Raw genomic sequence first — 72,089 nt, 5'->3', positions numbered from 1 at the left:
AATGGTTCTCCAGAGACAGACAGACACGGAGAGGGAGGCAGAGAGAAAGACAGAATGTAAAGTCTGATGAGGATGACCTAAATTATACTTTGAGTGATGCAAATGGGTGTTAAATATGTGTTTGTGTGCTTGTCTAAAGACATTTGATTATATGTTTGTCTCTGCATGTGTGTGTGTGTGTGTGTCAGAGTGTAATGGCGCCAGGCCCTCTAGCTACAGGCTACAATCCAAATGAGATCTGAGGAACTGTATGTCAAGCCAGCTATTCATCAAACATAACAGCAGAGAGAAGCAAGATTGAATGGTGGAGATAGCGTCTTCAATCATCGAGTGTAGGAGGCCACTTTGTGGGTTTCATCTCACAATATATGACATACAGGACTGTCAAGTGAATATGATAATGTGTGAATAGATCTCCTACAGGGGGGACCTGGCGCAATGGTTGCAATGTAATTGACGGCTTTAAATGACATCAAGAGAGGTGAAGCGGATATTGTGAAGTCTTTAGTATCAAGAAAATAGGCTTCACTTAGTAGAACCCTTACAACATTGCTGCTGAATGAGGAGGGTTCAAACAACTTCACATCCAGTCATATTACTGCCAACCCAATTTCAGTCTCAATTATGCTCATATGTCATGATTTTGCATTAGCAATTGTGTTTTAGGGGGAATTGTAATGGCAGCCAGAAACATTCATATTAAACAGATATACAAAACCATGATCAAGCTCAGTCACAATGTTCAGAGCCAATGCAGGAAATATCGTGAGGGTTATACAAGTAAGTGAAAAATAAACGCTGGAGGTCTGTGGTGGGTGTTCAAACAGTAACTGAAGATATCATTAACTTAAGTTTTTCACTGTAGTGTCAAATGATTCTGATCCCGGTCTATAGTGTTTAATGTGACGGCAGTCTTTTTCCAGAGAAAACGCCGTAATCCTCCTGTCCTACTGCATCCGGGCGTCTGTTTCGTCAGTATAATTAGCAAAGCTTTACCCCTGTAATTTTTATAATAGAAAATATATAAAATAATAATTGTCTAAAATAGTCTTTTAGATAATGTTACAGTAAACGTTAAAAGTTTTCACACATATGAACAAAATGTGTGTTTTATCACAAAACAATGACAGAGTAGTAATTGGAATAAATAGTTGTTTAATAAACTGAAATGACATTTGATTATGAGCTGAGCCCACTGAACTCAGTGCGCTGTCAATCTCAGCTACTCAGATGTGTGGTGGGGCTGATTTATTGGAATATCACCAAACTTTTCATGGGTGGAAACTGCCCAAATGGTACAAAAAGTAGTCCGAATTATCACAAGCTGCCCAACACAATTTTAACCTGTGCAATTACAGTTTTTCACTATCGCTAAAACCCAGTTTCTGAAACTAGGGCCTTCTTTGTCAAAACTCACTTACTACATAAACTCTTCTAAAAATGGTATTTTGCATCACAAATTGAAACACAAACACCAAATAAATAGCTCTTTATGTGTCTCAACTGCATGCTGATGTGCTAAGTATAAAATATCATTATCTAGAGTCTTTGGCATTTTCATCTGCAGCGTACTGTAAATATAGACTATGTAAATATTCTCAATACTCATGTACTCATAACAGTATCAGTGGCAATGAATTTAACTGAAGATGACATGAACATAGTTACTGTACTGTAAACTAAATACAGTATATTGTAATTACAGTCCATCTCGTCTTGGATGTGCAGCTGTTTCCTCTGAAGTTGATGCCGCTTCAGTGAACAGCCCAGTGTGGATAAACTAACCCTGTTTATGTTGTTGAATATTGTGTTGTCAGTAATGATGTGGTGTTGCAGTTGTTTGCAATGACCATGTTTATGATGTGTTGTTTCTGTTCTTGTGTGAACAGGTGATTTCTTCCTGTAGGGGGTCACCTTGCAATTCTGCAAAAACAGAATGCAAATGTTTAGAGTCTAAGATCTCCTTCTTATGAAATACTGTAAAATCATAGAGAGGGTAGGATTTCTACCTATTATTTCAAAATGTCCAGATGACACCTGCTACAGTGTAGGCTGGACCCTGACAGCCTCCTGTAGACTCAACCCATGGTTGATTACATGGTCGACCAAAGTGGCCCGGATCTCATCTGTGACAGTTCTCCTATTTCGTCCTCTGTGTCCTCCTCCTCCTCCTCTTCCTTGTCTTCCTAGTCCTCGTCCTCCTCTTACTCGAACACCTCTTCCTCTAACTCACTCCAAAATTGGTCTCCATTGTTGTGCACACCAAAGATCAAACTTCAATCCTATTTACAGTGTTCAAGCTCTGATTTCTAAGTGATCTAAATGCTTACAGGTGTTTTCACCTGTGCATTCTGGGTGCAGGTGATTTATCATTGAGTGTGGTATTTCATAGACAAACAATACACACAGGCTTTTAATTTTGAATGATGTGTCTAATGTAGATAACTGTGTGTTGTAATTTGCAAAAAGTGTGTGTGGCAATTACAAAAAAACTGTAAATAAAAATAGCTCAATTATCACTGAATATGTAATCTGACAAAAAAAAAACTTGAAACTAAGAGATCACATCACACATTAAGGACACACTGTGGTCAATAACCCTGTGATGTCATGCATGGCCTCTGACTGCTACTCTAATGCAGTCCCAGAATAAAAATATAGAGAAACAAGCATGATAAGTCCCCTTTAAAAGCTCAGCAGCCATCCATCTGCAACAGTCTTATCACATTTTGACTGTTTGCCTTTCACTGTCTTTCAACAAGCTCATTCACTTACCACAGTCACTTCAGCTTGAAGATTTGATTTTAATGAGTAGTTCCTCGCTCTCATTATAATTTTGGTTTTCCGCTCAAAAACATGTTTTTCTTCTTGTTCCATCAGTTGGATGTTGTTCTCTTCGCTGTGCAGAATGATGTATGTGCAGTTTGTTTTCACATTCATCTGCTGAAGGAGGAAAGTTTCTCTGTGCTCACCTTAAATCTGAGTTAAGGCGTGCGATGTGGAAAGTTGAAGCCTTTATATGTATTAAAACATGACTGGAGGGGATCTTTAATGCATCTGTGGAAAAGATATTGTTTCCCCCAAAATGTAGTCACTAAAGAAAGACACCTACTTAAAGTGAGACTATTTAACTTTTAATGAACAGTGGGTGTTCTGGCCACAAGTGGCAATTGCAGAATAATGGCACCTTTCATTTCCTAAGATTCTCTTGAGTCAGTTGCTTAAACTCTTGTACCAGAACGATGCAATTTGCATTAAAATTTATACCCCGTAATCTCAAAGTCATAACCAGAACACAGAGACATCACACACACACACTGTAAAGAGTAGGTTCAGCTGATTTTTTACAAAGATGGCATCAGTAAATCCACTATAAAAAAGATGTTATTAATAATTTCAAATCTTGTTTCATCAGATTTATTTTTTATTATTTTATTTTTTACAGCGACATTCATGCCTGTGTGTGAACTGTACGTGTTGAGAAGTAAAAAGCATGTAACGTTGTGGAGCAGATTCACCACAATGTCAAAAAAAATTGTTTACATCACAGCTTGATATCAGTCAGAGTGATGTCTTGCTGGCTGAAACAGAACAATTGCAATCAGCGGCAACAATCAGAGTGATCAAAAGTGTCCGTTTGGCACTATCAATACATTTTTTTGACATTACTGAGGCTCAGAATCTTCCATCAACACGGTTCTTATATCCCTGGAACCCTGAAGATCTACCCTGTCCATTCATAGATGGATGTTTGTGCTGGATCGAAAACTTCTGGACGTAAAGACAAAAAAATTGAACATTTCAACATTTTTTTTCAATAAAAAGTCTCCTAGAGCATGCATAGTAGTACTTGCATATGAAATGATGCATTTCTGAAAAGCCTAACTTGACATGACAGTGACTATACCATGCCTATACATGAATGTTCATAGGGTTAAAGACATTCCAGTCAGTAGTATTATTTAAAGACTGGAGTGTGAAAACATGTCTCCTGGCAATTTATTGTGTTTCCTCCTTGTTTTACTTTTGTGATAAAACCATTAAAATGTTTTGAACTGCAACATGCTGAAACATAGCTCAACAGTTTGCAGCTTTAAACATTAGCTACCACTGGCATCCATTACTTATGGATTCAATTTATCATGTATAGAGGAGGATTATTTCTTCTTCCAAAAGTTACTCTCACTTTAAGGAGTCAGTCTAATGGTTTAGTGTGAAACTGTGAGAGACTGACTGCTTACCAAAACACAATACCTGCTTAAGATGAGACATACTGAACCTCACATCTTAAAGTTCAGATGTGTAGATTTGTGGAGACATGGCCCTGCTGTGAGTAAGCTATTGAAATTGTAAAATAATGCACTGCTGTAATAGTAGCCATACACAACAAGTGACCAATGTAATCATGGGCTAACACAGCAAACACATGTAGAGTTCCTCTCATCATTTACTTCACTATCCTCCCAGCAGCTCTGACACGTCTCTGCCGGTCTGGTCTGGAATCTGTTTATATTGTGCACAAGACAAGAGTAAATGTAAGGCGTTATTAAAAAACGCCGTCGCCCAGGAGAGCTGCTGCGACTGTGGATACTGTATTTCATAATAACAACCAGAGGGGTAAAGTCTCTTTAATATTAAAGCTGAGTCACTCTACTGCTCCTTGCTCCCTCCGCACCAGCCAGAGGTTAATGAGAACTGTTTTCCCCCGGCCCCACGCATTTTCCTATGGATGATACTCTGCGGTCACATTATTGCGTTATTGTGCTGTTGAAGATGCAGGACAATTTCGAGTGTGTTCTTGCGCCGCACTGCCCGTAATGTCAAACCTATCAGTTGAGCAGTGTGTGTTGTATTTGTTTCCTTTGAGGTTCTGTGGGTGGCCCTCCTCCTGACATTCACCTCACTGTTACCGTTCTTTTATTTATTTATGTTTTTTGCAAACATGCCGTGTAACCAGCAGCATCAAACTCTTCCTGTATTACTAGAGAAGAGACCTACCTATGACTATGTGTTTAGGACAGCTAGAACAGCAAAAGTATGTGTCCCTGGTCCAAGCTAAATGAGAATTCTTCTGTGTTTTTCAGGTAGAACACCTCAATACTTCCCCAGCCTCCTCCTTGTCAACAGGACCGTTAATCTGTAGAAACATTCTGTCACATCAGCATGTGTCGGACCTTGTTAGGGTCGTCCAGCTCGTTAACCCTCGTTAGGCGACTGGCTCATTAGGTCTCATTAACGAGCACCGTACAACCGAGGACACGCCTGAACATGCTGGAAATGTTTCTGGCATTGACACAGCAGACGTTACTTTGGACTCGTCTTCACACTGGACACATTGAAGATGACAGGTACTAGATTGGAATGATAATATGTAGTAGTTCCTCTAATGGCCACTACATGCTGATTTTTAAAAAAAAATGTTCTTAACAGCATCAACTAACATCATGAAGCCTTTGGTCTCAAAATGTAGTTTGGATCTCAGATACAAATACGGCACATACATAAGTATCCATCAAGCAGACTTGTCCAGATCATATTTATCCTTTAATATCTAAGTATCTTTGTCTTATTTCAACAGATTTCATGAAAAGAGCCAAACCAACAATGATTCTACAAACATGTATTGTCTGTATATCAAAAGCCAAATTATTTTATTCTGCAGTGCCATAGAGCTCCATTATTGTCCAAAAACTAGTGGAGAAGCCAACAGGCAAGTGTGACTGCACATTAACCAATCATGTGCCATTTCCCATACATAAACTGGTATTAATAAAAACAGAATGTGCACACCTCAAGGAGACTTCAGTACAGGTGTACACATTTTTCTAGAGCCAGCTGCGAGTTATATCATGAGGTGGAGATGAAAAAAATAAGGAAAGACATGGAATCTAAATGTATTGAAACATTGTTAGTTTAGTTTGTTAACTAACATCACTGATGATTACGGCTGTTGGAGAACCTCACCAGTGCAACACAATCAGTGTAACAGAACTTCTTCTTTCATGTTTGTTTCATTGCCAAATGTAAAGACTGCATATCAATGTGCTGCCTGCTCCACCAAACTGCTGGTTAAGGGCGTGTCTTCATCCATTTATGGGTACTTGTTGGAGTAAATAACGCTCATGCATGTGTGTGTTCCACAATGACTGAAATTTATAAAACAGAACCGTGCATATGCACGGCTCTATAAATCTGACAATAAGAAGGTGTATGTTTCTAGCTTTGTGTACACACAGTTATAGTCTGAATGAGTGTAATGCATCTGGAGTGCTACTGCATATCTGAAAAAAAGTAGTGCAAAACCTTTTGTGTTCACAGAGGGAGCTGTGCAAAATCTGATAAATTGTCTCAAGTGATGTCACTTGAGTCAGTTGTGGTTGAAGTCTACAAGTTTGAAAATGAAACAAATCTATGTGGAGTTAGAAAGAAGTGAGGTTACCAGACCTCTGTAGCTCCTCATCTCTGCTGTAGGCTAGCTGCAACAGGCTACATTAGCCACTACTGGCATCATACACCCAAACCTCTGACTGAACTGTGAGTGGTTGACTTGCACTGTGGGTAATGTAGGTCCCCAATCCCTTCTCTAAACAGGGAAGGGCCCTGAGTTCTTTAAATCAACTAACTTAATGTACAATAAATAATACTTTGATGTTATCCTGTATTTGTCTTGGGTCCCTTTATTCACTGCTAATGAACTGTACTATACTTATTATGCTCACTTTTATTGAACCCTTGTATTAAATCTATGCACTGTAATCTACTTGATGAATTAGACTACTGCAATGAAATAGGTGTATCACTCCTTTAAACAACGCTGTCACTGATATCCACTGTTAAATACCTCTAGTGAAAGAAATAACCAGACATCACACTGGAATTAGAAATAATGAACTTCTCTTTTTTACTTTTTCAAATTTCCCATATAAACAATGAAATAATATTTAGTCTTTTTCAATAACTGAGTAACTCTCTTCAAATATAAACAATAAACAAAGTGAAATTTAGATAACCTCTGGGCTAAATATATATCAAAATTTGTGGGCCCACATTCACCAAGCGCACACACCACACACAAGCCGGCAGGTATTAAAATAAAATAAAATAAAACCCCCGTCGCAGGCGTGATTCGATGCTTGTGAACGGAGAGGCCCAAAACTATTTGGCCGCTTCACTCAAAGAGCAACAAAATAAAATGTGGTACCTTGGTCATGAAGCTTGACTCCAATCAGAAGTTTATACCAGCCTCACAGTCTCCGGGAAGGAACAGGATGCAGTTTATACCAGCCTCGGTCTCCGGGAAGGAACAGGATACACACTGAAGTCCAAAGATGGCGGGTCCGGCCCATGTAGTGAAAAGTCTCTCTGAGCGTTGACTTAGTAGCTCATAGCACTGTCCAATAAATCCTCAGGGTTTCCACGTTGAAAATGACGAACTAAAGCCTTTAGCATAAACTGGGTTGGGTACACAGTGGCTATAAGTCCATTCACTGTGCTAATGAATGCTAATAAATCACTTGTGTGTTAGTTATAGTGGCTATGAGTTCATTCACTGTGCTAATGAATGCTAACGACACACGTTCGGCTAATGAGCTAATAAACAAACAAACGTGAACAACTGTACAACAAACTTTGAGTAGAAGTATCTTCAGCTGCTCGCAGAACATATGTAGCATGAGTATCTTGGCATAGACTGTCGGGTAGATAATGTCAGACACCAGCTACACATTTGTTTGTAAACACTGCGCATACATCGCTACTGAGTCCGTCAAGTTACATGACTTTTACTCACAGTCTACTTCCTCTCTCTCTCTTTATATACACCTGAGTGAGCTCCACCCACTTCAACCAATGAATGACCAGTATTAAACTTACTCTGGAATACTACTTCCTTTTACTACCATGAACTCTTCAAAATAAAACGAATATTTATAACTACACATCTGCATATTTTTAAACTTATTTATTCCACTGAACCTTTTAATATTTTAGGAAATAGCTGTTTTAACCATATTTATGATGTATCGTTTAATCTTAATTATTTAATATTATCTTAACATAAACTTTATAACAATATATGGTATTTTTAACCTGGCTACAAACATGTGGAATAAAAAACGCTGAGCTTGACTTTTTTAAAAACTGTCTATCGTCACACTGCTGCACTGGGTGACATGTTCCTTCTTTACCATGAACACACACACTAGTTAATTTTGGCTCAATCCCACACACACTGTCCTGCTGCCAGATATACTCATTACAACAACAATTGGGGACTATTTTCAGTTAATCCACAACAAATGCTCTATTTTCTTCTGTTTGGGTAACATTAAAAACTACAGTAACCAGCTGAGATTTTCTGACTTGAGTGTTATATTGACAGATTTCTCAGTCTATTACCAGCAGCCATGGTGATGCCACTGGCTCAGTCCACTTCAGGTCTACCCAGATGTCTTTGATCAAATTGGGATGTTTTGGCTTCAGTAACTGGCGAAAGTAAAAGTAAACCCACAAGTGACTGTAATACTAGAACCACCATAGGGCAGTTTTTAAATTGCATGTTACTATGTTTTAATAAAATATTCATGTCCTCCAGCAATATACTTTTCCTAAAATAATGTTGTGAAGCACCCCCTATTTTTAAAAATAGTGAAGATGATTCCAAATTAAAAACACAGGCATTTATACATATAACCTCCACTGAGTAAAATTAACCTGTTCATGAAATGCATTTATTTCCATGTTTAAATGTTTAAAGCTGTCTGTGGAAAACGCACAGTCAAGGTTCTGAATATCTGCTCAAAGTGTGTCTGGGTCATAGTGTTCAAATGAAGATGATTGAGCCTACTCACAAACGTTCATCGTGTGTAAAACCTATTTTTAGTTCACTGATTATTCATTCATTTTTGTTTTGCCATGTTACTGTTTATTGTTTATAGGTTATTTAGCCTAATCTCCCTGTTGTCTTACTCTGTTTTCATGAATGGAACCAAAAGAGAAATATATATTTGCGTTATGATGTTATAAATGAAAAAAAAGTTTAATGGTTACCTCAGGTTTATTGGTGATGTTCTCTTATTCACACATTGTTGAAATGCCTGAATTAATAATTGATTAGCTGAAATTGTGAGCTTGACTTTGTCATGTCCATTTTGTTGCAGTATTAAATCACCCATAAATTTGGTGGTTGTTTATTGTTATTATTATGGCTCATTATTGTCCATTTGGAGTATTTAGGCTACTGTGGTAATTTGAATAACTGGGTTGTCTCATTATGTGACGAAATGTTGTTTTATTATAATATCACACTACCCATATATGCAAATATTTCCCTTTAATACCCATTTTTAGTGTCATTTTATTTCATTCTTAAAGATATTTAGATTATAAAACAAAACACAGCTTATGATGAAACTAAATTTGTGACTTTATACATTCCTTTGTGAAGACAATGCCTTAATACAATGACAAAGTACATTTTTTAGTATTAGAAATGCCAGGTACATGGCTAAATTTTTACCAATTGGTGGTTTTAGGTATATAGTAAGCCCTAGTGGTAGTAGTGTTATACCGAAGCTACTGAAGCTTTTGCTTTTAAATCACTATACCATTGGTTGTGTTCAAAAAAACTGTCATCCCTCCTCACATATGTACATTATAGTAATTTGGTGCTGTGGGGCAGTAAAAGTATGACATATTTCATCTTTAGATAAAATTACTGTTGGTTCGCATCACAAAAATATGGCCCCAATTTCTTGTTGCATACTTTCATTTGGGCCAATTTGAGAGTCCTCTGGCATAGTTTCCCAGTGAATTATGCACTACTGAATGAAGCATCTGAAACAGTAATTTAAAGATAATATGAGCACAGCAGCACTCCCAAGGGCAAAAGGGCAACATGCTGATTATAATGTTACTTTGACTTTGAAATATTTTGGTCATTTGAACATGTGGCAGAACTGAAGAACTCATCAATTATGAAAAGAAGAACACTATAGCTGTGAGTATTCACTAGTGTTAGCTCAGTGTATTGGCTGACAGGATCCTTTTATTACAAATTGGATCTAGTTAGTGCGGTCCATCTCCTGTGTATACATACAACATAATGGACATGATGTAGTTTTATTGATTCTATATTAAGCCTGTGTATGTCATAATCCTGATGCAAGATTTTGTCTTAATTAAAGTCACTGAAGACTGATGCAGAGGGACGTTCTAAGGTCTAATATAGTGTTAGCAGCAGTTGAGAGTGCTTTGTCCTCCAGAGCCTGTTGGAGGGCTCCACCAATGCTCATAGAGCTCAGGTTACTATGTGTGCATGTGTGAAATGTGAGGTGAAACAATGAAAATATTAATCATTTAAATAATGACAAAACATATATTGTATGTCCTGTATAAATATAGATACATAGCAAATATACAGATATAACATAAAAACAAAAGACATCTATGACATCTCCAGTAAACGAGGGTGTTAAATTTCACTTAAGATTTAAAGAAGAAATATTATCTAAGTGATTTAATCAAATGATTTGATTCCATTCCAATGTGATTATTAATAAACTTTAAAAGTGTTGGTAGGCCTATTGGTTTTTGCTTTGGTCAAAGACAGGCTAGCTCTTTTCCCAACTTCCAGTCTTTATGCTAAGCTAGGCTAATAGACACACAGACATGAGAGCAATATCATCCATCATATTATATATGATTCCACTTGAAATCAACAAACATTATTCATGGTGATGTTGATTTTTCCATATCGCTCAGCCTTATTTTATGTTTTTGTAAAATTTTGTCAGTAGGTGTTTGTGGGAAGATTAATCTGTGTATGAGATTTTATTCAACATAATATGACATTTTGACTTGATTCCATGCATATGCATCCTTTTATGGCAGTGGTGATGATGATGACTGTTTTCAATATCAACTTCTTAAGAAACTTGAGAACATATAATTCAGGGAGGGAGATACACTTAGTTATTTTTATAGTCATGAAAAAGGTCAGCTTTAAAATGCTAAATAATCAGCACAGGATGCCTCCTTGTGTCAGCTTCAACTGACTAATGTTATTTTTCATGTGTGCGTATATGTGTGTGTGTTGTAGAGATATGGATGATCTCTGGGGAGTCATTAGAGAAGAAGGGATGAACACCAGACTAAAAGCTTCATACTTTAACTGCAGTTGTTGCAGACATTGTTGTGATACAGGCCATAGTTTCAGCACTCAAAAAGAGACTCAAAATTAGTGACAAAGGCTCGGTCAAGTGTCTTCTCCATTCAAAACTCAGACTTTCCAAAGGCAGAAGTGTGATGTCACTATTTAGGCATCTAGGCGGTCATTACAGTGTGTGTGTGTGTGAGGGTGCACAAGCAAGTGGAAGTGTATTAGTGTGTTCCCTGGCCTCTGTGTGCTGAGGTCACCTGTGATTCTCATGTCTGATTTGACCTACAGAAGTGTGAACATGGGCCAGAGGGAGAGGCCTGAAAGATTTATGAGGTTTCCCCGACAGAAAGAATGGGTTTGTGCACCTGCACAGACGTCCATTCACACAAGCAGACATGGTGCTTGTGTGTTTGCACGCCATCAGATATCACTGTGTAAATACAGCACTAGACCTCATTGCACTAGACCTCCAAAGGCCCTAGTTTGTGAGAATAATGTTCAAATGATTATCTAAACCCCAACCCCAGCTTGTCCTGAGTTAAAATCTAATTTTATTGTTTCTTACTTTTTATGTAATCCTGATAAATGTGTATTAAATCAAGTTGCCACAAACTAACACACAGCTAACCTGTGGACAGGTTGGTTTCTGGGACTAGAGGAAAACTTTATTAAACTGGCACATGTAGTTTACTGTGTACTCTGTTCTTGGTTGGTTTTTAAAGGCAACATAGATACATACACAATGCACAGAAAGTAGGAAGAATGGCAGGGTCAACAAGGGGCCACTGCTCATTTTTACCCCCACATGTTATATTCACATCTTTGCAGAAACAGCCTTTACAATAATGGTGGAAGCGTTCATAGAGTGTGAGCGCAAGTTTGATTTGGCATGTGGCCTCCACCATACAAAACATCACAAAGAACCTTATATAAGGTCATAAGGTCATTACATTTTTGTAAATAATAAAACACATAAGACAATCAATCATATAGATACATAAACAGCCAATGGGGTATTCATACAATACAAAACGGAGGGGGTAAGAAAGGAGGGAGCTCTGTGGCTTTCTTACATATCAACTAATGATGAGGAAAACCAGCCTTCCCGAAGCAATGAATAGATATGAAGCGATTGCAATGAAAATTGTTCACTGTGGCAAAGCAGTTGATACAGTCAGTCAATGTCACTGAAGATGAGGGCATGCCCTCAATGATACCTTGAGATGTAAATAAAGGTTGAATGAATGGAAAGAAGCAGGCGAGTTGAGGGAGCTACAGTAGTTGTGGCAGGAGGAAGCGAAAAGGGGTGCTGTAAGCAAATAATATCGACGGAGGTGAACCAGGATGATTCATAAAGGACGGATCGAGGGAGGGAGGAAGGGATGAGGGTTGAGGGTCGAAGGGTGAGGGATGAGGGTCGAGGGATGAAGGGATGAGGGTTGAGGGGTGAAGGGATAAGGGGTGAGGGTTGAGGGGATGCGTGTGAAGTGGTAAGATGTGGGGCTCATAGATGCAGGGATGAAACAAAACACGAGGCAATTAAGACGTAGGGAGCAGACACATGGGGAAACACGACCTGGCCCTAGCTAGGGCTGAAGCAGTCTGTTGCCGCATCGTAGTGGCCGCAGGATGGAATCAACGGTGTGCCAGTGTGGGGGGCGCTGGGTAGGGAACCCACAAGCGAGTCAGCTGGAGCGATGGTGGAACTGGAGGCTGTGCAGAACTGGAGAGCCTGGCTTTGTAGGCCGTGGAGGGGCGGAGGCCAGAGTGAAAGTGCTTGCAGGCATAGAGTTAACCACGGCTGGAGCGAGGGGATTGGCAATGGGGGCTGCTGAAGACACAGAAAAAACATTTGGGTGTTGGGGAAGGGAGGGGAACAGGGATAGAACAGTAGGAAATTGAGTGGGTCCATCAGAGGGAGCACTGTGGCTCGGTGCAACTGTTGCTGTGGTAATGGCAGGACCGGAGTTGGCTGAGAGAAGAAACATAAAAGAAGGAGCTGCTGGAGCAGGTGAGCCGAAAGCGTAGAGGTAGCTGCAGCTGAAGGAAGGGAAGAGGAAAGGATGAGGGGATGTATGTCCGGGGGTTGATTATGCAGCCTGCAGATACGGGGATGAAAGAAAAGACAAAAAACACGAGACAGATCAGACAGGGAGGGAGCAGGTACAGGGAAAGATACGACCTGGCCCTGCGAGAGGGCTGAAACAGTTGGCTGCGTCGTGCCATCGTCGACGTGCGGCGTACAGGTGGCGCTGGGCGAGGAACCCGGAAGTGAGCGGCCGTGGTGGAGGTGGGGGCAGAGAGGAGTAGGAAGAACCTGGCTTTGTTGTCAGTTCGGCGAAACGGGATTTGTATCAGCCAGTTCAGCCTGGCCTTAAGTCGGGGCAGAAGAAGTCTGGGCTCTGTTGTAGTAAGCGGCGTTGTGACATCATTGGTGTGCGGCGGCCCGGCGGCGGACAATGAACCCAGAAGAGCGGGAGGATTTGAGCTGCTGCCGAGAGGGTTGATGGAAGTAGAGTCTGCATAGAGTTGGAAAGTTTGTCTTTATCATCATTTCGTAGGAGTGGGACGACCGTCTCCTTGAGAGCTCGCCGGAGGTGAGATGTTAATCGCTTGGAAAAGAGCCGCATCCGAGAGGGCCATTGCGTGGATGCGTGTGAAGTGTCTGGATCTCAGCTGATCAGAAGCGTGGCGTCTGGAGGAGAAGGGTTCCATATGGTGGTGAAGGAGATATCTCGTTGGTACTGCTGGATCTAGTCGTGGGCGGTATGTTGCCGAGGAACGTGGACCACTCAGCACGAGCGGGAGGTAAGCTTTTGCGATGCAAGCGTGTCTTCATGCACCCTTGAAATAGGTAAAGTTGTGCCAGAAATCCCTGTTTTGTTTCTATGTAGTGCGTGCTAATGTATGCAGTGCATAGAGCAGGACTATACCAAAACTTCAAATCTGCTGAACATTGATCTGACCTGCACTGACTTTTGTCAATTTTGTCACAGAACAACCAATTGCCTTCAGCCAGGCAAATGATGGAGGACTAAATGATAGCAAGTGTTTCCAAATATAACTACACAATAACAAATCATCATCATATTGAGACCAAACTAAAAACATTTGCTGGGTGTAATATCAGCCATCAGATGCAGCTAACAGGTTTGTTACAAAAATGCTGTTTGAATCTCTTAGTAATGTAGCTACAGTTAATAATGTTCATGTTTTAGCCTGCAGGTCTTTGAAAAGTTATTTCTCCTGGTAATCAGGTAACAGCTAAGGAGAGATTATAAAACGTGCCATTAGTTAGTAATTGGTAAATACTTCATATCAGTTTCTATTTGCCGGTAAATTAGCTGCACAGGCTCAACCGTTCCTTGAAACCAGAGGTCTCCTTACTATGGTTCAGAGTCGCAGTTCTGCCAACAGGACAAAAGCTAAAGGACTCAATGATGATATGGAAAAGAACAGTTACTAAAGCTTCTACAAAATCTGATCCTGTTCGGTGTGAAATTTAAAAATGAGAACATACTGTAAATGATGATCTTGCAAAGTGATTGGCCACACCTTCACCGATCTTCTTTTATACTAATAATGTATTTTAGCACAGTCATCCTTGTATATGCAAGCATCCCACAAGGAACGCCCTCTGCTTGTTTTATTCACTGGTAGACACATTAATCAAGACTTTGAGATAAAAACATCCATCAGCAAATTATATGCTGATGTTAGTACTGTTACAATGACTTGCAGTGGTGCATATACACAGGTATATGGTGTGTACTCACCTCTGGACAAGGGGGTTTACTGTACACCTACCTGAATATAGCCAGAGACATACATCACTGTCCATCTGGCAAATAATAATGTAACTGTAAGCTTTTAATACTTCTGTACTGTTATCTGAGTTCAATTTTGTAAGCATGACTTTTACATAGAGTTTAGTGAGGTAATATACTTTTTAACAAGCTCAGATGACTGGTACATTTTTAGTCTATGTCTTGCACAGAGAACTGCAATTATCAGAAGATATACAATACAATGACTATATTGTACTGTATGTCAATGGATAACATTTCAGTAGACTAATGAGTTTAACAGGCCCTCCTACTAAGGCTAAATGAACCCAGATTATCTTCTACCTACTCTTCTGAAATGTACACTGTGTGTGTGTGTGTGTGTGGTCCAGGTATTCCTCACATTGTGGGGACATAAATCTGTTTACACAGTCATGTTGTGGGGACTCGCCTCCCTTATGGGGACAAAAAGCAAGTCCCCTTAATGTGAATCATTCATTTTGGGGTGAAGACTTGAATTAAAGTTAAGGTAAATTTAGGGTTATGTTAAGGTTAGGGTAAGGCTTAGGGTTAGGCATGTGGTGGTTGTGGTTAAGGTTAGGATAAATCTCCAGGAAATTAATGAAAGTCAATGTAATGTCCTCTGAAGTCATGGAAACACGATTGTGTGTGTGTGTGTGTGTGTGTGTGTATCAGATCTGGCCTTGGTGTTTGTTAATTGAATTTTTCTGTACACAATTAAAGAGGAAAGTAATTAAACAGATGCATGCGCTGGCTGAACAGGAAGGAGCACACATCTTGATGACCAAAGCTTTATGAGCTGACAGTGGTCCTCATGTGAAGTTAACACTGATGCCACTGAAATCAATAGTTTAACAGTGAACAACACATGTAACTTCAATATAGTGCTCTGCTGGTGAACAGTCACACAGCTCTGCCATGTTTTAATACGATAAAAGCTTTTTATACTGTAATATGATTTATGTACTGTATAATATACTTCTGTTTGGTAGGGCAACACCGCCCCACCCTTAACATCTCCTGCCAGCTGCCCCATATAAGACGACAGGGGCCATTAGTTCTCCCATCATGCAGTGTGTTCTGGGGTGGCATATGTCAGCAGCAGTAGCAGAAGAGCCAGCAAAACGCCTGTCAAAGGAAGGGATGGCCTTCAGCAAAGTGTCCCCAATTAATTTAAGCCAATAGAAAGTGCTGATTCTTGTCAGTGCCATCTGGAGTGAGTCCCCTGCTACCTGAATGGTGCGAGATGATTACAGGGAATGGGATGGGGGATGAAAGGACTGAAAAAGAAAGGTAAAAGTTACAGAGATGAAAAGGGGTCGGCGAACAAAACTGTGAAGATATGAGGTTATTTAGAAGCTTTATGAATGTAATTCTATTGATTGACGATCATGATGATTATTATGGAGTCTGGAGTGTGCCACTGACAAGAATGTACCCTTTTCACCGCTTAATTATAATTAATAATTAACCAATGTACTCAAACACCTATGATAACATGACTAATTTAAATTTAAATGGTGTTATTCATAAGAACTATTTATGTCGAAAGACACTATTACAGTAACATTGTAGTGGTTTCTAGGAGTTAATACACCCAAAAAAACATGTTTTGGAGTTATAATCTATTTATTGCTTGTCTCAGATCAACTAAGAAAACATTAGTTTATTGTCAATGGTTATGTGCAGATATAAGTTTTACTTAAACACAGGCCCATTGTGCAACCCGATGATGAATTGAGCAGGAGCTATGCTTCTGTGTACAAAAAAGATTGTATTAAAACACAAAAACAATGATATGGTCAGTATAAAAGCAGGTTAGGATGTGTTAATAGTGATGAGTCAGTGCATAAGCAGGTTGTAGCTGCTCGAGGTGGAGCTAGTTTCAACTGCTTTATAAGGATCATAAGATAAATCTTAGTGGTCTTGAGATGATAGATTGGGTAAAGAGAAAACAAAGTTCTGCTACATAAATTTGGATTAATTTTATAGAACTTTTCTTTAATCTTTGCATTTTTGTGAAATATTGGAGAGTTTTACCTCTTTGGGCCTCAGTTATTTATTTGAAACAATGTGAGGGGAAATGTCTCTTTGGTGGAATTTCAAACAACTCATAGACATCTACAACATGACAAAGAGACACAAATACACACTGATTTCTTGTAAAGGGCCACAAGCCAAACAATTTGGCAACCACTTGTTTAATCTTTATTAATGCAGTGTAATTTATAAGCTTATCATTATTTTGTGACATTTCAATCAGAAAAGTCACTTGTAACCAAAGCAGTGAAATAAATGTAGTGGAGTAAAAAGTACAATATTTCCCTCTGAAATGTAGTTAAGTAGAAGTATCACATGGCATAAAATGAAAATAATCAAGTAAAGATCAAGTACCTTAGATTGTACTTAAGTATAGTACTTGAGTAAATGTACTACCAGAGCTGCTCCCACCTATGTCACCTTGCTTGGTTATACTAAGTAGTTACTGTCAGTCCTCCATACACAGTACCCACACCCCTCGTGTCATCATGTAACCATGACATCACTGGAAGAGACGGTCCTTGCAGGTTTTATTCCCACAGTAGCTCCTCCTCTTAAAGGGCATTTATGAATATACTTTTCTGTTGCTTTTGCAGGCCGTTTGCTGTTGTCCTTTCCCACAGTCTCTGTTGTGATAGACAGAGGCCATCTTCTCCAGAGAGATGACTGGACTGGTCATTTTTCTGACCATTATTGTGAAGTTCTTACATTGCAGCAAAAGAAGAGTGGATCAGGATGGTGTACGTTTGAACAAAGCATTTGACTTTAATACTGGAGACTGGGGTTCTCTTTCTGTCTCACACTAAAAGTCAACATTGGTATCCTTAAACCGTGACAATAATGACTGCAGTCAGCAGCTCATTAGTCTTAAATTAGAGTCTTGTAGTCCAAACTACCACGGTCATTAAATGCATGACAGATATTTACTATTAATTAAAGGAGTGCTCCAGCGATTTGGCATTGCTCACTCATAGAGTTGGGGACTTGTGAGAGACTCAGAGGCTACAGCCATGGCAACAGCTCAAAGAGGCTGTAGGCACAGCGGTGTTCGAGCTAAATGCTAACATCAGCATGCTAGCATTCTCACAGTGACAGTGGCACTGGCATTACATTTATGTTCACAGTCTTACTTTAGCAAATGTTAGCACAGTAACACATTAATGAACATTAAACTCAAGCTCAGGTGAATGTCACTAGTTTTACAGGGATTTGGTCATAATCTGGACAACATACATTTATTAAATATTTGCCAAAATCCAATTTTGACCTAATGACACAGTTGGCTGCCATGACTGTCTCTACAGTGTAATACTGTGATGGTGCAGATTATATGACAAGTAACCTGCTTTCACCCCATTTATATTATTGGCATGCAAAATCGTGTCTCCATTGTTTTAATGTGGATTGCTGTAGACTTAGCAACTAGCTGAATGGACTTGGCAGAAATGGAATTTAATATTTATAAGTATGTTTTATGCATAATCCCATGAAAATAAGAATCGTTGTGTTTTTGTTACCTTACAATGAGCCCTTATCTACACGGAGAGTGGCTCCTCTTCCATGGAGGCCACCATGTTGTACCGCCATGTTTCTATAGTAGCCCAGAATGGACAAACCAAACACTGGCTCTAGAGAGGGCTTTTTCGAAGTTTTGCAGCTACCATAGGTTCTCCTACGTACTTGAAAGGGGAGGGGGAGGGGTATTCAATTGTTTGCAATCTGCAACCTCACCACTAGATGCCACTTAATTTTACACACTGGTCCTTTAATATGTTAGTGGATGGTAGTGCACTTTCTAGTTAAGGGGGTATACTTACACTGGAGACGTCTGACTTCAGCTGTCATGCCTTGTTAATTAACACAGCGGATGAGATAATTAAATCAATATGTGAGTGGCAGAAACAATTTTAGTCCATGATTAAATATCATAAGGGACAGAAAAAAAAGCTATGGGATCTCCTGCTTAATTGTGCAGGCATAATTATTTTCTTTGTCTCTTCCTTGTTGCTCCAATTACTCAGTTAATGATAGAAGAACAGCTAAAATATTCTGATGGTGGAAAAAGAAATCACATGAGACACACATGGGGGTTAACTTGATAATTGTATGAAATTCACTGAAATCCAGCATAGGAACAGACACAGTGCTGATGTATTCTTGATACTGAGTTATTTAAAAGTTGTGCCAATAGTAGTCTTTTTAGATCACTTAGTAAAAGTTTCCTGTGTGCACTGATAAGTTTTGAATGACTGCTAAGATGTGACCATGGATGTATTAAGAGAACTATATATGTCGCCACCGCTCAGCTTTGCTGCCAATTTCTCCCAGTGGCCACTCGCAGTATTACAAAATCCCCTGCAGCCCAAAAAGCATTTTCCCCATAGAGCAGCATTACTCTTTGTATTATGAGTTTTAACCCATGAAGGTTTTATATATATTATAAAGTTATATATATAAAAAGTTGTTGCCAAGCAACTTATAACTGTTTCAGAAACACATAATTCAACAGAAACTGCTCCTCTTAAAGTTAGTAATGATATTATGATGGCTGCAGATGATGGGAAATTCTCATTATTGGTGTTACTTGACCTTAGCTCTGCTTTTGATACTGTCGATCATGGTATTCTATTAAAGAGGCTCAACCAGTTAGTGGGTATTTCTGAGTGTGCCTCTGTGGGCCAGTTCATGTCAGACACAGCGCCTCTGTCATGTGGTGTACTACAGGGTTCAGTCCTGGTATCTATGTTGTTCTCTTTATATATGCTGCCTCTTGGACAGATTATTAGCTGTTACAGCGGCATCTCTTGTCATTTTTATGCTCATGATATTCAGTTGTATTGCTCATTCAAACTTGATGAGAGTAACAAATTGTCCATTTTAAATGACTGTTTGGATGCCATCAAGATTTGGATGGCTGACAACTGCCCTCAGTTAAATGCAAATAAGACAGAAGCTCTTATAAACGCTACTGAAAATTTTATTCCAAACATCAAGCAGTATATGGGGTCATTAAGTGTCCGTGTTCAGCATAACCTTTGAAATTTAGGTGTCATCTTTGACTAATCACTGTCCTTTGATAATCATGTCAGCCACTTTATGCACTCCTGTTTTTTCCAGTTGAGGAACATTGCTAAATTAAGATCAATGCTGATCAAGGTTGAGATGGAGATGATTATTCATGCTTTTATTTCTTCTTGTTTAGATTATTGCAACGCTTTTTTTTTACCTGTTTAAATCAAACTTCTCTGAACTGTTCCAAATGGAGCTGCTCTGCTTTTAACTACAAATAAGAACTGTTTCCCAATTAAATTTTGCATCCATTTTAAAATACTGGTGCTAACATATAGAGCCAGTATATTGCTGACCTCCTCCTCCCTTATATGTCCAATTGGGCTCTAGGCTCTGCTGACCAAAAATTACTGGCTGTCCCTCAAACCAACTATAAAATCCGAGATGATTGTGCTTTTCAAGCTGTTGCACCCAGGTTATGGAATGCTCTCCCCTTATCACTGAGATCCCTAGACTCCTGTGACAACTTCATGAAGCAGCTGAAAACGTTCTTATTCAGTCAGGCTTTTGGTTAGCCTGTGTGAAGCACTTCTGTATCTGTGAAAGGTGCTATACAAATAAACTTTACTTACTTACTTATTCGCTAGCAAGCAAAGTCTGCTGTTGGCCTTAAATTAGTATTAGTAACAACATGTAAGGCATTTTGAAGACAGCTGGTGAAAAGTTTGTCTGGGTACAAGCAAGAGAAACTTTAGAAAATGCTGTGATAGTATAACCTAAATATGGAAATTAAAACCTTGTGCGCTGACAGGATCATTACTTGTGGCTTTCAAAATTTAAAGAGGCTATTGTTTGAGGTTATCTTGGTAAGAGGTAGCTACCAGTTGTTACTGAGCCCCGGTTTGTTCTCTTTTAATCATTGCTTTTACATAACAGGTTTTATCCCCACAGTGATACTGTTCTAAGTAAAGTTAAAGAGGAAAAAAGGGCAAAGAAACATGACTCCTTAGCCAAAGTCTCTTGTGTCATGAAAAGTATTTAATGCATACACATCTGCTCTGTAAATCACTTGTCCTGTGTTCTCCTTTGAGAAAAAAAACAAAACCAAAAGGAAGAAATGTATCTTGATGACGCCCCCTAGTTTTGCATTAATTCGTTGAAATACAGCAAATCTAATTTTACATAAAGTTGTAACGTGGCATTCTGACATAGGTCAAGCAGACAGTCACCCTGAGCCTGATAGCAGCCTGTTACACAACACAAGAGCCACAGACACTAAGCAACAAGCCACATTAGCTTTCCTGCTAAGGTCTCCTTCTCATTCTGTGGTTGATCTGGTCCAATAGCAAGCCCCCATTGCCCAAGTGATCTTTTCTGCACTGGGATCATCTGCTTTAGTTCACATTGCTCACGTCCCAAGAGATGTGTTATTCAGTATATCAGTTTGCCTCAGCACGCTAACAGCATGATGAAAATGCATTGCTTCACCATAAAACACCTCGTCAAATGAACCAGAAACTAGTGAAAATGACAGTGAAGGCAACAGTTGTGGGCTATAGTAGCTCCTGTGTTGCTGCTCACTCCTGGCCAATCTGATCTCAGAGAAATATGTGAAATGAACACAACCTCTTAACACCGCATTACGTGGTGGTAATATGTTAAAATTATGTGTCGGTACCATGGAAACAATGCCAATGGAAAGGCAATTAGGATCCTTTTGTTGTGGTTGACACACGAACATGACCCAGAAGTAACACAGTTCAGATGACGTCTATATAAGGTGACAAATGTCCATATTCGGAGGTGACAGGTTGCACTTGTAAAGTTAATAGGGGCACCACCTCCACTGATTAATTAATCCATAATTAATTAATTAGTTAATTATTTACAAGGAAAAATAATTGAATTAATCAGTGTTATATCTGAAAGTCATGAAGTCTGAATATAGTGACATCCATCTCTGATATAAAGGAACCCACAAATACAACCACTTGGTGATAAATCAAGATATTTATTGAACTATTAAGGAATAGGGATGAATAGGGAAACACTAAGCATATGTACATATATACAATTAAAATGAATGGATGCATGAATAAATGGGTAAATTAAATTGCTGACAGAATGAATGAATTAATGAATGAATGTTATCAAAAATGAGTCAAAAACATGAGGGGCTATTTACTCTGAAGTAAGTAAAGCCAATAAAGATTCATTTTTGAATAGCTCTTTGCATCAGCTCTGAGACAGAAGCATGGTAGATTGTTTTCCTACTGTTTCCTCGGTGATAAGGGGCTGATGATGAGGAGCTTCCTGGAAAGTACTGAGCAAGGCGTAGCAGACTTGGTTATCCTCGGGTTGCCAGAGTGACAGCCAGATGAGGAAGGCTGCAGCAGGTTCAGTGAAGCACTTTGGTTCACTGCTTGTCAAGAGGATGAATCCAGTCTGAGACTAGCTGAGGACATGTGGTGGACACACACACAGCAGAGAGGCGTCTCAGTCTTGGTGCATTCAGTGACAGTCTGCAGAGGTGGTTGCATGGAGCTCTAAACTAATAAGAAGAGTCCTTGGTTAAGTCTTTAAATAGTTTACACGATAAAATAGGAGATTACAAAAATAAATAGGTAATTCAAATGTCAAATTGCATGGTTTGGCTTGTGGCTTGAGCATCTTTGCAGTCTTTTCCTTCTTGGTTGAGTCTCTTTTTGGAGCTCTCAGCTCTCATTCGTATAAAAAAAGGACAACGCCTGAAATGCCAGGCCAAGGAACACAGAAGAGACAGCAGTGGTCAGCAAGGCAAAAAGTAGAAGAAGAGCAACAGCTGCCTGAGAAAGAGTTGTAAAAGTTTTCATAGTCTAGGAGGCGTGTTTTCAAAGAAAAAGGATCCTCAGCACTCTTTTTAGGGACCACATTGATTACTAATTAATTCCTTTGTGAGGAGAGAAAACTGACCTTCAAATAAAAGGGGAATAATTTTATTCCTATCGAATTTTTGAAGACTATATGTGCTTGCAAATTGAACACTCAGTCATTCTGTCATCAGTGACACATCATGTGAAAGAAAAACACTTAAGCTGGGTTGCAACAACAAGGATTCATTTTTTAACCCTATTTAATCATGGTTTAACTTAAAATTATGTTGCGCCAAACTGTAAAACTAGCTTAAAATTAAGAAAGATTAAATTCAAACCTGTCTTCCCAGATAGCAAAATTGCTGTGGCCCAGATCCAGCCCACACCCGACACTTTCGGCACTTTCATCTGGTCCATATACTGCGTGGAATGATGGCACTTGGGCAGTCTGCTCCTGTTTCCCAAACCGCAGAAAGTTAACGGTTATGACCGTTTTCCCACCTCTTTTATACTTACTATGTCCAGACAGCATGCAAATTTATTTACTTTTTATTTATTTAGCCTTTTTTATTTATTTGTTTATTTTAATTTGTGTAAGCAAGCATCTCCATACTGACTAAACTCAACTTTATTTCAGTTTAAATCAATAAACTGGGATTTGCCAAATGGAGATTAGTTTTTAATTGTGCAACAGAGCTTTGCTTAATTTTAAATCTGGATTTAATCACCTTAAACCTAATTAATTAGATTAAATTAAATCTTTGTTAGTGCAACCCAGTCTTATTGTGCTGAAAAGAAAAAAGAGAGGAGGACACACTTTAGAAAAGAATGTGCAATTGTCGAAAATTTACGACTTGTGAGTGAGTGGGGAATAGTTCATCCTGGTTGTCTGTGGGCTGAGGAAGAAGGCTCCAGTTGGTGTAGTCTGTTTGTATCTGTAAAGAAAAACATAGTCATTAATTCCAACTGTCAGTTTTCCTCCCATGGCTGGTGGAGGAAGGCACAGGTTATAGTCCTGTTCATGTTTCCTCGACATCCTTATGCCTCTAGGTCAGAGGTCATTGGGTCTGTGTGTATGTGCTCCTGCACCTGCACAGACAGACTGTCATTTTTGAAAGAATTAAACTTTTCTTCTCATATTCCTGGGTTCATTATCCTACACATTTCCAACCGCCACTTGTTGCTGTGTTTACTGTTGCCATGACGACGGAGGATGCCTAACTTTAACGAAGTTGTAACACACCAAAAAATTGAAATTGTTATTATTAGCATGTAGCATGTTTAAATAATCAGAAGTGTTTGTAAATTACATATGATACTTGAAATTGACTTTAAAATGCTATTGTGCTTATCATTGATAATTCATGTAAATTCTACATACTTCATAGCCCCATCAGTAAATAGTATGTGGGCTGATATTTGCATGTTAGAAAAAAATCACAATGTTTTTGACAGCTAACTGTGATCATTGTTTTAGCTTCCTTGCTAGCTTTTCCTGCTTGTAGACCTATTCATACAACAATGGTATGTTTGCTGTGGTTAAAAGCACTGGGACGCACAAGTGCTCCACCTGTTTGCTGTGTGAGTGTGTTTAGGTTACTGTGACTGCTCTTGTGGTGAGTATATGGTAGCACCTTAGACACACTATTTACCAGCCTGTAGGGGAAAGTCCAGCAGGCTGTAAACAGCTGTTTCTACTTGCCTCCCCCTGCTGATTTTGACAGAGAATCATTCATAAACTCTATTTAGCGCTCTGCACTGATTAAGCGATGTATTCTTTGATTTTGAAACAGCAGCCTTATGTCTTTATTATACTTTTCTGAGGCTATTGCATGGTTAAATCAATGAATTTCATTTTATGAAAAAAAAAGCTCCCTTGCAATTTTTAACAATTTTTAACAGCCTCCTCAGTCACTTCATCCTGGCACTGGGCCTACTTTTACTCAAAGTAGCAATACCAAAATATCAAAATACTGAGGTGCACTGCACTTCATGCTTTGGGGAGAAAGGCTGGTCTGTAGTGCTGGCTCTCTGTGTACACACTTATCTTGTGCGCACGAATTAATCGAAATGTGGGAACAAATTCACGCAATAGCATTTTGAGCACTCAACGTAGTAAAACATGGCCTTGATTTATATATTTTTTTCTCTCTATGGCCCACCTGGGGCTCAGTAGATTTGAGAATGCAGAATGCAGTGCACTGTGTGGGAATTTACATGTAGCATTGACTTAACACCAGGTGTAAAAGGGGTCTGGATGGGGAGCTGCTTTTCCTTGCCTTGTGGTCTTTGTACTGACAAAAACTGAATGCTCTGTGTTTCCACTACAACTCTACATTAAAAAAAAAAAAAAAATTAAAAACTCTCCAAGATATGTGGTTGGAGCAGAATGGACCCACTTGTGCTTGTCAATGGCAGTGTTCCCAGTAAACCCAGCCAAATTAATTTCCCAATACTTGCTCACTGTTGTACTCTTCCAAAAGCAAATAGGTTTGGCTAAACTAGGTAAAGAGGGTGAATTATCAAGATAAGTGTTTTGTATTCTTGTAACTGATGTCTGCATCTTCAAGAGAGCTTCTCATGCTGCTCGCTGTTCTTTGTGGAGGACTGAAGTCTGAAGGTCTCTGTGTGCAGATATCAATTGCACTTAATCAAGACATTGTTCCTGAAGACTGCTAACGCTCTGTGCCAAACAAACAGTTCTCTGAAATAGTTTGAGGGCACAGACTTTTTCCCTTTTTTGTTTGTTGTTATTTTTTCTTTCTTTTTTTTTTTAGCTTTGGCCTTTTTTTTTTTCATCTTCAGTCCCCGCCATGCTGATTACAGCCTCCCGTAGACTCACAGAAGAGCTTGGTGTGTTTGATTGAATTTAGAGAGCAATTTGTTCAGCAAGGAGAGACACAGTATAATCCAGTCCCCACAGACCGCCTGAGTAACTGTTTGTTTTCTATTAATTAGCATGTGTTTGTGTGTATGTGTGTGTGTGTGTGTGTGTGTGTGTTGCGTCTGGTTACTTTGGTTCCCTTATTTGCATGTGTGTGTTTGCTTTTGGGGTACTCATTTACAAATGCATGTGTGTGTGTGTGGTGATGTTTATGAATGCACATACATTTGTCTGTGTTGATATTCTAATCGACTCTACTCCACTTCACATCCCAGCCAATCAGGTTAGATGATTTGCTGCTTTAATTTGGAACTTTCAAAGAAGTCACCAGATGCCTGAGTGTGCTCTGTCGCAGATGGGCTGGCTGCCCTCGTAGTCTGAACTTCATTAATGCCCTTGAGGCACATCACTAATGTATACGAGGGATGTATTTTAAACAGAACAATCTACAGTATGGTACTCCTCGGATTCTAAACAAATACCTGGAATTAAACAACCTTTTACTCCTATGAAAGCATCTTAATATGACAACCAAATAAAAGTATGGTGTGATGACTGAGCAATCTGTTGAACTTTTGTTTCCTTCATTTGTCAGCCTGCGTTGTGATTATAATGTGGAACAGGTGTTCTGAAAATGTTTAACCTTCATTTATCAAGGGAAAGTCAACTGCAATAGAGCTCCAGAACTTTTTCTCACTCAGCAACACCCAGTTCATCCCCTTACAACAGCAGAAATACAGAGGGCCTTTTATCATTTTTATGACTACCTATGACCTGTTACAAGTGAATGTATCTTTAAAGAATTTCAGAATATTGTATGTACTTGGGACATAAATGAAAGGAATGCTTTGGTCTTCATGAATGCATCCATTTTCAAGCAAAACAGAGACTTTTCTTTTGAGGCTTTTCAATAAGATTGGATAAAATGCTACCAATCCCCAACCTTGAGTCCAGCATTAAATCAGCTAACTGAATCTGATTTTAGTATTGAATCTGCACATCGAATCTGAATCAATTCAATTCATAAATAACTACAACTCAAAAGATTCAGCTGAAATCTGTAGGCTGAGAGGACAGAAACAGTTCTGAGCATCAGCCAAATTATTATTCACAACCTGTGGCTACAACTTGAAAATGAGATAAGAACTTAATTAATCGCAAAACACATTTCTGTACCAAAGATGCTCGGTATACAAAAAGGTCTAATGAAATACTGGTCCCATAGCTGATCTTGTTATAATTTTGTAATTGAATCACTTCTACACTATTGTTTGATGTGAATATCCTCCTTGATCTTTATCCAGCTGTCCACTGATCCCTGGTTGTTGACTCTGACTCCCTCCCAGTGGATGCTGTGAGCAGTTGTGGGCTGGTGTTCACAGACTGTTGATGTTGTCTGGTTTTTGATGTTCAGCCTGTTGTCCAGGGTCCTGGCTTTCTCTTAGTCACGTGTTCCATTCAGGGGGGGTCCTGTCTTTAGGGTGTATCAGCAGAGATTTTAAGGTATTGAATGGTTTGTGGTAAGTGCTGACTTTTTGGGACTTAAAGACTGTGGCAAGATGTTCTGACAGTCCAGCCACATAACGGAGTCCCACAGGATGTTTCTAGTGGTCCCAGTTCAGTTGGCATTGTTGGCACTATGCTTAATTCAGGTTGGGGTTCCCATCATCCACCACCTCGTAACTGTTGTTTCAGAGTGCTACTTGGACTACTCTATCCCCCTCCTCCCACTGACAAGATGTTCTGCTCTGAGTAGGAGGGTCTTCACCACCATCACCAAACCCTGAACCTTTTAGGAGTAGTGTCTGATCTGTTTCTGCTGTTACTGATGCATGAATAACCTACTGGCATACATTTACGCAAACGTGTAGTTGAATTGCTTTTATAGTACACTTACTATGACTGTGATTGTCTGTGTTGATCCATGGTTTCCTAAGTATAGTCTGGCCAATAAAATCCAGAATATTGTTTGTAAAATGCAGACATGCTTGTGTTCCTGAGCTTGTGTAGAGGGAGGCCCATAAAAACCTTGCACCGGGGCCTGTCATATCTTAACAATTGCCACTACATCATTACAGTTGTACACATTCACACTGGGAGCTGCTCAGCAGCCAGCTCACTCCCTGCAGATCTGACCTGCCAGCTTGTGTTTAGTATGAAATAAAAAGTGAGCATGTGTATTAAAGATTCTGAATTGGCCCTGACAAGTTCTACCAGTCCTGGCCAGGGATTCAGTCTGGCTAGCCTGTTTCCCTGATCTCCAGGCTACTGTCATCTCTAGTATGTATCACTAGGAATGTAAACCTCAGCGTTTGTTGCTGTTTTTATTTTCAACCCACTAGCTAAGGGTGATGATGTTGGTTAGTTGGCACTTGGTGACACTGTGACCTCTCCTTCAGTGCCACAATCAACACAAAATATCCACTTGTATCTGTCAAGAAGTTTGCGATGAAATTTACCAAGCACATCCATACTGGGAAGAGGATGAACCCTTTACAATTGAATGTTCACTAAACTCCTGCCCCACACAACCATTGTCCAATCAAAGCTACCAAGCTTTGGGACTGTGTATATCAGGTAGAGCCCCATGCACACCGATTCAGCAAGTCCAAAGAGTTTGAAAGGTGGTGTAAGGAATGAATTAAACTGTGTGTTTATCTGCTCTAATGTGAGGTGAAAATGTTATTAGCTTACTACCCATAGCAGTAACACAGCTTTACCTCCAAGGCCAAGCATTAGCATATCATTACATTATTTTGTGGCTGCCACATCCATCTGTAGTCTTCCCTCACTGATATGAGCTTTTTGTCACCATGTCTTAACGTTAGCAGAACTGTCCTGCTCTTTATTAAATTTGGGGAAATTTACTCTGCAGCAACCCCAGCCGACCCCAACCCCAGCTACCCAAGATAACGTTATGTTTGGAGGACATGTCAGTCAGTCCTCATTCTAAAAGCCTTTTCTCTTATAAAAGTGAAACATACTTTTTGAAACTACAAGCAGAAAAGCATAAATCTAGCCTCTTTGATGCTCATCCAAGAATGTTGGTCTATAACAGGCATCCAAACACAGTTATATCAGAATGAAGCAGCCTGATCTTAAGGTTTTCCATATAATACTGTACTATGGCATCAATACTAGACTGTTTTCATTTTGTCAATGAAAAGTATAACAAAAATATATGTTGACAGCCTTTTTTCCACACAATGAAAACAAGAAATAAAACTTAATAAAAAGTCATCTTAAAAAACGAGAACTAGTAAACGAGAACTATGACAACATGTATCACACTTTTCTAGACAATTGAAAACTAAACTATAATGTGAAAGATGAACTAATGGACTAGAACAAATTATTGTTTCAATGCAAAATCTTATTCAACAACACAATTAACAAAGATACAAGGGCTAACTGGCTCTGCTGCAATACAGTTTGGAGATGCCAAAAAGGTCACTTTGACTATTACGTCATGTGACATCTGGTATGTAGATTGTATACAACTTGCTGAACATATTCTAACTTCCCAGAGGATGAACTTTTTTGATATTAATGGTCCCATGTAGCACTACGCTCAAGACAAACTTTCGATTTTTCGTCCTACTCTTGTGGCTCTTAAAATAGCAAAATCATGTTAATCTTTGTACTTTCATATTGTAAGGTGGAAAGCCTTCTGGGGACTTTTAACCAACACGTCCTGTTTCTGTGAAGTAGCTGTTCTAAGTGAGACATACCAGGAAATTGTCACATTCCCGACAGGAGCCAAACATAATTCACTTGTGATCTCCCATTACAGTAGTGGAAGTATAACCTGCTGATGACGTTCTGACTGAAATACTGCCTGACAGCACAGATCTGTACCACCTTGTGTCTGCTGCCTTCACACTGAAGCTTATGTAACAATCGTGATGCCGATGGCAGGATTCCTTCTAGTGTAAGCGCTGACTCTGTTATACTGTAGAATGCACAGGACAATACAAGGCATACTGTACAACATAGTGCAGTAGAGTAACATGTCTGAGGACTTGGGAGAGACTACCTGCCTATACTTGGATTCAGTTTCCAGGTTTTCCAACTTTTCCAACTGAATCCTGCTCTCTCTCTCTGTCTTGTTGGTGCTCTCTCTCTCTCTCCCTTTTTCTCTCATCTCTTTTAAAATGAGTTGGGAAGCAGACAGCAAAGTCTAACTTTACTTTTAACATTATCAAACGAAGAGCAATGTCCTCCTTTTATCCTAGTAACATCTTTCTTCTCCGTCATGGCAGAGTTTTACAGCTCTGATCTGTCTGATCTCTGGCTGTGATTGGCCACCGCAGCCTTCAGCCACTTTCAGCCACTTTCTCCAAAAGTTGTCTCTTGCTCAACTTTCCAGCCACAGTCCAGTGCGGTGCTGCAGCGGCCAAAACGCCTGCAGCTGAAATGCACTACCTCCATTCAAATGAATGGGAGGACTGTTGTTTTCGCTGCACCACCTGATTTGGTCTGAATACGACCTGAGGCTGTGGGAGGCAACCCATGCAGACAGCTGGGAGGGCAACAGTGTTAACTTCTGAACATCTATGTCACTGGAAACTAAAGTTGTTTATTTAACTCTTTATCTCTATGGCTTGAAATGAAGGCATTTTTGTTAAGAGTCCCCAGCTCAAAATAAATCCATTGCGCCCATTTATAGAGGAGACCTTTTTTCTGCAGTGTGTTACCTGGTTAATGTGAATATATTGCTTTATTCTTGTATAATGTCATTGGGTGATAGTTTTAATAATTTGCATAGTGTCGCATCTCCACCTACAAGTAAGCAAATTGTTTGTTTTTCCTCATAAGGGAATAACGACACAACAACCTCAGATTATGTTGAAAAACTTTTTTCAGTGTGCACTGCCGGCATTTATTGACTGATTATTCCTATAATAGCTATTACAGTTATGCAATGTGTAGGCACTCAAACAGTCCCACAGAGCCCCGCCATTGAACACTGCATGATACAAATAACCCTGTATAACTTTTATTAAAATTAATTCATACTTTGATGAGTCATGCTTTTGTCTGCCTAATACCATTAGGCTTATAAACAGACCTACTGCTCCGCACTCATACACAGACAGGTGAGTGGTGTGGATGGTTATTCTAATGTAAAATATTTCAGAGAGGAGGTTTAACAGTTGCTGATTTGGAGATTGTGAATGTTCTCTGTGGATGTTGTTTGTGAAGTTTTTGGAAAATTTTCTATTAGTGGATTGAACACTAATGAAGTTTTGAGAGTGTTATTTGTTCCTCTCACATCAAGGCAAACTGGTGAGTCATGCTTTATTGATGTGGTCTGCTGTGTTTTATCAGAGGGCCGAGGGTTTAAAGATTTGCGTCTGTGCTTGTGTGATGTTGGCTAACTAATGCCTACTGTGAGCTGTACTCTATATTTAAAGTGGACTCACTCATTACGTGGACATCATGATGGATCAGGGCTGGATACTGAACCATGATGAATTAACAGATATAGCAGTCCAATCATGTCTTTGTTATACCCAATGCACTTCCCTTCATCCCCAGCTCAAGGTTGGCTGTGGGGACTTAATACATATGGAAGGCAAAAAAGTAAGACTACTCTGATTCACTGAAAAATCTACTGACAAAATGAACAGTGTAGGGAAGCATTAAACCATGATTTCATGCACCTTGACACCAGGACATAGGGCAGTGGTTTATTCCAGCTTTCCAGAAAAGTACATCACTCATATTCATTCCCTGGCTATTGTACCTTGCCTACTTCTTCTGACTGTATGGCTGGGGTCTGACATGTGGAACAGGTGTCAACTACAACTGCAGCCAGTGTGTGTTGCACATAAAGGAATACTTCAACATTTTGGGAAATACACTTAATTGCTTATCATTCGTATCACTGGTAAGTCCACAGCTGGAAGAAGGGTGAAACATCTAGCCTATCCAAAGTGTAAAAATACACCTTCTAACACCTCTTAAGTTTGCTTATTACCATGTCATATCTCATTTGTTGTTACTGTTTGAGCATGGATTAACCAATTTATAGTTTTACAAAGAGTTAGGCGCTATAGCTACCTCTTAAATCGCAACACCCGGAAGCAGTGACTATTTGGAGTATTGTCGTCACTGTCATCAAGTGCTGGCCAGACGGTTACATTGTATCATTATATATAAATCTCATCAAGAAAGCAAATAAAATGTCAAACTAAGCCTTTAAGACAGAAAACATTAATTACAGTTGTTTAGGTAACTATTTAGGCATTAAAATGTGACATTTTCATCTAGTTAATGAGATGTTCTTAAACTGATCAGCTGTTTGTTGATTGTGTGAGCTAACACGCTGTCTTAAGAAACAACTGTACCAGTATGAACACAGGCCTACTAATGACTATTTTACTGTTTAAAATTCACCATGAAAGACACAGAAGATCAAACAAATAAAATGGGCTTTAATTAAACAGATAAACAGATGCTAGAGGCTTAATGTGAAGTATCTTGTCTGTGTATTAATTCACTGTGGTAAAACCACAGAATTCCTCTGTTTTCACCCTGACATAGATCTACAAACTTGCTTCCCATATTCCAGGTTAGCTGAAGTACCACACCTGATAGGGAAGTTAACTACCTGTGACAGTCAGGATTCTGTGCTGAAATTCAGATGAAGGGAGGCAGAGATCATCTTAAAGAAATGATAAAAGTGTGGATTTTATTCAACAGTCTGTTAAATCCTGCGATGAAACCTCCCTCTTAAACAGCTTCAGTACAAACAGTTTACTACATGTGACATTTGGATCAGATTCCATACAAATTGTACATGAACTGATATTACCAGAGGTAGTAGCAGCACTGAATATCAACCATGAAGTTTCATCCACTGGCAGCTTCAGGACAAAAACTAAATATCTGCATCATCCCTCAAATCCCCTCATCAGTTTACATCCTGACTACAGTGCAGCAGTTCATGCCAGCCGTTGCTATTTTCTTCCTTTTTTTTGGTTTTCTGTGGCAGCCCAACAAGATTCAGAGGTGACCTTTACTGCTGCCCTCCTACAGCCCCCCAACTCATCCCAACCCTCGCTGCCAGGCCGGGCTGCTCTGCTCATAAGTCTTTTTACCTCTCAAACACCTGCCACCATTCACATGCAAACAACAAAAACCCTCAGCATCAACCTTCACACCTCTGTCAACACACTTCCTACTGGCCTTCCCACACACACACACACACACACACACACACACACACGCACACACACCACACCACCACTACCACCACCTCACACACACATATACAAACTTCAGTGATGCTATTTTTACTGGTGTTTGTGCACTTGCATGTTTGTGTGTTTGTGTGATGAGGGTGAGAATGGCAGCTCCATTTGGGTGCATATTACAAATGCATTACTTTGTATAGACAGATGGCCAGTTGAGGAGGAAGGGAGGGGATGTGATGGGGTTTGTAAGGGAAGGGGGACTAAGATGAGGGTCTACTATTGTTGGTAATTAAACAGGAGAGCTGCACCACAGTCACTTAGCCCCTGTGACTTCCTCTCATGATTTAAAATGTGATTATGTGATTTGACTTGATAGCACCTCACATGCACGCCTTAAAATCGATAGTGATATTAGCCTCTACTAGCATAACTGCTACATCTTTTTTGATGTCTTTTTAAATACTTTCCATTGTAACCAATGCACATTGTGCAACGCTAAATTGGAGTATTTTCTTAACAGTTTTATTAGTCTACACCTAGCATGGAATGGAAACTATCATAGTCTTTTAATAGCCTATAACCCTGCTCTGTCGGAGTGTAAACTGCTACACAAAAGAGACGGTTATGAGACAGTCAGTGGTGTAAATACATCTCTTGAATAATATTGTGTGAACTTTCTGTCCCATTAGTGACCGAGCTAGGGTTTGCTAGCTTGCTAACTGACAGTTTTGCAAGGCAGCTAGCTTGGAGAGCTATTGTGGCAGACTAGTACAATATTCCAAGCTCATTAGCACTGTTATCATTTAGCTAACTAGCTACAGCAGTTTACCAACTAGCTCTGTGTGTAGTTGCTGCGTCACCAAGCTTCTAGTACCATGTATCTCGTGAGGTACAAAATAACTAGTGCTCACTCCTGGATTGTAAAAAATGTTGCTGGTGTATGTATTTCTGGCAGCAATTATATTTCCTCCGAAATCTTTTTGACAAAGCATAGTAATGTTATATACAGTAGATGTTTTTTTGTGTTTTTAATATACTCATCCAGCGGACATAGAGCAACATATTCAACAGTTGAACACAAATATGACTCGAAATGAATGCTTAAGTCCGTAGCTCTGTGATCATCAAAATATGTAGCTCTTTAGCTGTTAGATGTTGCACTTTCTTCACCAGCTTTTTTTTTTTTTTTTAAACAGCTGCTTGTTGTGGCTTGAGACAAGGCTGATGAGAGCAGAGTTGCAGACTGGAACGCAAAAACAGTTGGCTGACGGAACTACAGAGTTGGGTGTTTCACATACACATGGTCATTCCCTCCATTGTAAATGATGAGAACAGCCTGCCTTTAGTTCAAGGTCAACCAGTACCACAACATACAGCTCTTGTACTTCTGTTTTTGACTGTGTATACTGAGAATACCTGGTGAGGTCAGTTTTCTATTCAGCAGTAAAACAGCCGCTCAAGGTGAGCGTGTTCTTGATTGTCCATATGTAAGCAGCATAATTAGATATCCCACATGCTGCTTAATAGCATACCTCAGCCTCATGAAGCTCCAGCACTACCATTAGAATACCAATAGCCATCTGCATTAATACCTGGTGCCTGTTTTCAGAGCACTATAAGAGTTGGGAGCAATTTTTCTAAATTGCTCCCTTGTCTTGTTTGATAGCTACAAATCACGCCACACAGATGGATTTAGATCAAGCTAAGGTAAATGCTCTACAAAAATATATCCAAACCTGTCTCTGTTAATCTCTCAGTCTGAGTAAAAGCAGTATAAAATGAAGACAGAACAAGAAAGAGAGAGACTAAAATAGAGACAAACAAGAGAGACAATGGTGCAAGGGATGCATCCAAGTCGCATTAGATCCTGTTAAATTCATTTTCGTCTGACCACACATTGTGTCTTCTTGCCCTGAGGTGTAGAGAGTACCCATTTTGCATATAATTTCAGTACCTATGAGCCAGGACCAGGGCTAGACCCCCTACACACTGCAAACAGGCCGCTCATTACAGCCCTCTGTATTACAGGGCACAACCTCTGGCATACTGTCACAGCAATCTGCCCGGCACCGCCATAAATCAACTCCAACTATGCCCCCATTATCTGCTCATGTCAATGAGAACAGACAAGGCTTGGATTTCAAAGACTATCGTATAAACGTATATCGGATTCATTGGAGATGAGACTCCAAATGAAAGGGTTTGACTCGATTGCAGCTTGGAGATAATTCACTTAATATGCATCGTTCTGTCTTATTTCCTTCAGCTCCCTCACCCTCGTCAGCTTGGCCTAGTTTGACTGTAGCAGCAACATTGTTAACCTCTCCATCCCCATCCATTCTTTCCACTGTGTTGAACCTTAGGGTTACAGAAATAGATCAAGCAGTTCATTGGAGTCTGTGTCAAATTGAAATGCAATATGAAGGTGAAGTCTCGCAAGGCTGAGTACAATCACCCCAGCCCCTTCAATGAGGTATTTATGGCAGAACCCTGTTTACAGAGAGAGCTGTTTTTTAAAGTATTGTGTGTTAGCTAAGGCATGGCTGTATTTTCTTTTACTCATTGCATTCATGGCCTCAGGCTAGTCCAACTTTCTCTGTGTTCCATTGAGTTAGAAAGGGAAGTTCTCAATGTCTGATTAATGACCTGTCATCTCTTATCTTTATGGTTCAGTCACATGCAGACGAGGCGAAACCAAAAAACATCTCCTCAAATTAGCTGTACACAACTAACACTAAAAGTCCTCATCAGGGGCCACAACCGATCCAGTCAGTGTCGACCTGCCTCATTGGTCATCATAGCGCTGCATCGTTGGGCCTCAGCCAAGCAGGTGTCAGGCCGGTCTATGGGGGGCTCTAGTCACGGTCCAGAAGAGCCGATCCATCTGCTGCAAATTGACAAGCCGTGAGTGCTGCATTGGGTCCCTGTATAAATCCCCATTAGGCTCGGATGCTACCTGTCCAACTCTGTTATTGACTTCTTATTGGGCGCTGGCTCCAAAACAATATCAATCTAATTTGGGGTTATGAGGACTGATATCAGCTGCAGGTAAATGTAAATCCAATGCCATCTGCATCCAAGAGGCCCAGGTTGCTAATACAGACTGCTCCCTTTGGCAATAGCAGTTGGAGAGTTTTCTGCCAGAACAGGAACTGCATCTGTTACAGCCACCATCCATCCCCTTGTTATACTCATTACAATTAGTAGTACTCACTCTATAGCTAAAGCCATGAAATAGTACTTACTATTGGTAAATTACAGATTAACAAAATGTTAGGGACAATCAGGTTCTCATTTCACTGAGCATGCCTTATTCTTACAGTTGGAAAGGCTCATTCACAGTTTCACAGTGGCCTTAGGAGAGATTCAACTGCATATTGTAATCACTTATTTTAATTTACTGTTTAGTTTTGTCTACTTCATGGATTTAATTTTGATTTATGTTGTATCTCTCCTGTCCCTTTGCTCCATTTGCTCCTTTTTGTATCTAATCTGGTCTGTCTCATGAATTGCTGTATTCCCCCCCGGTAATCAGTAAAATGTTATCTTATCATAATATAGATACAGTTTTTATAGTATATTCATATCACATGCTGTATATCCAACACACGTTATCTGTGCTGGTTAGATACAGAGCTACACTATATGAACATATAAAATGTTATGAAAACACAGTCTATAAATTCAATAAAACCACTAAATCAGCACCAACAAAACAAGTAACCTGTTTACTTTATACAGATATAAAATTGGAAAATTTGCAATAAATCATAATGTGAAGCACACAGATATGTTGACCTGCGAAAAAACACATTTTCAATGATAATGTGGAAATTTCCTCTGATTTCTGGTTAATGTAACTATGTCTCTAGTAAGATCACTAATGTCTCGCTAAATCCTATTACTGATTGCTTCCGAAACAAAAAAGTTTTCTCACAGTGACTGATAAATTTTAGCCTTCTCTTTTCTATTCAGAAGTCATTTTAGCAGAGTGGACGGTGACTTAAGGCTACATGTCTTATTCAGCTATAGACTTGACACCTGTGACTTTGAATCGAGTCAGACTTCTCTTTTTTTTTCTTTTTTTGAACGACTTGCTGATAAAGTGAAATTATTTGAGACCTGATGCTCTCATGACTTGACTTAACATTCAAGTCACAAGTCTGGACCTGGTTAAGTCCCAGAGAGAAAAAGAATGAGTGACATGCCAACCCTCTCTCCTAGAAAACATGTTCATATACAACTAAACTGTATTGCGTTTTTTCGAATGAATGAAGCATTGCATTATATATCGCTCTGAAGTCAGAGGGAGGAGGTTAAGGAGGATGGGATGCATACAGGTGTGGTTAGGTTTAGGCCACAAAAGCACTTGGTTAAGGTTAGTGAAAGATGATGGTGTCGCTTGTGCTTCAAGCCACTGCAACCACAAAAGTTTCCACTTGCAGATATTGTGCTGCGAGATTAGATATTTTGATAGGGGGAAAAAACCCTACTAAGTATGCTGTCTCTGAACATTTCAGTCATATGTTCAGTATCAACATTTGGAAACTTGCCAAATACGTAAACATTTTCTCATTATGTTGCAAAAACTTTATTCAACCAGCATTACATTTCTAGCAAAAATGTATTTGCTGTTGCAAATTTAAAAAAAAATTAAACTAAAAAATTAGTTATATATGAACATAAGGAGACAGAGCTGGACATGCAGAATTTGCAAAGCCACACAGTTTGAATATTTAATTTTTTGGCTTGTCCAATTAAAAGTTTGGTCTCAGCTTTGTTAAAACACTTTGAAAGAAAAATGTTCACAACCTGTCACTTATGAGTCATTCAGAGACATGAAACACTTGTAACTGACAAAACAAAACAATCTCTCCTCAAGGCCCATTTAGTAGCTGTTCTGGAACTATCGATCATATCACCTGATCTTCCTCAGTAGATGGAGTTTCCCAGTTGAACTTTCAGGACTGAACATCAAACCTCAGCTTTTAAGCAAACATGGATGAGGAATCCTTGAAGTGCTTCAAAAAACTGGAAATTTGAAAATACATATTCCATGAGAACTGAGCAGACTCCATCTACTGATGGATGATGATCATGTTTTATGATTGACAGCTCCAGAACAGCTACTTAGAGGACCTTGTGGTGATAATGTTTTGTAAACTGCTGCTTCAAGCACAAGTCACTCTACTTGAAACTTGCTAATGAAGACTGGATTTACCCTCATAGAGCTCAAGCCCAGTTAAAACAGCTCTGATTTATAAGACCTTTAAAAAAGAGAATTAATGTAATAAAATAGCAGGGTAATGAAACAATGGATGACTTTAAACTACTAGGAACATTTTAAGCTGAAATTGAGGGTCCAGTACTGTTAGCCAATTAAGAAAGTGGGGGAAACTGTTGATGAGTTGTTGTGGAAAGGCTCTCTAGTTTATTAGTCAGCCTGTAAAATGTCATGACATTCAAAGGTCATCTGAGCATGTCAGCACATTTGATTTGAGATTAACATACTGCATGGTCTCTAGTTGATATGGAGCTGCAAGAGAGCCAGAGCACAATGTCAATCAGACATCTGATCTCTTTAACAGCTCTGTATCACTGTTTTTCTGATTTACTAATTATATATATAATACTGAAGAGGGGAGAAGTAGAAAGTAGTTGTCTCTATAGTTTAGACTATAGTTGTTAGGTACCCAGTATGTTTGATTAGAAATAACCTAACAGAAAGTGAAGTGAGTGAAGCTTTGATACTGTGTGGGAAATGTGTGCAGTCACCGTGGTGCTGAGTTTGAGCAGCTTTCCCTGACAGATTTGAATCGACTGCTTAAACGCTATTGTCAGATTCTCTCCTCACCTGGGAGTCATGGCCTTCCCTACAGAGAGTTATTGGCTTTTAAATGAGATGCCAGTATCCTCACCTTACTAGAGCTCTGACGGAAAATTGACCACTCACATGTTCTGAAGGGGAAGGGTTTGACAACGTTAAGAAAACGGGGCATGTTAAATGTTAAACAAGGGAAGAAAAAAAAACAGCTAGTGTGACGCTGGAGGTCATACAAGGTGATGTATATGGAAATAAAATGTGGGTTGAACAGCTCCTGCCACCTTTTTCATACATAACAATGTAATGCTTCCAGATAAAAAGGTCAAATTACCTAAAACCTCCCTTTGTAACTGTGCTGGGCATTTTTTTAGTGGTCTGTTACAAATGCAGATTTTGATACAGTGGCAGGATACATCACACCATAAAGCAGTGAGAAAATCTAGTGAGTGTTGTAAAATATTTCCTTGTATTTTTCATTAAAACAACCCAATGTGAAATTGTTAGACACAACAAACATTTGCTCATACATCAGATGTGTGATACATAGAGATGTTTGTATCTTGGAAAGTGTCATACAGTGTGTGTCACACAACTTCTTTCAGGATGAGACTGTGAGGGTTTATGTCTCCTTCATTGCTTTCTTAAAAAATGTATCAGTTGTTAATATGGTTCAATTTTCTAGTTTCAGTTACTTAAGGAGGGCATGTCATGCACATTGCCAGGTCTATATTTTCATTCTTGCATGACTGATTCAAAAACTCAACTTATTTATGTTATACTGGCCCTTTTAGGCAGCACCTCAGTTCAGCCTCTGTCTGAAACGGAGGCTATGTAAATAAACCATAGCTCAGAAAAATCTGCATGGACAATGCAAACAACCTTAGCAACAAGGCTACAGAATGGCTACAGCCATTTGTGGGGGCATATGTGAACAATCTGATGTCATCATGAGGAGGAAATAGAGTCTTATGGTGTGTTCAAACAAATTTTCACCTTGCATTACATGTGCAAGTTTGATCACTGGACCTTTTGTGTTGATTCGCCCCGAACAGCCAAAATACATTACTATACATTAGTCATAACCTTGCTAGCAATGGAAGGTACTGACCATGTTGACACACCATTATAGGGAGCATTTTTACATACGTTCACCTCAATTTTTGAACCTTGACCATGTTTAACATAGATATCCGAAATCGCAACAGTATAAAAATAACAGAAAATCACAAAAAGCGTAATATATCCCCTTTAATATTTCTGAAGTCAGAAAATAGGTCTCATGCAAGAACAACTCATATGAAAAGATTTGTTCTTAAGTTACACATCTCTTTATATAAAGCAAGTATTCTCTGTATGTATGTATGTATGTCCTTTGCATATCTTAAGAACCGTTCATCCGATCTACTTCACATTTGGCGGGTGTATTGCTGGGGACACAAGGGAGTGTCGACTAGAATCTGGTGCAATTTGCTGAGAGCATGAGCCAACAGCAGAGAGACAGTGCTGGAAAGCTTTCACTGAGAGAGAAAGTCTGTGAATACGTGATTTACTGTGGAGACAGACACGCTTTTGGTGCAATTTGGACACATGACATGTTTAATATTAATAAGCTTTGAATACACAAGCGAACAGCGAGCCTCAGCTCCGTGTCTGAGTGCAGTGGGGGCTGTTTGATATAAACACTGTTACATCACAGCAGGGCGGGGCTTCTGGGCTCTAACTTGCTGAACGGGACAGAGGCATACGCCCCACTCAGTTAAACTTTCCAGAGAGAAGAACGAGCATACAAAGGAGAAAAACAGAGACGGAGGCAGTAGAACTAGCCAATAGGAGTGCAGACATGTTTGATTGGCAGCAAAACCAATGGAAGGCCGTGAACTGCTTCTACAGTTCAACCTCAGTTTAGTCTCACTGGTGAAGTTTCTGCCTGGATTAAAACCATTTAATTTGTTAAATCCTTATCATTTTAATTGATTATTGACATTTGTCTATTGATACATATATATGTGGTTCTCAGGAAATAATAAGCAATTATTGAATGTACACTGCACGAGTACAAATGATCTAAGAAAGTTTGTGGCATTTCCTCATACTTGAGGCCCTATTTTAACCATGCAAGTGCACCAACAAGCACAGTGTAGTGGCTCTTAGGCACACAGACTGTGTGGCACAGGCATCTCTGTGCACATCTGCTATTTTGGTGCAATATCTGGTAAGTGCATTCAGGTGTGCTCCACGTAAAGGAGTTGGATGAAGTGGAATATGTGCGGAGGATGTGTCAATGACTTGCTGTTTTCTAATCTAATCATTGTGCCCCTCACATACCTTATGGAAAGGCAGTGCTAGGACCACTTTACTAAGCAAGAAATGGAAAAATTATTGAGAGAAGTGCAAACCCAGCATGAGTAAATTCTTGGTACTGCCACTAAGCTTCCTTGACTTGATGAAGTCAGGAAATCTTGGGGCCAGGTGACTGCATGTGTAAACGCAGTTTCACCTGGCCCTCTGGGAACCGCTGCACAGTGCAAAAAGCGGTTCAGTGATGTCAGGCAGAGAGGGAAGCAAAGGCTTGCCTCAATTTTGTGAGAGAGCAGGGCAACTGGAAGGGTTCCCTCACATTGCTATGATCTGACCCCATCAGAAAATCTAGCAGCCTCAACACTACCTGTGGAATGTGTGGAGGGTTTGGTGGTATTCAAGTCAGTGTTTCTAGTGACTTTCACAGACAGAATATAAAAAGACAAATCATCTTTCCAAAACAGGCAGCCAAAGTGATTTTTTTTGCAAAGATTGCATGTTACAAATGAAAATTAAACTGACAGCTGTCCATACAGTGTGTGTTTTCCTGTATTTGTTGATGATTTTATAGCTGCTTCCGTCATGCGGTCAGAGGCTACTGTGGAGAGAGGAGAGACAGGCGACGATACAGACATACCATGCACAAAGGCTGAATAGGGGAGGCGGTTGCCAGCAGAGCCGGTGATGTGTGAGGGATTGGATCAACCCTTTCTGGAGATCCAGCAGGCTGGTTTCGCCACCATGCACCGTAGCACGCAGTGGACTCCATCCACAACCGCCTCCTCTGGATGGACTCCCAGGTGCATCCATTGCATGTCTCAATAAGCAGCAGCCTGGACAGACATGCCACTGCAGTGGAGCAGCAGTCCACCTTACCACCTCCCAGGCCTGACAACGTGGACACTGCACCTGTGATGGCATCCACCAGTGCCCCCCACCCCCCCACTCACTGTTTGCCACCTAGTCTTTCTCCTCGAAGAGAAAATAAATTAAGTTTTATCTTTGTGTTTGCGTAAGTTTTCTGCACATAATAAATTTGCCACATTTTCTTGGGTCACTTTGGGTCTGTATTGCATTTTTGTTGACTGATGTAAATTAAATGTTTTTTCCTGCATATTTCTTTAGTCTTATGAGATGTTCACACCATGGGGATCCCTTCTCCTTTGTGCCTTATGTGCAACAGCCTGTTAATTTTTATTTATTTATTAGTTTATTTGTCAGGGACGATGCAAAAAAAAACATTGTAAGACATGAGACAGATGTATTGCATATAGGATTTCTAATTTGTGACCCCTGCCCTTGGTTAGGCTTTTCTACTTAAAAATGGTCATAGCACATCATTACCAAAAGTACATTAGTAAATTAAGCTCATAATAAATAGTGAAATTCTCAATAATGTGTGTGTATGCACAATGATCGCAGGTTTGGTTTTGTTTCTGTTGGTAGGGCATTCAAAAAAATGTATCCCTTTTGCTGAAAAAGATGACTGACCGAAAGTAGTTTTGCCCTGTGCCACTCTGCAGTTGCCATTTGCTGATCCCCTTCTGGTACAAAGTACAGCTGCCACAAGATTATTCACACATTTAAAAATCAGTTTGATAAAAGAAAACTTGATAAAGCTGTCATAACTGAGCAACTTGTACTTTTTCAGAATTATATACTGGTGGCATGTATCGGTACAGCCAACTCAGCCTCTCTCTGCCTCACTCTGTGTAATGTTTCCTCTGAAAAATCATTCTGGCATCTATGATCCATGGCTATACTGTGCAAAACACAACATGCCACAAAGAACACGCTGACTTTCTGAGGACTGTATCGCAATGTGCCACCTGACTTGTCCGAGCATCTGTAATGCATTTCAAGCATACCGAATGTTCGCTCACTCACAATTCTAGCCCTTGACAGCACACTAGTGAATTTATGTTACCATTCGGTTGATGGCATAATGTATGGCGTGATGAGCCATGTACGTAATGGGGGACCATTTTTCTCCTAACAGCCACCCGTCCAGAGATGCAGCACCCTGGAAGACTGCAGGAATGTCAGAATTCGCCAAAATAAAACAGTCATGTGTAGAACCTGGAAAATTGGTGAACACATGGGTTACTTTACATTGTGCATCACAGACTACTTGGACATTGATGGAATGGATCCTTTACGGTTTGCATACATGTATCTGTGATCTGAAGGAGTGTACAACTGGAAATGTGTGCAGCACCAGTACACCCTCTTTTTGTACTGGCGCTGCATTTGTCTCACAATAATGTATTCCATATCTCTGTTAAACCACATAATTTTAGGATATTACAGAACATTCTCAGAAATTACATTGTGGGTTGGTTCAATATCCTACGCAAATACCAAGTCAGACTCTTACCTAATAGACCTTTACCACCCTTCTCCTTGCTTATATACTAGCCTATGGCAAGTAAGGTTAATAAATGAGGCTACATGCACCTAATTAAAGTGAGCCACAATTGTTATTTTTTAAGTGGATTTGTACAACATATTATTGTTTATTATTTCAGAACATTTTTGTTCAGAATCATTTTAACATATTTATTACTATTTATCTTTGTTCAACCTCATTTGTATTGATGTGCATTGTCTGCAGGTGCTTGCAGGTGGAATCACAAGAGAATCAATGGACATGACTTTGTGCAGGGGAACAGACGTGGTTCTGAGACATCTATTTTTAGTGCTAGGACCAGATTTCAACCAAAATACAGCAACTGGCTTTACACTGCTTCATTTGAATGAATCTCCCACATGTTTGCACCTCTCCTCCCACCTGTGCACCGTGCGCTCTGTTCTGATCATCAAAATACCACACAGATGTGCAAAGTGAGTTTCAAGCTCAGGAAAATACCAAACTGTTGGAGCGCTGCTTGCGCTGGTCGTTGCACCTCCAGGAAAATACAGCCCTTAGAATTTTTTCTGAGGTATGAACAAAGTTCACAAGTGATCCAGACCTGTTGTACGAGTTATGGACAGATAGTCTTTGCCTTTCTTTACAAGAGGAAAAACACTTGACATTTGACTTATGATTGATAATTTTTTAATCTGAATGAAATTGGAGTTTGAATATTATACTGACATAAGCTGTAATCAAATATATAGCTAAAACAAACTTAATGCAAAATTAATTTTCTGTTCACCATGTCATCATCATCTTCATCGTCATGGCTGCCAGATTACTAAGAGGTTTTTTAAATGTGATGGTTTCCATTTCAGTAATAGTTGTAACCAGCTGCCTCAGGGTGTTTCCGCAGCTCTCTGTCCAGTATCATCTTGTGTTGCTGCTGACAGTGTAACATCACCTACTGTAGGCTATAATATTTTTCTCTTATATCTCTGTAACTGTCACATGACCGCCTCCCATATTAGTCATGGAGCGCTTGTTTTTTTAACATCTATATTCATGTCAAAGCATTCCCTCTTTATTTCTGTCACAGTACAGTACAACACTGCTCTGATGACACGTCATTGGCAGCTGGATTCATATTCCCTAATTGTTTCAGTTCCTCTAATACAACTACTGACACTAATGAATTTCTTGTGTTTTTGTCTGCTGATTTCAGTCAGCAAGACTTGAAACTCTGCGAAGTGAAAGTTTTCTTTTCACGCTTTGGTAACATTTTTGTGAATGAAACTTCACAAAAACAGAGTAGAACAGCTCATCTTTTAGGGGTGTTGATTATGCAAGTTATGAAATTTCAGGGCTGTTCACCTTCTCATGAATAGGTGACAAATTACCTGGCTGAAACAAGCAATTTATGACACTTTCGTTAAGGAGGGTTTTTTGAATCCAACTTGGAGGACTTGTATGAGCAAACCTCACAGAAAAAAGTACAGGTGACATGAATAGCAATGGAAACAAGTCCACAACTTTAGTGTTATAACCCTGAAAAAGTCAAATATCTTATTTTTTATGAATATATTAGAATGATAAGAGGTAAAACCAATCCAATCCTGCTGCTGAATAGTTGACACTCTTCAACACAGGGAAACAGGACAGTGGCATTTCCTTACGTGTTGACATGCATCAGAGATGGGCATCAAAAAGTATCTTGTTACAAATTACAAATACTTATATGCTCATCAAATGTATCAAAATAAAATACAAAATACTGGTATGATAAAAATGTATTTAATTAAAGAACAAGTGATTTGTAATTTGAAAATACAAAAATACATTCTATACAAACTGATATTATCATATTTTAGACATTTAGTAGCCTAAACATGGTTCTGACCTTAACCTACATAGAAAAGATGAACTCTGGTAATTTCTCACATCATAGATTTGAAGTGGCCAGTCAGGATATGTTTGAGGTGGGAGGCTGCAAATTCAGAGGTGCATGCTGGGTGGTTTCCGTCAATCAAAGCGACTATTGACTGACTGAATGAACAGCATCTGGAGGAAATGAACAGTTAGGCCATGGTGAGGCACTAGTTCTTTCAGGTGACAATAACACTGGGCATTTAGCAGATGCCTTTTTCAAGAGTGATAAATATCAGTGCGGTGGAGGATGTCAATTTCTAAGATCTCCAACTTTACAAGCAACCAACTGAACAAGTTGAAAACAGTACCATTACAGCAGAGTATGATACAGCACAAATAGTAGAAAAGGAAGAGAAGCAACCCCTTCCCTTCCCCAAACAACAAAAAGTATTCTCCTTTGTTTTTCAGCAGAACTAATTTCTTCATCAGTTCAGCCGTTAATCACCTTCTGTGAGGGTATTAAACCATGCCTGCAAAGGAGAAGAGATGCTCAACTGGTTTATTTCTGTTGCAAAAATACTAGTAACTCTCAAAATGCTTTTAAGAAGTTAGACGCATTGTTACAGTACAGTACATTTACAGTAGCCACAATAGTCAGTTGTGAGTCCGTATTCTGAATGGATTTCATCCAGTAGTTGTGCAATGTGATTGTAGGAATGTGGACTGGGGAAATGCCTGCAAGCAAGAGCAGCTGATTCATATTCTAGCGTTTCTGTTTGTATCAAATGTACAGTGATTCACATATGACTCGTTTTTTTGGTTGACCAGATATCTGCAGTGGTGCAAACATGTTGTATGCACCACCACAAGTCTCTCCTTCAAATGTGCTGTTTTATTATTAAAGTCTTCATCAATTCTTCTCCCAAGTGTCCTCCTGGTCATAACTTTAGCACCGTGGCAAAGCCCCTGTACCAAGTCTATAATTTCTTTTTGCTCAACAGTGGCCAGCAGGTACATGCCTTTAGTGACAAAGGATGTGACAAGAGGGTCAATTTTATTTTGTGTCACAGGAACATGTTCAAAGAGATTAGTTTGTTTGTATGAGGTCCTGTTTTTTTTTGCTTTTCCCGCTGGCAAATTCCTTTTTGTAGTCTTCAATTTCCTTTATTTTGTCAGGGTGCCTTTGTTTCAAGTGGGTTTTAAAATTTGATGTAACTGCAAGAGAACCACATATTATGACCTTTTTGACACTCAGCCTCTACCTTTCCATTTTGGATCTGCTTCACTATTTGGAAGTATTTTCCCATTCTGCATTGCACATTTGAGCATTGGTGTGGCTTCTTCTTCTGCAGATGTGCCATATGATGGGCCAGCCTGGCCTGGCTCTGATGGTTCATTGCCAATCATCCCGAGGTGACTTTGACTTCTACCTAAAGAAAAATGTATAAAGATACCATTAAATTGATTAGGCCTACCAGTTGCAACTTAAAACCAACACCATTCAAACAACTCACATAATAAACATCGGTCATGGATGGACTAATGTTAGCTACAGTGAAGACACACCTCACTCCATCATGTAGATCAGGTCTGCAGATTATTTTATATTAAACCGGTCAGACTGAAATCTGTTGTGGGGAAATTGGGGTAACCTGTTTTACATTTATACTATAACATTATGGATTATTTACTATTGAAGGCTGCAGTGATTTTGATTAAATGTTAATTAATTGTTAGATATGTCCAACACATCTAGTCTGATCTAATTAATGTCCTCTAATGAAGCTGGAAGTTGTGCAGCTGTTTGCTTTTTTAATACTTTGGATTTTGTTGGGCCAGTTGTTGAATAGCATCAGATGGGAGCTCAGTCATTTTTTAATTAAGGCATCATTTATCATTCAAGTAACTTGGTGTTTACTACTCTTTTCTTTTAACTCCTAATGTAGCCTACTCTCATTCTGCATCAAACATAGGTAACGTTCGTGGTTAACATGGTTTTATTATGGAAAAACGTCCAACATATTTCATAAATGATTAATGCTTAACCGATAATCGATTGTTAGCATGGCTGACTATTGATTAAATAATTTCCCTAAAATTTGCATCCCTTCTTATGTATTATCCAGGAATGGAGTCAATTCTCTTTGAATTGTATTAGCTTTCTATAATTCATATTGTAAAACATCTTATACAAAAAGATGCACAACATTTAGCTTTGGAGTAAAGATCAGAATGAAAGATTTTTAATTGATATATTGACTTCTTAAAATCTGAGTTTATTTTTTACCTGAATATTAATTAACCTGACCATCCCCTGCCATAGCAAACACTCTAAAATGTTATCCTCATCCTCAAGAGGACTGACTATTTCAATGACAACTATTAAGAATGACCACCATAAAACGCCTAAATGAAGCGATGCTAGAAATTAATTTTGTCCTGAGTTGCAGAAGTTACTAACAATTAATCTCACTAATGAAGCTTATGACGATATAATGACTAACCACAAGATGCCACTGTGCAGGTTGCCTGAGTGTCTCTGTGATGTTAGCTGGTATAGTATTGTTAGCTAGTGTCATGAAAATTTTCCCTGTAAGCACTCTGGACTCAGGAATGAAACACAGACAGAAGATAGGACACTTTTGATGAGATTGAAGTATAATTACAAAACAGGTCCATTCACAATTTATGCCTTACAGCAAGACACACCTCTTTACAAAGATTGGTTGTTATGAGATAGCATGATACTGTCCACCCAAGCTCCCAGCCTATCAGACTATAGCACATACGTACAGCAGTCATTACATAAGGTCGTTATATATGTTACTTCATGTTCCTAGGTCAGTGTCCTCTTTACACATGGCAGCATGAAATCAAAGTCCAGCATATGTGCGCATGCAGTCTGACAGGGGTTAATGTATGACAGAGTCATGTAGTCTTTCACTGTAAAGAAATCAGAATTACAAATAGTAAATCCATTATGCTTCATGCTACTTTGACACTAATAGGTATATTTGTCAGTTCTAGAGCACATGTGTTTGCTAATTGCTCTTATTTCTCTTGTATTTTCGTGTAATTCAGTAAGCTTGGCTTAGCATGCAACATTTTATCATATTTTGATTATATACCTTTTTCTCAGGGGAAATTTGCACCAACACCAAAGCAGCTTCTTTCCTCAAGTAAGTGATCATGAGGAACACAAATGAAATACTGTAGTTCACAATGAGACAACAGGACATGTCACGTGATTCACTTGCATTTAGATTTTAATTAGGCTGATTGTTGTATAGTTTTTTTCTACAGTTTAAACCTAACCTTAAAAATGTGTCTTATTTGAGAATAAAATGACATATTAATGTATTTTAAATACACAAATACAATCTCTTAAAGTATTTTGTTACAAATTACATCTTACTTTTTCTGTCCAGCCAAATACTCAAAAGTATTTAAATATGTATTATAAATACATTTAATTGAAAATACTGCCCATCTCTGTCTGTAATGATGCATGTCAAGTTCCCGTGTGTGGGCTGACACAGAGAAATGTGGGTGTGTGTTTTGACATGCATCATATGTCGCCAGCCCTTTATTAGTAGTGTGCCCTGAGGGTGGCACAAGAGGAAAGGCGATGGGGCCATTAAGACATTCATTAATTTCATGGCAATCTGCCCACTGGATTTTTCACATCTCTTGTGTAAATTCACTTCAAAGGTTCAGAGGTTCACCAAAACTGAGTGAAAGAATGAATCCTCTGGGGATCATGAATATCCACATCACATTGTGTGGCAATATTGCCATTGATTGGTTGTTATAACAAATAGTTCAAAAGTTTTATATGGACTATTTGCTTGGTTGAAAATAGATCCAATGAAGTGTTTTTGAATATTTATTTGTCTTCATGATGTTGTTTCTCTTTGACATGAAATTGACAAACCAGTTGTCTGACCCTCAAGACCCAGGTGTATTTACCCTGAAATCAATTGTCGCACTTTAATTACACACAGGCAGTCTCTACTCAGCCTATGTGACTTTCAAAAACAACTCACTTCATCTGTGGTCACTGTCAGTAGTTTCCCTGCTGATTAGCTCATGCCTCCTACCTCTCTCCTACGGATTGGTCATTGCAGGTAGTTTGATAGCCTCTTAATATCTATAGAATCATGTGGACTATAGGTTGAGCTAACTATTGTCCTTAAAACTCACATTTTTTTCAGTCAGTTTTTGCACATAAAATAAATGCATTGTTTTTTTTGCATCTTACAGGCCTCCTCTACATTTTAATCAGTGTGCAGGCAATCTTTTTATGAAATGGCACTGTTGATTTTGGCTACAAGCATCACTATCTTTTGGAAAGCCTGGGTTAAGGAGCACAAACTCTGTTACTATTCTTTACATCACTGTCAGTAAACCTGCATCAATGGTGGTTCAGTGTTGTGAAAACAGTAAAACTTGGAAATGTACAAGCAAGAGTGAACACCCTTTTATAGTTTCTTGTAAAAAACACAGGAGAAACCCTGATAAACATGTAAAGTTGTGATTATCCTTTAAACTGTGTAGAGATTCAGGTGATTACTATTCCCACATGTAGAGGGTGACGGGTGAGAAGAGGAGAGATTTACATGATAATGGATGAGGAATTGCTTTCAGACTGAGCGCTAGTTTGGTAAATCAGGTCCACAGTAACTATCAGAGCACAGTTGAAATGAGCTAAAGATGTAGCAAATGGCTGTGAGACGCCAATGCCTCCACAAAATCAGTAATGAACCATCGCTTCAGATGCTTTTCTGAGGTTCTATAAAACCCACCATTTGAGACAAGAGGCATTGTTTTACAAGACTGGGCTTTACTGGTGCAATGAATTTAGAGGTCAGGAGTAGGATACTCTGTCAGTTGGTGATTCACTTATCTACAGTACATTTGAGTTAAACAGCAGAAAAACAAGATATAAAGGCTCTCTCAAGCTGGATTTATGCTTCTCTGTCAAGGTGTTGCAGAGGTCCCATCATAGATTTGCAGGGCGAAGAAACTGATACTGTCATTCAGTGCAGGATTGAACCTGTTTATTGTATTATCACTGCAACCTTGGGTATGTCAGACATTACCAGGTTGTGTTTTATGTTCATTAAACCCAAATTACTCATGTTAATAATGTATAGTTATTCACTGAAGTCAATATGGGTTGTCTCTTATATAACTTATAGTAGTTTTATAAGTTTTACTCAGTGATATTTTAGTCTAATTTTTGTCATATTTTATAATTTTATATCCTCTAAGCATTTTGAGGTTACTGCTGTTGCCATCTTTGTCATTCCTGTTCACCTAGCATTAGCGTTAGCACAGCTACCTGTGCTCTCCATTGCAGAGCAGCTGATCATTCACTCACCTGTTCACTAAAATACTGTTTACTGTTCTGTTTTTTATTTTTTATTTCTATTGTTATTATAGAAACTAACTGATGAAAAAACTACTCCATCTGTCTTTGGGTCCAGATTTGTGGTGACGTGTGTTCATGTCATGATGCTCTGAATTGTCCAGACATTTCCTGAACAAGTTTAACTGTGATTGGCACAAGTGTTTCAGAGCTATGAGAGCAGTGACGTGACTGGCTGAGAGAGTATTTATTAATCACCACACCCGCTGATCTATATTCACCTTCACTCAGCCCTTTAGCATGTTGCACTGCTGCACATACATGAACCAAAATAGCAGGTGTGCATGGAGACACTCACACAGTCTGTGTGCCAGACCTACCATGCTGCACTTGTCGTTGTGCTTGCACAGTTAAAATAGGGCCCAGAGAGTGTGAATGCCCTCAGTCAGTTGATGGAGTTGAAAGCAAGAAGGGAAAAAAATCAAAATAAATAAAGCAAGCATAAAGACAGTCTTCCTGGTTGAACTTTCACTAAGCTTTATAGATTTTTTTTGTTAATGAAATGAATACTATCTAAAAAAAAAAAAACAATACAGAGAGAGGTCGTATTTGCATGTGGAAATCATACCCATTTGTAATTTCTCAATGTATAAATGTTTTGGAGAAACTGCACATTTTTGTTGGCCGATCAGGAACAGAGAGGATTCAAAAGGGGGTCTGATAAATCCCCAACACACAGAGTCTGTTTGCAGTAAAATGCAGCAGAGACCTCACCTATGTGGTGTTTTTTGTCTTTGATATTTGTGGGGATTTAAAGAAAAAAAAAAAAAAGGTAACTCTATTTCAGAAGTGATATTACTTACTGGCCCGGGCATCTTTGAAGCACAGCGCAGGATCTGATCCACATAAACCAACATCAAAATTGCCCTCTTTGACTCCAAGACCCCATTTTACAAGTTGCTATCAGTGGCAGTTGTTAGCCCTTCTGATACAAACAAAGAGTGTGCAAACAGGCTCAGAAGCTGTGAGATCAGATGACTATAGGCTGTAAAAAGAGAAACGACTGCTCTTCAGATCTGTCATTATCTTCCAGACAAAGACAAGCTTTATCTCAACCTCACACACACACCTCTGTGAAGAGGATCCGTATCGAGTCTGCCTCTGCATCCAACAGCATCCATTATATTACACACACATATTAATCATTTACCCTGAAATCAATATTATAAATGTATTCACAAAACATCCCAAGGCTAAAAGAAGCCCTTAACTAGGTTTTGGAGGTATTAAAGTATACCACAATCTCAAAGATATGATTTTTAATACTGTCAAAAACATAAAGTAACCTGTTTGTGAATATTTTGGGTTCAGAGTCAGGTGAGTTAGCAACATGGACAAAGCTCTGTGCGTACACTATTTGTTATGAGAAAGTAGTGGTGAAGGACAAAAACACATCAAACCTCCATTCACATCTCCTTGTGCATCATCCATTAAACTGAGCAGACACTGTTATTAATCTTGTAAATTGTGTTAATTTATAATCTAACTTACACTATTGTAATCTAACTTACAACATGTTAAAAAAAAGAGAAAAGCATTTGTGCAGCTCTACCATGAACAGAAAGTAAGAGGAAAGAAAAGAAAAATATAACGGAGCCAAAGATGTCTGGAAGATTCAGACAATTTGATCTCTCTGTTCTGTTGTGAAGTTCAGTTTAATATCACAGCGGTCTCAGTCAAGGCTATAGTTTAACCACAACATGTCAGATATACTCCAATAATATTAAGACAAGCTCAGTGCAGATTGAAGAACTGTCAAACTGCAGACAAATCTTCTGACCTAGAAATCCAACCGATTGTCCAAAAGTCAGATTATTGATCATTCAGGTAATTTATCAGGTGTTGTGACCTCAAACTGCACATCGAAGAACAACTGATCTGATAGAAATTCAGTCCGATTCTAAAATTAGTCAGGGGAGACCAATTCAGGTTAACATCAGGCTTAATCTGTACAGAGTCTATCCAGCTTTAGCTGCTACAAATGTTTTTTACAGATACCATTTACCTTATACCCAGGTGGTAACTTTAGGACTCCTACATCTTTGGTCTAAGAGCGTTTCACAAAGCATTTGAGCACGAAAAGTAGTCAGCGGCTGCATCAGTGTCTGGAAAAATACAACAATAAGAAAAAGTATATTTTGACAGCGGATCCAATCAGCTCACCATAACAATCTTGGAGATAACGATTTGCAACTAATAAACTGGAATACTCAGCTGTTCATAACAAACTAAAACTTCAGACCTTACGTTGTCTGACAGTTCATTAAGTGTACATGAAATTCATCAACTGCAATAAATATATAAATAAGACTAGATAAGACTTCATGGTCATCACTGCGTTATCAAGTAAAACTGGTTCAAGACAGCCAGCTAAGATGAAGATTTGCTCAGTCGGCTGTAAAAATCTCACAATATCAACCGACAGATGGTGTTTGATGCTGAATACCATCTATCAGACAAGTCAATATTTAGTTTCATGTATGGAATCTGTGACACAGCTTATAAAATATCTAAATACTGAAATCTATGAAATTCTTGATTGAATTTAACATTAAATATATCATTTAATTTGATGTCATTTTTCATTTATTCACTGACACAAACTGGTCTCCTGTCAATCAATCACTGTCGACACCGTAATTAAGTTTATTGATGAAACAGGATGTCATCAGTAAAAGTTGCTCTCGGCAGCTTTGTGAATCAGTCAAGATGAAACTCTTCACTTAAAAATTCTAGTGGTGAGATGACATCTTCTCTACTTCTTTGTCTTTTTCATGCAGAATGTGTTTTACTGTGATAACGGTGTATTCACCTCTCTTGCTTGCTCATGTGATGAGGGAGATATTTATAGGATATGAGCATTTAGATTATATTTCTTCAGAGTGTTTTTATTAGCTCATGGGCTCCTCTCAAACAATCATATTACGTGAGATCAAGTCTATCAAAATGTCAAAATGTAATGGAAGCAGTAGTTGTAAAACACGCTCAGTGAGCAACAACATATAGGCTACAGGGATTACCTTGTGCTGTTATATCCTCTCTCTCACCTCTCTCACCCTCACATACTGTACATACAGCATCTATGGTGATTCTTCTGCTGATAAAATCTGATTGGACATTTTATGATTGTGTAAATCCCTGAAAGAGGCATGTGTTTGCTTATCAAACCTGCATTTGTTTCTTGTGTGTTTGTGTTCTGAGCGTATGTATATTCTATGCTACAGATGTGGCATTATTTGTCTGATCAATACACAATTACCAAAGCTCGGCGATAGCGCCCACAGCACAGTCATTAGTCATCACCTCAGCCGTGAACAAGTGAGGATGTTATAAAATTAGAAACATTTGCATGAGATGATTGACAATGTCAGTGTGCATGTTTTGTCTTTGCTGCATATATTCATGCAAATCACCATTATCCGACTACACCCTCAATCCATTAACACCTATGAAACTTCACAGCAGCTCATTATTGTGCCACAGACTGCAATTCCATTGAGCTTAATATGAGTCCATTTTTCTCCCTCAGCTCCTGCTACGAGTCCTGTTGTCTCAGAGTGACCTCAAGGTCCTCTCTATAAATGCACGTACGGTTACATTTGATTGGAAGTATCGATCGAGGTCTTATTGTTGTTGCATAATGTCGTAATGATGTTGCATGAAGCACAACCAGAATGACTGAGTGGTAGCATTGTGGCAGCCTTATCAAGCAGAACAAAAGTCAAGCTGCTGGAAAATCCATAAGCGGATCTTTCTCTGAACAAGCGGTCAGCCTTGCATAACTGGATTTATTAATCTTCAGAGATCAATACCTTTTTGATGCAGTGTTGAGTTTTTTCGTCTTTCTTGGTCATTCGTCATTGTTTTCAGACTAGCTGTGGCGGTGCCTAGGGCGAATGAAGACAGCTTGCAGCCAGTGAAAGTGAAACAGCTGATGAAGGTGATTCAGGCCTGGTTTATGTAGTTCAATGCGGAGTGAATCTGACTGGATGGATGAAGTGAGTCAGAAGCCCATCTTTATTTTGGTCTTATTGATTGAGACATCTGAATGCTTTTATGACACTGAATCAACATAGAGGCAGATCATTTCTTTGTCGGATCATAAATGGATTATGTGACATTGGAGAAGTAAATTTTTAGGTGGACAGTTTATAGATGAACTCTGGGAGAACTTTGAGTATTGTTCCTTTACCTCTTGGTTATTGTAATTTAGGTACTATGTACAAAAGAGTTGTAGTAAACTTCCAGAAGATAAGATAAGATAAGACATGTCCCAACTTTGACTACCTTTAAATCTAGTGTGAAAATGTTTCTGATCTCCAGTGCCTGTGGTGATCCCCTTCAGACAAGTTTTAAGACTCTGCTTTGAATGATATGTGTCTGATTTTAATTTTTCCATAAAAAGTTCAATTATCTGGTTAGAAATTCTTAAGATGATACTCTACCTCACTGAAAAATACAGAATTTTTGAATACGTACATTAAATATTGCTCATTTTAAAAGTTTAACTGCTGGACACAAGATGTCTACTACTTCACTAAAAAGTCCATTCTCAGTGTTTGTGCACTGGAGGCTTCAAGTTTTCACATCACACTTCCAAACTGGTTGTAATGTCACAAATCATGCTTGTAGGTACATGTCTTAAAGTGAGATTTAAGGTGAAAGAAGAGAAACTTTCCTCCTTCAGCAGATGAATGTGAAAACAAACTGCACATACAGTACTGTGCAAAAATGAGGATGCTTACAAAAATAATGCCATGAATAGTTTTATCAATTAACTTCACACAAAGTTCCAGTTTTACTTTTCAGTTTCAGTTTTACACTGGTTTCTATCATTTTATTTAGTGTTTTAATGGCACTATGGATACCAATAATAGTCTTGGTCCACCTCTTTGGTCCAGACTCTTACAGCCAATGTTCACAGGATCCAGCTCCATCTCAGTTGCCAGAGATGATCCACTGCCATTCTGGCCAGTATGTGTGTCTAACCCATGAACAGAAATCATTTGAGCATTATATCATTTGTTTTTGACTTTGTCTACATACATATTCAGCAAAACAATTTTTTCTTGTTTGCGTGTCAAGCATAAATCTGACTGTCATTGAAAAAATAAAGGTTAAAAGGAAAAGTTCAAAAATCTCAAAGACCTTTAGTTTAACAGTAAACAGAAATCCACAGCCAGACTATAGCACTCTTAAAACCTTTTCCCACATGACCCTGTTTTAACATATGCTCAAAATGAATTTAATCACATTAGCCTCTGACATCTTTTTAGATTATATTTTGAAGTCTTTCTAAATACACTGGGGCCTCATGTTACCTGGCACCACAATCAGAACTTCTGTTCTCAGAGGTTGTGATTAAGGTTTTGTCCATGATTATATCTGAGGGGAAATTTTCTGAAAGTGTTTTCCTTCAGTAGATAACCTCCTCTCACGTGCTGAAAGGTACAAACTCTTCTGCTTTTTCAGTGTTTACCTGTTTCTAGTCATGTCTCTGTCTTATCCTTCACCTCATAGATTCTGTCTTAAGGATGAGATTTAATTCATTTGACAAGATTTTATCTATTTGACTGTTCTGTTTTGTCAGTTTCCTCAAAGGTCTGAGCAGTCAAGATGGTTTGAAATTGGTATATCAAAAGCTGAGTATCAAAATTTACCCGTCGCCAAAAGCAAATTATCCTTCCTCATGAAATTAAAGCTGGAGTGCGGGACATTGGTCTCCCCCTTCTGGCAGTGAGAGTAAAGGGGTGCACTCGGCTGTGATTGCCTGACAGGCATGCAGCACACTCTCATGTGCACCCTGAATGACAGGCACACAGAGAGGGCCAGTAAAAACGGATATGTTTTGATGGTCCACTGGCCCAAACACATATTTTTTGACGGCCCACCGGCCCACTGGGATTTGTCCCAGTATGACCAATGGCCGGTACACCACTGGCCTCAACCTATTGTTGCAGCTGTGGAACGGTGAATAAATAGTCTTGAGTGTCACAACCCTCACAAAATGCCTTGTTTAACTATCAGAATTTGATGCATTTGGTCTGATAATATTTGGAAAGTCTAGATGAGCCACATGAGTAATGATCAAACGGCCAGTGTGGGAATGTCACCCCCGACATGAGATTTAAAAACTCTGTATACTGTGAAATGCAAAGAGATTTATCTGGTGGTGATGGACGTAATCATTATTGTGTGAACTCATTTGGCAAGGGCTTGAATGTGATGGACATTCATTTATATGTAAAAGTTCCGCTCTGCAGGTTTAAATAAGCCCCGCTAGTGGCCCCTAGAAGGTCACAGGCTCACCAAGACCGTAATGGGGAATCATCCTTAAGGGACCATGAATATTCATGTAGAATTTCAACCTGGTCAGTAGTTATTAAGATATTGTCTAATGCGTCTTGGTAACATTTACAGAGATTGAAAACCTTGAGAGGAGGTTTAAGACACTTTCTAGCCAGATGTTGTGTAAAAGCATCTGTCTCTCCAAGACGCATTTGTAATCTTTACTCCCTCCAAGTGTAACTCTGTCAGTAAGTGATCTGTGGAAGTAGACACTTTCAGGGTCTGTCCACTGTGATAACGGCAGCTGCAGTTACACTGAGATTAGTTTTGTACCTGTCATATACAGCCTCAGGAACAAAGCACCTCCAGCTATTTCAAAACATACAGTCATACAGGAAGTGTAATGTGCTATTATAGTGTTTATCTGATCCTTGATTGGTGCAACCACTGAATGATCTGTGTGGGGGAGAAAGCATTGGTCTGTATGGATGAGAGAGTGTCATGAACGAGATAAGACTTGTCTCATTCGTAATCCATTCATGTGAGTTATCCATGTAACTGTATCAGATAGTTGTTAGCCACCTAGCTACATTTTTATTGTTGATACTAAACAGCTAAATTGCAAAAGTTATTTTTCTTCTGGTTTTTAGCCATTATCACCAGCCTCTGGACTAGAGTACAGGCCTGGTCACAGCAGCATTTAAAAAAGAAACATTTCACTGTCAATTCAGACACATTTTTCATGTTGAACTTCCCTCAACAACAACAACCCTCAAATTTGTGCCATTGGAAGCCGTCTTGACAGTGCTGAGGGTACGGAGAAACAGACAGTCCAAAATGGAAGAAGCTATCATAGCTTATTAGCTATGTTGCATCACTTACTTTTATTTAACCCCCTCTGTTAGAGTAAAAACTGTTCCACAAAAGAGCAATGGTTGGCAGACAATTATGAGACAGGAGTCGATGGAACATACACTTTTTTAGAATCAACTGTGTGAACTTTTGACCGAGCTAAGCTAACGAGCTTGCCAATTGAGAGTTAGCAAGCTTATTCACTCAGAGAGCTTTAGTTTCCTTCATCAGTAACTTTTCATGGAAGGTATGGTGTGGAGTGGTGAACAAAATGTCAGGTGGAAGTAAACAGAACTATAGAGAGTAAGTAGAGAGAAGCTCACTAACTGGTGAGTTATCAGTTAGCTCGCCAGCTACAGCACGACACCAACTAGCCCTGCAATAGTCAATATGTTGCCAAGCTTCTGCAAACAAACATTTCACAAAGAGGCACAGATTAATTTTGTGATGACACTTTCTGGTGTCACCAGGCCTTAAGACCTACCCTGATTTGGATGTAGCCAAGGAACATCAAAACAGATTTGTAGTCTGGCTAATGGAGATACACTTCAGTTTACACTTATTCACATACTGTATATGTATTAAATCATATCTGGAATTTATCTGGAAACGTCAAGTGTTGCTGGGGCCATGGAAGTAAAGACCAACATTACCATTGGGCAAAAATTCAGAATTTTTACAATTTGGGGGTATTTTTTTGAGGCATAAACTCGTTCAATTTTTACACACTGCATATCCACGGAGTTAGCTATTACAATCCAGAATATATAGGTACTGGCCTTCAGAACCTCACATCAGTCAACCCCTAACACATTTCATCTCACTTTCCATATCTGACTGCAAATATCTTCCAGATCACATGACAGTTGTCTCGCTGTGTGGCGGCAGGTTGATGGGTGATGTCTATCACAACTAGCAGGCCAGATATGAAAGGAGGATTTTGTTGAAGAATGAAATTTTGACTAGTATGCAGGTCTTCATGAAAGAAAATGTGTCCACTTTTCAATCTTGTGTTGACTTGATAATGTATTTAAGAAGTGTTGGCCTTACCTTTTACTGCCTTCAAGTGCTACCTAATAGAAGACTATTATATTGTTGTTTTGTGTTTGTGTTAGCACCTGCTCCATATATCTTATAAATTGGCGACTTGAGTGGGTCAAGGATAGATTTTGTGTTTTCCTACCAAACAAAAAGTGTAAATCTTGGCTAATGCTTGCAGGTGCTGAGCAGAAGGAGATAGGATCTTCTGCTGTGGGACTGGATTATCTGGCAGGCTCGGATAAAGAGCACGGCAGCAGTAGAGGAGGGAATTGTGTGGAGGATGGGGGTGGGGGTGTGTAGAGATGAAGGTTTGGGGGAAGTAGAGATGAGGTGGTGACACCATTTATGTCACACACCATTAAACTGCCAATGAGGCAGCAGATCTCAGGCTTTTGGGATTCTCTCCCCAGACTCCTCTCTTTTTGTTCCACACATTCCTCTGTCTTCTGGCTGCAGCCTGTTTCTTTGGTTTTCCCCCACAATGCTCCCATCAGATGAGGTTTTCAGCATGTTGTACATGGCAACACATTCTTCTGTGTCAGTCCGTCATCCTCTATTGTGGGCTAATGAATCATACACAGGAGACACACAGCACTGGGCATTCTCAATATCGACTGAGAGCTGCTGATCAGCTGTGAGGTACCAGTGTAATAAACTGGCCACATGTTACCCTTATACAGTCATTTAAAAAAAATTTGTGCTAAGGTGGCCGCTGTCTGAGAATTGACAGCACACAAATAAATACCCTGACACTGATCTTAAAGGGGCCCTGTTATGCACATTTTCAGGTCTGTAGTTTTTAATCTGGGACTCTACTTGAATATCTCTGCATGATTTATAGTTCAAAAAACTCCTTATCTTATACTGATCCTTTATGCAGCTCCTCAGTTCAGCCTCTTTCTGGAACAGGCTGTTTAACTCCTGTCTCTTTAAGGTTCTCTTTAAGGTGTTCTTATTGGTTAGCTTCAAGCCACTCAGAAGGGTACATCAACAAACCATGAAACAAGCTATAGAAGTAGGATTTCACTACTTTTTCTTGTTCTTTACTCGAAATGTCAACTTCTCAAATACATCTACATGTTCGAGCCCGATCTAGAATATATGAATGGACAGCACGAACATCCACAGCAACAAAGATTACAGGAGGACGTTTCTCTTTGGTAAATATTACGCTATTACATGCTGCGTTACATAATGGTAGATTTAGTCTTTCAATCACAAGTCGTATATAAAAATCTTCCTATATATGCTCCTGTTAATAGGTGTACATGTGGGAAGGAAGGAATGTATTTTTTTTACTCAAAATCCCTCAATTCAGTGCTGCATTGCATTTGATAGATGTATACATTTCAGCTTTGTAACACTGTCAGTAACTGTTTCCATCCATCTATTTTTACACACATTTTCAATTTGCACTAGTGAAAACCTGAGAAATTTGAAAAAAAAGCTTGAAATATTGCAAAAAAGTTTTTACACTGGCTGAGGTTGAAGTTTGTGTATCAATGAAAGCAGAAAAGGTAAGGTAGAAGGTAAGGTAGAAGGTATAATGGACACAGACTTAGTGAATGAATCATAACATACATCAAGCATGTGACTTAAATATCTCCATGTCACTGAAGATCTTTATGCAGCGATGAGGACACTATAATGCTCCTCAAAATAATACAAATGTCATATTTCCATCATTTGAGCTCTGCCTGCCGCTCTTTTCAGATGGTCAGATGTCAGGTTTTGCTCTTTACCTCTGCAATGGTTTATCTTGATGAACCAACTCCTGATATTCAAAGAACAGTAGTGGATGGAAACACACATAAATGTGCACTTTCTTTTGCAGATGGTCTGGAAATTTGGTTAATGTCAAGATCTTTGACTGGCATAAAGGGCAGGGCTTTACCTCAGACTCCAGACTTTTAATAATTATTACTGAGATTGAAAAATAATAATAAAAACTGAAATTAAATTAGGTGCTATGTTAAAAGTTTGACCTTTATGTACAGTACTTCTATCAAGCCAGTCAGTGTGATTTTTTTTTAAATGCCAGAATAAAGAGCCAAAAAGCATAATTCCTCCAGGTTTCATCTCTGGTGTCATCTGTGATATCATGTTTGGCATTCAAATTTGCCCTTTAAATATTCTGTAGCTCATTCATCAGTGCAACTTTTAAAAGTTGGCACACAGTGGGAAAACGCACCACCCCGCCAAGTATCATCTAAATCAGTGGTGTGAGGTATCACCTGCTGTATTATATTTGACAGAGAGATCACATATGGGCCGACAAACTAATTTTGATAAAAACCTCATGTCCTCTAGAAAGACAAGGGAAGTGAGCAGGAAATTTAAAAAAATGAGGAAAAATGTAGGGTGACAGGTAAAAAATAGTATAATATACATATGAGGTTGTAGCAGGCTCTCAGCAAAACAAACAAACAAACAAACAAAAAGCTTCTGGAAGAAGGTTTCTGACCAGGACATTAGACCAGATGTGTTTAAAATATTGATGTCATGTTTTTTTTATATTCAGGATGCTTTACAATTCTCCCAAAATATTAGATATATTAGGAACAAAGTGCTTTTGCACTGAAGTGACAACTCAAATCATTGTTCCACACAGATATCTCCTTTCCCTTCAGAACACCTTTAGTTCTTTATTTGACATCCAAAATTTGATTATCATCCCCTTGTAAAGTTGTTGTGTGAGCAACAGTTGCCTATTTACACATCCAGCAGACACGGAGCAACATTAGCATTCATTTGGAGTGGTGTTTCTATCCACCTGATGAATATACTGTAAGTCCAATATTCATTCTCCTTCGATGAAATATCTGATTCTTTGGCTGCTAAATGTAGTGCACAGTGGCTTTATCAGTTATTTAACTGAAAACTGTAAAAGCCTGTTGCTGTGCAGATGAGAATAATGAAACTGAATCAAAACAGTTAAGTTGTCCTCTGTAAAACCAAAACTATTTACTGAAAAAAGCTAGAAAGCTCTGTGGATTTGTAGGGAACTACAGAGTTAGGTGATAATTGTTTGTGAGTGTGCATGTTAAGCCTCACCACTATGAGCAGCACCCTTCACATTATAAGAAGCCATTTGACTCATTGTTAATATAAAATATTAAATAAAACAGCTTTGAGTAAGGATTTATTTAGCTTAGCATAAAAACAGGAAGCAGGTGGGTACAGCTCACCCGGCTCTCTCCATACCTAAAAATATGTCTACCAACACCTCCAAAGCTATGCCTGTACACAAAGAGAAGTGTAAACTGATAATTTGTGGGTTCAGAGGGAAGTATAAGTATGTGCTGTATCAACTTCTTGCCAAGTACTAGGTTGCTATGGGCACTATTATATCAAATATGGCAACGTCACTGTGATCGCAAAAAGTAACTGTGCCTGGGCATTGTTTGCCAATTAATAGTTACAGCACTTAACCTCCAATAAAATCACAACTTTTCTCTTTTTGTACAAAACACAACGTGATACAGCATGTTCGTCAGTGAGCTTTAGAGATACTGGTAGTACTTCGGACAAAGCCAGGCTAGCTGTTTCCCTCTGCTTCCAGTCTTTTTGCTAAGCTAAGCTAATCACCTCCTAGCCATAGCTCCATACTTTTCCATTTAATGCTAAGAAAAAAGCCAGTTAACATATTTGAGGAGTTCATTTGCAAACATTGCAAATACATTTATTATCTAAAATCATATTTTTTGTGTGCACGTCAGGGAGTATCGATCAAACAGGTGTTTTTTTAAATTAATTTTAAGAATGGCTTTTATCCGTTTTTTCAAATAAACTCTTCATTTCCCAGTATTTCCAAGTATTCCCTTCAACAAAATACACACAGTTGTATTGAACTGCTCCCTTGTTCTTATTATTGCAGGTTATTTCTTCCCATGTTACTTTAAAAAAATGTTACAAGCCCCCTGTTGCACCACGCAATAATAAGTATTGTGCTGCTGCCTAGCCAGAGAAGCACTGGACTGTGGCTAAGACAAACATAGTTTGACCCCAACATCATGTTAAAAAAAGTGAAATAATCTTGGAGTAAACTCTAGTAAATCACTTTGTCTGTTAGAAATGTTTCTCAACTCTTAAAGCAAGCTGATGCCCTCTATCTTCCCTGAAGTGGACCTAAGAAAACTCTCTCTGTCATTTATCTGCCAAAGTTAAAAAACCTCAATACAGTAGACTGTGGAAACAACTCTGGTTGCTACACCCTGCAGCATTACAGAGAACGCTGGCAAGTATTGGGGACATTATAGATAGACCACCCCTATGATAAAGGGCCAGGTATGCCTGATCAGAGCTAGTTTATGCATAGTGTTTTTTTAACCACATTGGAAATTAAATGTTTATAACTGTGTCAAGAATGAAGATAATATCTTTGAGAGAAAAGTTTAAACCCTGGCTCCTTTTGCACTTCTGCAAGCCTGTCCAGTCACAACGTGAAGTGGTTGAAAGCGGTGGGAAAGACAGAAAAATGGTTGGACACAGCCACTCCTAATCCGGCTTCAGAATTCGACCATCTGACAAGCACTTCTGACGAAGCATACTGGCAGCTTAAGAGCTTGGTCACACCAGCATTATTTATTTCAGTGGAACTGCAATCAGTGGATTTCCCAGCCCAGTATTGCTAGTAATTATGTCCATGTTGGAAGATTCTACACCTCACAATTCAGTGCTAATGCAGGAAGTAGTGTTACTTTTATGGAGAGAAGTGGAGTATTCAGTATACATCAAAGGTGTAGAGGTTAGGATGGTGAATGGGCATGTAGTACAACAGACTTTCATGCAGTTGGAGTTTGCCTCCTGTTACAACTGTTTGCATCTTAATTAACCGTAACCACAATCTTTTTCTACCCATAAAGACACCATAGTTGACATGCACAGATATTGCAGAAAGCAAGAATTTTAAAAACGTCGGTATTGGACAAAATCTGGCATTTTGCAGAATCCATTCCTGCCGTTCTTCTCTGATGATCGAGTTAAGATTCTCTCACTGAAGTGAAGTATATTCCCATAGTACTTTTGTGTATTATTCAACTTCAGTGAACTTTAGCATGTCCAGCTGCAAACTGTCATAGCAGTGCTGGTCTTTGAGAGTGGATAGAAATGGAGAGGCCATTGAGGAAAGTCATAGTATCATATTGGCTGTGTCTTACCATCCGTTTTTTTACAAGATAAACCTGCTACGAATGAGAAACAATGCTATCAGCTTCTCTCTTTGTAGCCACTTTACCACAAATAGAAACTATAGGCACAGCAAACAGTAGCCACTGCAAGTATTCACTACTTCACCAAGCATGCATGAATGAATGACGATGTGCCACTTTCTGGTATGACCGCCCACTGTTACATAAAAACACATTAAAAATCAGAGTGTGCCTTGAAGATTTAATTTCTGTGTAGCTCAGAGAGATTCCATTTTCACCACTGCTCCTCTTTGCTAATGCACTCTGCCAGCATTTGGCCCAGGATTTAGAATTTTATTTATCAAGCTCTCAAAGCTGCTTTCTGTCTCTAAATAGGCCTCATAGTAAATACAAATTTACAGGTAATTCATTTTTTTTTACTTTCTCTACCTTATCCCATTATCACATGTGTATACAGTTTGTATGGACTGTATATATATGTGTGTGTGTGTGTGTGTGTTTAATCTTAATGGTAGTATAGGTTTTTGAATAACCCAATCAGCATCATTCATTTGTCTTAAGAGTATAGCCAAGCACAACTAAACTGTGCTTCTTTGTCTCTACTTATCTTCAAATCCATCAACATGGTTCAACCAGTCAAACACACTGTACTTTACATTCCTCAGTCAACCTTTCAAATGTTATTTTTCTCCCAACTTCTCTTTTGTCCCTGTCTGCCATCTCTGTCCTTTGCTGAGCTGGTTATTTTGTAAGCGTAAAATCCCTGATAAAGACAGCTGTAAAAAGCCTCACTTGCTTCTGGTGAGAGCAGTAGAAAATATGCTTGCTCTGCTGGGTTTGGGCTAAATCTATTTAGCTCCTCTGAGCTTCCTCTATTGGCCATTATATTACAGTGCATTTGATGATCTAGCTCTATTCAAACTGGATATGTGCTTTGCCAGTGAGCCATTTTTGATGCCGACATTTGCGTGTTTACATCCTGGCAAACTCATTTAACTACTTAGATAACAAACGAGGAGACTAATGTAGCTGATTTCCTTTCTTTTATAAGTTTGATCTTATAGTGTTTGCTGTTTATTCTGACCTTATTTTCTGTGTTTTACCTCGTCAACAGCCTCTTCTTCCTGCTTCTTCCTCTAGTTTTTTTCTTCTTCATTAACTGACATCATCGCAGCCATTCTTTCCCATTCCAGCCCAACCTACCAGTTAATCAGGCCTTCCTGCTTCTTCAACTCTGTCACTCTCACACCATTGTCAATCTGTCAGCATGCTCTGTGCTGGCCTCCCCTCCTAATTCATGTGTGGAAGACAACTTCCAATGGACCCTCCCCTCTTTTAACTTTGGTCTCAGTCACATTGAACCCATTCATATTTATATGGCTCCCTTTCACCCAGAGTCCCCCAGCCCAATTTTCCCATCAGATCACACAAATGTTCTACTTTAGATTTCTTCAGTTGCACTTGAAAACAAAGGTTGTTTTCTTGACTGAGAAACGTGATGCATGGAGTAACAGATGAGTTTTGTATGTGCCTGTATGCTTGTTTGTGTATCTACATACTGGTGTGGTTGTAAGAGCAAAGACACTTCTTCCTGTTATTTCCTGTTCCTTCATCCCATGCCACGGCAGCTCATTTTAAAGCTCCCAAATCAGCAGAGAATTGCGTTCGTGGGAAGGCAAAGCTCTTCCTTGAAAGACAGAAGAAGTGAATACAGCAGACCTCTCTCCCACACTCTCATGGGCCTTTCATAGGTTTGACTAGACATTTACCTCTGCTTTATGAATGAACCTCCCTTTCCCTCTGGTGTTTTACTCACCATTACTCTCTGAATAGCAGTGTCATTGTTGCTTTTGTGTGTAAATCAAAGCGTAGGAAGTAACAGTCGAGGGACTGTTTATGTCCTGGCAGTGCATTCTAAGGATGATGCCAGCCGGTCAGTCCAACACTTTGATCCAGAGCAAGATATCTCTACTACTATCCGGCTGATTGCCATTACATTTGGTATTGATAATCATAGTCAGGTTTTGTCCATCATTCCTATCTGTAATTATATTGTGCCCACCAAGCTGCTGAGATCTGGTACAACAGGGCAAGAAACGCATGCTGTCAGATGAGCTGTTGTAAAGATCTGTCATAGTTTGCAAACCAACCTCTTGGTTCAATTTTGACCTGCCATACTTGTCATAGTCCAATAATGAAAACACTGTGCAGTGAGTGATTATTACCGCTTTTGGTGTTACCCCCAAATAAAGTGGTTTATATAATGTGGTTTACAACTTATCTAATTGACTGTGTGTGTTTGTTGTCTTGCATGTTATTGTAGTGATGACCACTGCCGACAACCCCAGCGCAAAAATCTTTTGGACCCCTGCTGACCCCACCACCCCACTATATCCCCTGTCCCCTGTGCACTGTGTATGTACACTGCCTGTTTGTATGACACCATAAAACAGTCAGCACAGTACACCTCTGCTGGTTACTTGCCCCCGGGGTACTGTGTGTCAGTTAGTTTGTGGTAATTTTATTAAACACAACTATTCAGGATTATGCACCATGTGAGCACAATATGTACTCAAACACTAAAGATCAGATGCATGGCTGTTCCAAAGGACAGAGCCGCAATATCTGCTGATAATGCAGGGCTTGCTTTAGTTGTTGTTGTAGTAGTGAAAATTATTTTAAAGAATTGCAATTGCAGTGAATTGCGGTGAACCAGGGACTTTTCCAGGGCAGTTGGCCACTTGGTAACCCAGCTTTGGTGATGTCACTCTGTTACCAGATTTCAAACAATTAAGTTTACTTGAGTACAGTGTTATCATAACTGATAGAAATGATGAGCAAAATTAACAAAATAAAACCCTGGTTCCAGTAAACTGGAATTTTCCTTTAAAATCTAATTGACAGACCATAGAATTATTCATCCTTATCATGCTCTGCAGTGGATGAACCGTTTTTGTTTAAGGACAATCATCCAGTGAAACCATAAATCCAAAATGTCATCTTTGCAACAAGCTGCCTTATCATTTAATTGTAAGATTGGAATGAAATTAGATGTGCACATTTCATGCTCTCAATGGTATGGATCCTAGTGATTTTAGTGGCCTTTTCTCCAGTGCCACCCCTCAGGACAAAACTACATTTTCAGCCCTATAGGTATGCTAAGATCCTGAGAAAAGCAGAATCATCAGTATGCTGTTCTTTCACTGTGACATATTTGTATGATGGAGACAATGAACATTATCTAAATTGAGCTATCTCATGGAGATTAAATAGTTATCAGCATGAACCTCCTCTTTGTTATTCACAATATGGTATTCAGACCTTAGCATGTCAGGGGGCAGTGGAGATAATATAGAGAAAAAGGTGGATATGCAGCATAATGCAGAAAAGCTACAATGCAATACACCACTTCCCTGATGAGATCTTGGCTTGGCTTGTTTGGCAATGCAAAGTGTTTTTATTGACTCATCAAAGATGTATCTGAGGCTCTGTGAGAAAGCTATTAGGCTCGTCAACAATGGCAGCCTGTACTGAAAGCTAAGGGCTGAATAAGAATGAGAGCGGCGGGGCTGTCTGAATGCCAGCTGAACGGCTGAGGCGCTGCGACCTCATTTGGAGTGTGAACCCTTGAACGGCCCATTCCTGTCAGTATTCAGCACTTGTGTGAAGCAGCGTCTTCTAGCCCATCACCGCCACCAGCCCCTCAACCCCAAAGGCACGGACCCAGTTCCAACAGAAATGATGACTATGGCCCTCAAGCAAACACACAGCCCTCTGGACACTCAAAGCAATACACTAACCCAAGAGAAGAGCTATGGAGAGGCTGAGACGTGATGGAGAGGAAGGAAAAGAAACAGACAGAATGAGCAAGGAATGACATAATAATTCAATAAAATGAAAACAAAACAAAACAAAAAAAACGGGTAGTATTTCTTAGGTCAAACATGGAAACTATACGTAACACTAAAAACATTCAAGTCCTCTGTAAAATCTGAAAGAAATATCTTAAATGACATCCACAAATTGAATAATATCTCGTAAGGCTTATCATGTCTCTGACCACCTTAGATAGGTAAGAACTTTCATGTCATTTTCAGTTAACTAAGAGGCTGTTAGCATTAGCTTAAGCAGTTAGCTTAATTTATGTTTCTTACAGGTCCCCCCCAAAAAGATATCAAACAGCCAGAGTTCTGACTAAAACAAAAAAAAAGTTGAACATATCACACCCGTTCACAGAATTAATTTTTAAATATTGCCGTCAGTTTTTAAATACATCTCTGAGTTGCTTTCACACTATGAACACTCAAGAAGTCTCAGGTCTTCCAGGACTGGTCTACTAACTGTTGCCAGAGTCAAAACAAAACATATTGAGGCAGCATTTAGTTATTACGCCGCTCACTGTTGGAACAAACTTCATGAGAATCTGAGAAATGGGCCAACCCTAGCAACCTTAGCTTTAAATCCAAGCTAAAAAATGTTATGTTCTCTACTGCTTTCTCATAAACTGATGCAAAATGGTGAACACTGAATTTTAGGCTTTGAATTGTTGAATGTTTTAGCCAGACAGACGTTTTATTTGCACTTTGATTTTTATCTTTCCTATGCTTATTTTACTTTCTTTTTTTTAAATTCTTTTTATTTTATTTGTTGTAATTTGTATGCCTTTAAATGTCCTTTTTTGCCTTATGTAAAGCACCTGAATTGCCATTGTGTATGAAATGTGCTATACAAATAAACCTTGCCTTCTTTGTCATGTTGATCAAAGATATATGCAGATTTATGAATTGTCGTCACTTGTTGACATTTTTCTGACTCCCCATTCTTAATCATTCCTACAAAGCTCTGACCAGCTTGACTATTTTTCCAACTGTGGGAAACAGCACAACATCAGATCTATTTGCTGAAAAAAATCTGAGATGTTGGCAGCTAATTAGCAGTAAACACAAAGTACAGATGAGGCTGGTGGGTCTTTATTTGGTCATAAACCAAAGTGCTAGACAAAGTAAAATGTTGACCTGATGATGTTGCTGGATGAACATTCAGAGGATCAACAAAGTTATAACAGTTCATCCTGAGGGGAACGTGAATGTCGGAACCAAATTTAATGGCAATCCATCCAATGATCGAGATCAATGATCAAGATATTTCACCCAAAACAAAAACATATTACCAGCTGGTGGGGCTTGATAAAAGTCTGAGGATCTTCAAAACTGTTAGGATTCATCCTCTGAGGACAATGAATATCTGTACAACATTTCATGGCGATCCAGTAGTTGTTGAGATAATTTAATCTGGACTGACCCACCTACCACAGCCATCATTAAGGGCCCTTGTAAGGCTAAAAAGGAATGGTCAAAAACAGTGCAACAGAGACTGAGTCAAAGTCAAGTCAATTTTCTTTTCTTTTCTTTTTTTCATACACAACAGCAGTTCAAGGTGCTTTTAGTTTTAGTTTAATACAGGTAAAACTCCAAAAACTGTTTCTGTTATCAAGTCTGAGAAAATGAACAGGGCTTAGAGAGTACACATTTATAAAGCTCCTCCAGAGACACAGAATACATTATACAACAGAGTAGTATTTCTTATGATGAGTGAACTGAGCTGACAGTAAAATCCGTGGAGTGGCCCTTTAAAGATCAATTCAGTGAATTATCAAGCATGCCGGACACTCTGTGTGGCAACTTATGATTAAAGTTAAAAGGGACTTGGAATAAGTGAAAGACATACAGTACTTATAGAAGAAAATAGAAAGACAAACATGAAGAGCATGGGGATGAATATGTTTCTGCGAGAGAGCAGAGGTTGTCTCCGCAGTGTGCTTTGCTTTGCTGTGAGCGTGGAACAGAGGTTAGCTCAGTGATTGAGTCAGTGCCGTTGAAGGACACATAGAAGTCAGCATCCAGGTTCCCCACTGCATTTCACCTCCCACTCGCTTTCCTGATGGGACTTAAGAAGTCATTTCAGCACGCAATTCATGTTTGATGACTTTATTGATTTTCCTTTCCACTCTCCTCTCTGCCTCTCTTTCCATCCCTCTCTTTTCATCTCCCTCACCTCCTTTTCTCCTCTCCAGTCTGCCATTCCCTATTGACTCAAGTGCACCAACAGTTGCACACTCCCTCTTGCCTTCTGCCATCTGCCGTCTCTCTCCAACCCTTCCCCTCTTGCTTGTTGCTACTGGCTACCATTTTCCAACAAATAAAAGCATCTAGAATTGGAGACCTTTTCTTTTCATCACTATTTATCACAACACAGTGAAGTGTGTAAAATGTGCTGCTCCTGTTTGGCAAGCTAAAATGTGCCTCCATAATGGAGAGTTCAAGGTCATGAAGTGCTGCTGTACCTCCATTTAGTTGAAGCCATTCCATCAATTCATCTTCTTTTCTATCTGATATGGATAGTTTTTCTTCTGAGAGGCATGTATGTAACTATATATGCCTCAAAACTGTCTGCTGTAGCTTTGTGCTCTGTATCATATTCTGGAAAGAAGAGTTTGTATGTGTGTGATTATGTGGATTAAATTGAGGTAGAAAAACCTTCTTATGAAATGTTAATACATTTTGTAACCTTTTTTGTGTTCTACATTATGTTATGAAAAACTGTATTATATGATGAGTCATGCACCCCTGCCTCAAAGTGGCTGGCAACCTATAGGTCCATTTGTGTTGTTGCAATCATTTATTTTTTTCTGTTGTATGTGAGCCAGTCCAGCAAGAATAGACCTTGCGTATAATGATAGTGGAGAAAAGAACCAGGCGTGAGACACATGGCTCATGGACCCAGTTGACACATGCCTGGTTAGAATCGTCTCCGGCAGCCCGACAGAGCCGGAATGCGACGCAGTGGACATTACGCTCCACCTCTACCACTTCCTGTATTGCTTTTTAAATTATGTTGTGCAGTGCAAGCTTTCTAGGTAATTTCTTTATTGTGTGTTGTATTGATGTATGAGTGTTTTCTTTACCAATTTACTTTAAAGATTAGAGAGCGTGCTTTCAGTAATTGTTAACGTTTCCATGCACGCGGTAATGTCACTGCAGAAAATATCTTCAGACATTTAAGCAACAAAACTAAAGACTGTAGTTATAAACTTGACAGGACAGAGGAACCTCTCCATGAGACACAGAATCAAACTTTTAGCTTTTGAAATAATTCAGGATGTATCAGGAGGACGGCTGCTTTACTCCAAACAATGTCACTGTATGAACCTGGACTGTGTGTGTGTAACAGCTGACCTTTTGAATGTGTAGATGAACACAGAACATTAATTAACATTAGATCCTGACCGATCCTGTGGGCACATCTGGAGATTTAAATAATCAATGACGCTGCTGTTACGCTGCTGTGCATGGTGCGTAAATGCGCACAGCGTCTCTCTTAATGGGGAGATGTACTTATTGTTTCTGCTGTGATGGAATCTCTGCAGGTAAACTCAAATGGGGAGCAGAGGGATTTATCAGTACCCCCAACTGAAATAATGTTCCCACAGTTATGGGTACAGTACAATGCATCTCTTCTCTTTGAATGAGGTTTCTGTACATGGTCCTTGACACAAATGTAATAAAGTAATAAACTAAACCCATGCTTCGTAAAGCTGTGTAGAACTGCAGAGTTTGGGGTAATTCTCCTTGGGTTTGTCAGTATGAACAAAGCCTTTAGTCATACGATCCATTGTTAATATAGAAATATTGATTAGAGAACATGTTATTTTGGTTGCTAGCGGTTGGTAAGCATTCCTGTAAAAGCCAGTAGCTGGTAGTTCTTGCAGACAGCCATGCATTATGCCTATCAGATGCGTTGAGGCAGGTTACATTTTATTTTACCTATTCTTGTAGCAGTGGTGGTCAATTTCTCTGAGAACTGGTCAGAATTTCACTTTGAACTTACTTTTTGCAATAGCTAGATCACAATTGCCTGGATGAGACTGATATATGCTTTTAATCCCTGAAGATGTATTTTTGTAACATTTATCCAGATCACAACATAAGCCAAATATGTTTTCAGGAAAAAGCCCAGTGTGGTTTAACAA

The 72,089-nt window shown here is 39.1% G+C and overlaps 1 long non-coding RNA gene across 1 annotated transcript; it reads left to right on the top strand.

Moving 5' to 3' along the window:
- The first annotated feature begins 13,817 nt into the window (after nt 1-13,817).
- LOC137190616 (uncharacterized) lies at nt 13,818-42,130 on the top strand. The gene is made up of 2 exons (XR_010930257.1): nt 13,818-13,966; nt 41,645-42,130. It is a non-coding gene; the product is annotated as an uncharacterized lncRNA (long non-coding RNA).
- The last annotated feature ends 29,959 nt before the right edge of the window (nt 42,131-72,089 follow it).

This window comes from Thunnus thynnus, chromosome 10 (genome assembly GCF_963924715.1).
Source record: "Thunnus thynnus chromosome 10, fThuThy2.1, whole genome shotgun sequence".
Lineage (NCBI taxonomy): Eukaryota > Metazoa > Chordata > Actinopteri > Scombriformes > Scombridae > Thunnus > Thunnus thynnus.
Note: the sequence above shows the minus strand (reverse complement) of the source record. Positions and strands in the feature narration are given on the sequence as shown.